This window comes from Blastomyces dermatitidis (assembly GCF_000003525.1).
Source record: "Blastomyces dermatitidis ER-3 genomic scaffold supercont1.9, whole genome shotgun sequence".
Lineage (NCBI taxonomy): Eukaryota > Fungi > Ascomycota > Eurotiomycetes > Onygenales > Ajellomycetaceae > Blastomyces > Blastomyces dermatitidis.
Window position 1 is genome coordinate 325,136 of NW_025544782.1, and position 72,089 is coordinate 397,224.

General features: G+C 29.6%; 2 protein-coding genes and 1 pseudogene across 3 annotated transcripts; 2 read left to right on the plus strand and 1 right to left on the minus strand.

Moving 5' to 3' along the window:
* Nucleotides 1-32,881: 32,881 nt before the first annotated feature.
* Nucleotides 32,882-32,970, minus strand: BDCG_17558 (annotated as a pseudogene). Its single transcript has one exon. The product of its transcript is annotated as a tRNA-OTHER (tRNA).
* Nucleotides 32,971-35,966: 2,996 nt separating this feature from the next.
* Nucleotides 35,967-36,738, plus strand: BDCG_17559 (uncharacterized protein; the record flags this gene model as incomplete). Its single annotated transcript, XM_045426664.1, has 2 exons — nucleotides 35,967-36,061; nucleotides 36,492-36,738. The coding sequence occupies 2 exons, from the start codon at nucleotides 35,967-35,969 to the stop codon at nucleotides 36,736-36,738; spliced, it is 342 nt and encodes a 113-aa protein (XP_045282171.1).
* A 4,653-nt stretch (nucleotides 36,739-41,391) lies between these two features.
* Nucleotides 41,392-41,730, plus strand: BDCG_17560 (uncharacterized protein; the record flags this gene model as incomplete). Its single annotated transcript, XM_045426665.1, has 2 exons — nucleotides 41,392-41,482; nucleotides 41,558-41,730. The coding sequence occupies 2 exons, from the start codon at nucleotides 41,392-41,394 to the stop codon at nucleotides 41,728-41,730; spliced, it is 264 nt and encodes an 87-aa protein (XP_045282172.1).
* Between the last annotated feature and the right edge of the window lie 30,359 nt (nucleotides 41,731-72,089).

The window sequence follows — 72,089 nt, forward strand, 5'->3', positions numbered from 1 at the left end:
TAGAGAGCTTCTGCATATTCTAGATCACAGTAAAGCATGACATCATTTTTCAATTTTCTCAGCTTGAACTTCAGAAGCATCTCTTCTACTACTTTTACAAGATGCTTATTATCTGACATCTTGCTATTCTCTAAGTGAGAGATCATAGTATTCACTCATTTCAATTCCTTGCATCTTCTCAGTATATTTAATATAAACATCTCTTGTATCTGATTCACAGAACTCTCACTCATGAAATTGAGTCTGTGACTGATTGCATCAGATATCACAGTGTTTAATTCCTTTCAGTATTTAATATAAAGATTGTACACTTGAAACTCTGAGATTCAACATACTAAGTATTTGAAAGGTTTTATTATTAATTATAAATAGACAAGGCTTTCATGATCTGTGATCATCATTGTCATATACTTATTATTAATATATCTATCTTATAACATCAGTATATGCTTAATCACTAGCAATTTCTTTTCATACACTGAGTAATTGAGCTCAGTGCTCAATAGTTTTCTATTATTATATATCACTGAGTGCAGCTTATCATTCTTACTCATCTATAGAAGAGTGTCTCTAATAGCTCATTTAAATACATTTATCTCAATGTAGAAAGATTTATTACAATCTGATTGAATAAGCACTGAGAATATTATTACATATTTTCTCAGTGTGAGAAAAGCCTCTTCACATGCAGTATTTCAGATAATTAAACAAAACTTCTTCTTTTACAGATTTGTATTCATTTCTCTTAAGAGATCTGAGAGTGATGCAGATATTCATATGAAATTCTTAATAAATCTACAGTAATATGAGATCAACTTAAGAAACTGTTGTATATAATGTATATTTCTCAGTCACAGTTAATTCACTATAACATTCAATTTCTCTGAGATGAGGTGTATACAGTCATCACTCACTATATATTCTATAAACTTCAACTCTTTCATTTCAAATACACACTTTATTGATTTGATATAGAGTCTATACTCTGTCAGAGTTGTAAGCACTTTATCAAGATACTTCAGATATTCATCATATGAGTTTGAAAAGACTAGAATGTTATCAAAGTATACAAGACATGAGATTTTATTCTATTTATAAAGAATTGTATTCATCATTATTTGAAAGATGACAGGCATATTTATCAGATCAAATGATATTATCAGGAATTTGAACTTCTCTCATTGTATATTAAACACAGTTCACAGAACTGACAGTTTATCTACATGAATCTGTCAGTATTCTGAGAGAAGATCAATCTTTAATAGATATCAGGTATTTTCAACTGTATTCAACTGTTATTGAATTCATAGCAGTGAATATTCATTCTTGATTATAAGCTTGTTAAGTGCTTGATAATCAATACACATCTGTCACTTCTCATCTATCTTTTTGATGAATAGAACTGAAAAGTCTCACATACTTGATAAGAATTGTATGAGACTATGTTCTAGAAGGTCAGTGATCTGATACTTCTGTTCTTCAAGATATGTCTGTGACAGAGAGTACACATTCTGATTGACTGGTTTTGCATTCCCTGTGTCAATCTCATATACAAATCCTCATTTCAGCAGCAATTTCAGTGAAAGATCTGTTCAAAAGACCTTCTCATGCTTCTTCAGAAGCTTCTTCATACACTTGTCCTTCTGCATATTCTTTATCTTAGTTTTCTCCACTTCTGAGTCCTGTATTACATACAGAATGCTTTCAGATGAGATCTTGCAAATCATTCTCTTTGCTTGTTGATGTATAAGCAGATTTAATCCTTCTATATCAGAGACATGAAATGTTCTTCTTATATCAGTTAATAGAATTGTATGAACTGTTTTCTTTCTATTAGTCAACTGTATGTGACATGTACATCATTGAATCTGTGAATTGAATCTTTGAAATCAATTAAGTCTGAGAATAAGATTGTATTTCATGTTCTGCAGCTCTTGCATCTAAATATAGTAAGATTATTCTCTGAAGTGTAAGAGAACTCTTACTCTTGCAGATAATATCAAATATTAGTTATCAGATAATCTTATACATCAGAGATTCTTCACTCAGTGAATCTCTTTCAGTCTTCAAATTATATAATTATTAATATATTGTATAGAAGCTTCTATATTCACTAACACTTTTGCAGTCATCTCTCAATTCTTACTCAAGTGTCTCTTATACATTAACATTTCAGGTCTCAAGGCATTGAGATGAGTGTTCACTTCATTCTCACTTACATCTCAGTCAGAAGTCTGCTTTCTCTTAATATTCACAGAATTCAGAGAGTCATCTAATACAGACATCTCTTTCACTTTGAAGACTTTTCATAGAATATCAGTGAGTGTCTCTGAGCTCACTGATTCTACTAGTTTTTTAACTTTCTTACTTCTCTTGACTGTGTACACTGAATGCAATCTTTTATATCATGATTTTAACATCTGCAGTTGAAGTAAGCTTAATACTTGTAATATCAAGATTTTCACTCAGAGAATTTCTTTTTCAGGGAATTCAGTGCTTTAGTAATAGCATTCAGATCTAGATTTATTATGTTCAGATATATAACTTATATCATAGAAGTCTGATTATCTGTTCTTCACTGAGATATACTTAATTACAGTATTTTCTGTTACAATTGACTTACTTGTTTCTGTATAATAAGAATGTTATATACTTTCTTCACTGTGTCTGACTGTGAGATTAAGCATTTTCATTCTGCTCTCAACTCAGATATAAGATTATAAATAAAGATCTATAAATAGAAAGATGTTGAAAGCTCTTCATTCAATACAAGATAGTATAAGCTGAAGTGTATGAAGTATAATATAAGATCACTCACTTATCTACACTCAGTGAAGTATTTATAATACTTATCTTATATATTCACTTTCTCAAAGTTGTGTAAGATTCATTTGAAAAACTCATTTCATATTTATAAGAATGAATATCACTTTAAGTCTGTGAGATTCATCTTTTTATCAGTCATTTATAATGACTTCACTTTTCTGTGTAGAAATGCAGCAGATCTTAAGACTTGTTAAAATTTCATTAACTGTCTGTCTGTGAGTTCATATTCAATTCAATAATATGATCACATCTGACTTAGTCAGCTGATTACAGCATCATTTTTTCAGTTATCATTGAAGCTTGATAACTTCAGCAGATCTTTCAGTTTGATATATTTCATACTTGAATTCTTATCCTGTGCAGCAGTCTCTGATGATGTGTACACTTCTAAAGAGATTATGAACAATCATGATGAGATCTTCAGATTCAGTGTAGTTATCTATCTGTGTAAATATTCAATCTTCTGCTGTAGGTCTAAGATCTGGTTTTCTCTATTCTTATTGATGATGATGATTGCATCAGTGAAGCTCTTCATAGTGAATACTTGATCTGCAGTAAATGCTAATTGTTGTTTAGCTTTCATCTCAGCCTGTCACTGTGTATGCAAGACCTCAATCTTATTTAGAATTCTTATACATGTACAGAGCTTCAATTCTGATTCAGCAGTTTCAGCTACTTTTCTTACTGCTTTAAGTAAACTCTCTGAGAGGTTCTGCATATCTTTCAATTCAGATAGTAGAGAAGAGTGTTGTTCATATCAGCTAGAAGAGATATTCATTTCAGTGATTTCTCATTAATTATACAATGTCTATTATTATATCACTGTATCATTATATTACTATATCATTCTATCACTATATCATTATATCACTATATCATTATATGATTTCTGTTATTATCATACAACTTCAGTGATGAGTCTGATGATCACTCTCTCTTTTATCTCTTTAAGTGAAGAGCAGTCTTCTTTGAATCTGGTTCATCACTCTCATTTCTTTTCTCACATCTCATTCATTCGCATACATGGCATTTGCCTGGATATGAAGTTTTCCCTCAATAAGTGAAGCAGCATCAATCAGATGCTCTTTCACTCATCACTCTTTATATGCTATCTTTTGAGATATTCTAAAATCACACTGGCATAATAACTACAAATCACTTCATAGACAGAATTATCATACTCTGAAGAAGCCTGCACTTCTCACCAGTTTTTAGACATACTATCAGATGTGATTCAAAGGTTGTTTAAGTCAGTGTATGATTACAGGTATACACTGGCTTCTTATATATTGTAATATTGTACACTAAATTAATTAGTGACCGCTATGACCCTCTTTACACTTGTAAGCTAGTTCGGAAGCGGCCGCGTTATTATTCGACGGTCGTACGTTCTTCCGAATCACAATACTGAGCAGTTTATTAGCAGTAAGTATAATATACTATGAAATATAATCAGAACTTGTTTATCTTCTAATAATTATCAGAATGTACTATTATAAATAAGATATCTTCTTCATCTTCTTATATACTCTTGATCTTCTTTTTTCAGCCGATATCTGATCATGATTCTTAATTATATTTGCATAAATACAGATGCTGATATATTTGTTTTAATTCATATAGAATCTTTACACATTGACAGATTCATATTTATAGATGATAGTGAACATCTCAATATTAAATTATTAATTAAGAACTTAAAGAATATAATAATAAAGAAATTATCTGTATTATGTGTGACTGAGTCTTCTATATCTCTCTCTATCTCTTCTACTGCTTCTTTCTCTGCTGCTCTTTTCTCTGTTTCTTTCTCTACTACTTTCTCTTAATCTTCTACACTTGTTTCTGTGTCTGGTTCTCCCGCTTCTGCTACCTCTGTTTCCATGACCTCTACTCTCACTACTGCCTTTGTTACCAGCTCTTCTTGTTGTAAGAAGATGTTGTATAGACTCAGTGAATTATATTTCTCAGTATGTACACTTCTGCTCTTCTTACTGACCTTTAGAATAATTTATTGTATAAAGATAGTATATAATATATCTATCTGAAGCTCAGTCACAGATGCTGATTATTATATTTATTTTGAGTATTTATGATGAGATAATTATTTATTTATATCAGAGAATCACTTCTCTTCTTAACAGTGTTAAGATTATAAGTCTTTCTGTTTTCATCTTCTCTTTTAATGCTAATTTTTCTAGAGGAAATTGTTATAAGTTTTGTCATATATAAAGTCATAACATTTACAGATATCAAGAAACTTTTTACAATTATAAAGTTCAATATTACAGAGATATTCACTCTGATGAATTTCTTCAGAATAATAGATTTATATCAGTCTATTCTCTGACATCTGTCATCTGACTTCATAATATAGGCAAAAGATATCTGTGTTTTCAGAAACAGAAATGCAGATATTATACTCTGTTACACTTATAAGTATAAGACTTGTACATCTTGTCTGAGATATTATTATGAGAATAAGCTGTTTATATATTACATTCTTCTCTCTGTATTTCTCTGTGTCTCTCTCTCTCTTTCTGAGAAGTCTTGTATATATTGTAATTATATATATAATTCTAAGATCAGCAGGTGTTTATTTAATAATTATTATCTCTGTTTTTACAGTTTTATATACTAATAATAGTTCTTAGTTGCTCTGATATCAGAGATTATTATAATTGAAGATAATAATACTGCTGAGACTACTCTCTTTCAAGCTTCTTCTATTGTTTTCTCTCTTAACATCTCTTATGTGAATAAGATTGTATACACTTCAAATCATAAGTATTTAGCTCTGAGTATTATTATTATTATTATTATTATTCTTCAATTATAGATGTATGCAGTCAGAGACTATGACATCTACCTGAGAATCTTTAGTTCTCAGGGTTTTTCCTATATCTATAGAGTCAACTATTATACATTTATCAATTTCAAATATGCAAAATCAGAAAATTCCAGCCCAGAATACAAAAACTGTTTACAAATTGCAGTATTTCAACACCTTCTGATAGTTTGAAACCATTTGAAAATATTATGACAAAAGAAAAGAGAACATAGTCTTAAAGATAGACACATTAAATAGATAGAGAAAAGAACAGAAGGAAACAAGTACAGTAAAGAGAGACTATAATAAAACAAAATTATTAAAAGATGATGTATAGCTGTTTTAACAGACTATATCTAGTCAATTTTCACCTCTTCATATTCAGATACTTCTGAATTCAGCCATTTTCTTGTAGCTGCTCTAGTTTCTGATAGAAAGTCTATTAAGTATTTAGTTCCTGTCTCAGTTGAGAATAAGAACCTCATATTTAATTGATTTAAATCATACTTCTTCTTTAATCTGACTCTGAGACTATTATATAATACACAATGCATTACAATATGCTCAGGGTTTTCATTCACATTGCAGAATGAGCACTCTGTTGAATCAAATCTATCATCAAATCTTTGTATATAAGATTTGAAATAATTATGTTCTAGTTTCAGCTGAATTATAGATGAGAATATTTTCTTTTTACATTTAATTGAATAAGATTTTCACTTTGGTTTTGTCTCAAATCTTGAATAATGTATACTCTTCTTTTATTTCTGCCAGCTTTCATTTCACTTGTTTAAACAAGATTCTTTTATCTTTCTCTTTATGAAAGACCAGGACACTGTTTTTTAAATAGATCTGCTTAATTCTGAACTCTTTTTTGCAGCTGAATCAGCCAATTCATTGCCATGAATATTCATATGAGCAGGAACTCAATGCAGATGAATTATCAGTTTTGATATTCTTCTCTTTTGAATTTTCAAAACAGAGTTTAAAATCAGTTCAAGATTCATTTGATCATTATGAATCTGACTATTTCTAAGTCTTTTTAAAGCAGCTTGACTATCAGAGAATATTCATGCCTCTTTCAAATCATTTCCTCTTTTATAAGATTTTATTTCAATGAGTTTGAAAGCTTTCACTATTGCAAATAGTTCAGCATCAAAGACTTCAGATTCACAGCCTAAATTTCAGAAATCTGAGATAAAATTAATATTATCTTCAGTATAAGCAATGCCTGCGCCTAATCTATTCAAATTCTCACTTTTTGAGTCATCTGAGTAGATCAGAATAGAGTCTTTTATATTAATTATAGAGATCTTCTTCAAATGCTGTTCATATTCTCTCTCTTTAGATAGTTCATTTATTTGTAAGTCTATGAGAGATTTCAGCTTTTCTCTTCAGAGAGATATCTTCTCATGATCAATTTTCTCAACATTTAATGAAGAAAATTGATTCTTAATAAGTGAACATAGTCTATACAGTTGAGAGGGCATTTTCTTTAAAGTATTATTCTCATTTCAATCAAGAAATCTATTTCAATCCAGTTCATTTCCTGAGTTAACTGATGAAAATGAAGAAGAGACTCTTTCTCTGATTATATGATTTGAGCTTATCTTCATGACTCTCAGAGCATAGTTCATACAGACCTTTTCAAATCAAATAGCAGGAGGTGGAATTGAAGCTTCAATTTCCATTGCTTTAATAGGAGATGACTTGAATGCATCTAGAATTCTTCTCAAAGCTCTGTTTTGTAGACTTTGAAAGAGTTCAGTGAAGTTTTCTTGATTGTTTCATCAAACTTGAACTTCATAATCAGCTACTGAGATAATACAGGCTATGTATAACTGTCTCATAGCCTGAAAGGATAGACCTCTCTCAGTATTTGATAGTCTGATTATACTATTCAGTAGTCTCTCTGTCTTGATGATTCTTTGTTGAATATGATATTTAAAATTCAGCTTGGAGTTTAACCATACTCCTAGTCATTTGACATTTAAACTGGGTTTAATCTCTTTATTCAAAAGAGTTAGACTTAGTTCTTTCTCATTAAATCTGAGAAAAAAGTGAATTAACTCAGTTTTATTCATATCAAATTGAATTAGATTGATATCTGCTCTAACAAAGATTTTCTTTACTGCTTTCTCAATTACTTCTAAGTTCTCTTCAATTGTCTTTGAACTGTAGAGTAGACCAATATCATCTATATAACTTGGAGATCTCACTATTTTCATCTCTCTATTCTTGAATAGATATGCAGTGTATATTGCAAATAAAACAGGTGAGATTGAAGATTGTTGTGATACTTCTATTTTTATCTCAGTTTTATCTTGTTTTCTTCCATCAAAGAATAGTTGTATAATTCTTTTAGACATGAAATAATTGACTCATTTTATTAGAGAAAGTGGCAGTTTTAACATCTTCAAAGTTTGAATCATCTTAGACTTTGACACATGATCAAATGCATCTTTTATATCAATAAAAACTGCAGTTGAGACCAGGTCTTCATGCTTTGCTACTTAAACATCATGAATAACTGAGAGAATAGTATCAATTGCAGAACATTGTTTTCTATCTCTCATTTATTCATTAAATAGAAGAGAATCACTAATAGAGCTTATAAAAGATAATCTAGTAGCTATTATCTTTTCTAGAATTTTTCTCAAACAGTTCAACAGAGATATTACTCTATATGACTTAGGAATTGAAGTCTTTCTATTAGATTTTGTAAGAATTACTCCAGTAGCTTCTCTTCAGCATTCAGAATGATAACCAGTTTTTAAGAGATTGAAAAAGAGCTCAAAATATTCATTCTTCAAGTAGGAATATGTGTTTTGAATAATTGAGTGATTAATTGAATCAGGCCCTGCAGCAGTTTTAATTGAACTTGAGAATATTACTGACTCTAGTTCATCATATGTAAGCTCAGATCATTCTCATTTATTTTCATCAATATATTTATGAAATGACATATTCTTCTCTTCTAAATGTGATGATGAGTTTTGGAAGAGAATTCTTATAAAAGCTTGACATTTTTTCTCAAAAGAATTTGCTGTATATAATTCATTCTGAAATTCATATTCTAAGGTTGAAAGCTTTGCTACACTTCTTATTTTAGTATAGTTAAAGGCTTTGAAAACTTCTTTTTCTTATGCTTCTTCAAGAAATTTGTTTCAGCAATCTGTTTTGGCTTTTTTAATATCTGAAAAATATTCATTTTGAATAGCTTTGAACTCTTCATCAGATATTAAGTGATTCTTTCAATCTCTCTTAGCAGTGGCTAATTGCTTTCTTTTAGAAGTGATATTCTCATTCCATCAAGGTTTGAAATACTCAGAAGACTTTTTCTTTGAAATATTTTCTTCAATACATGTTAGAAGAATAGATGTAATCAGCTTTGCTCTATTCTCAAGCATTTCATTTGATATATCTTGACTTTGATTTCAATAGAGCTCACTCTGTCTTTCAGATATCAGCTGTTTTACTCTTTCTTTAACTGCTTTTCAATCAGCTTTTTCAAAGTTATACTGATTAGAGAGAAGAGGATTTTCACTTCTTTGTTTTTCACTCAGTTCAATATCAAATTGAATGATCTCATGACTCAATCCTGAGGTTTCATTTGAATCAATAAACCAGTTTATAAGTCTTTTTTCAATTAGATTTTATGACATGAAAGTTAGATTTATAATAGATTTCTGTTTCATGTCTTTTCTAAAGAATGTTTGTTGATCAGACTTGTTAACTAAATCTATTGAATGCTCAAAAGTTCATTCAATCAGTTTATCTACTCTTACTGCTCTTATGCACTCTGAGTTTCATCAGAGATAATGTGCATTGAAGTCTCCTGCAATTATAGAGTTTTTTAAGAGAGTTATATTCAAAAATTCTCTATCAATTATCCAGGTATTGTTGTTTTCTTTCAATGATTTTTCATTATAGATATTTATAAGTTGAATAGTATCAAACTCATTATCTTTATCTATAATGTCACCCACTAGAATGTCAGAGTCAGATATGATATCAAATCTTAGATTAAATTGATATCTTGATCTTTTTCTCCCATAGATTGCTACTCTTGATTTTATCTCAGATTTTTCAGAAAGAAAGCAGTAATAGCTTGAATGAGAAATAATGTACTTTTGCTCAGTATCAAAATTTGGTTCTTGAAAAAGTATAAAGTCAACTTTTTGTTCAAATGCAATCTGAAGACAAGAATAAATGCAATTTGAGTTTCTATCCACATTATTTTGAATAAATGTGATTTTTGAAGAGTTTTTAAACTTTTTTTATTGTTTTTGTTGTACATTCATACTAAAAGAGAGTGAAGATATAGTAGAATCTAATCACTATCATCAGATAGTAGATTATAACTATTTTGAAAAGCAGGAATCTCAACTGCTTGCATTCTATCTAGTTTATTATCAGAGTCATTTCTCAATTCTCTAATCTTAACAGATGTTTAAGGATTCAAATTCTGTTTACATTTAGCTGGAGAATTGAAGTTTGAAGACCTAGATAGTTGAGAGTTTCTTCTTTTTAAGCTTACAGTTGTGAATTTACTAGCTTGACTTTTCTCTTCAGTTTTAGATTCACTTTGAGCTTCATCTTTTCTCCAGTTCTTCTGAGTTCTTGAAGCAAATACACATTCTTTTGAGCTAGATGCATGTTTTTCTTTGCAATTGAAGCACTTAAGCAGAGTATGTTAACATATTTCACCTCTTCTTGAGCATGTTTCATATTTATACTCACTAGTTTTATGATCTCTGGCATAGAATGTGCATTTTGAGTCTCTGAAATAAGAGAGTGCAAAGTGTTCATATCTTTGACAGTTTGAACACTGTGTTTGAGCTTTGAGATTCATTCTTGAATCTTTGTATTCATGAACTCTCATTTTCAAACCTGCTACTCTTACTTCAGAGATTCTTGATTGTTCAAGTGTTTTTATATATACTAGAACAGAGGCATTTCTTCTACTCTGTCTGAACTCAATTGAATTAAGTCATACAGGCTCTTTTCTCAGTTGAATAGAATTGTATTCCTCTAATTCATTTTTAAGAAGCAGTATTCCTTCCTCACAGTCAAAAATTTCAACTGAAATATTATAAAGAATGAATTTGTCTCACTTTTCATCTCTTTCAGATAGAATTGATGTATTTAGTAGAGATTCTATTGCTGATTTCCAGAGATTCTCATTCTGAATGAGAAATTCTGCACTGAATTCAGGCATTGTAGTCAAAATAATAGAGTTTTCAAAGAAAGATGACTCAATTGAAGCTATGACTGATTTTTGAACTTCAATATCAGTTATTAACTGAGAAAAGAACTGCTGATTAATTTCATTTCTAATTCTGAAAATGAGATTTGAGTTTAGCTTGTTTTTTTGCAAGCTCTCCTGGTTTGAGACTTTGAGAATAAGTCTTCTATTTCTGAAGATTTGAAAGTTCTTCTCTTTTTGCATTTCTTTTTTTTCCTTTCTATGAACAGAGATCTGAGAAATATTCTTCTCAGTTTTCTCAGAATTTTGAGCAGATTTTGAACTAGCAGGTTTGAAGACAGCAGATTCTGCTACTTGAGCATATGTTTTCTTCTGATTTGAAGAAGAAGATGAAGAAGTAGAAGATGAAAAAGAGTCAGTGACTGTACTGAAAGATTTCAATGTTTTTTGAATTGTGTTTAAAATTCCAAGTTTGAACTTGATCACTTCTTATAGTTGTCTAGCCTGAGCATGAAGAATTAACAGAACTTCTTCATTCTTCTCACTCAGACACTGTTTTTCAAGAATTTTGCTTGCTTTTTCCAGTTTCTGTATTTCAAGAACTTATTGTTTCTCTATTTCTTCCTTCTTTCTTCTCTTTAGAATTTCAATCTCAGGAATGACATCTGGGAAAACATCTTTTTTCATATTAACTGAGTGTACTCTTGAACTCATTTTACTCACTGAATGAAAAGTTGATCAGACTGTTTCAATTGAGAGATTTATCAGTATATTTTCAAATGAAAAGTTGATCAGACTGTTTCAATTGAGAGATTTATTAATCTATTTTTAAATGAAAAGTTGATCAGACTGTTTCAGTTGAGAGATTTATTAGTCTATTTTCAATTGAAAAGTTGATCAGACTGTTTCAAAAGAAGAATGAAAGACTTTTGTGTATAAAACACCTGATTTTTTTTCACACTAGTTCAGTAACTAGGTTAGATTTTTGAAGAGAATCTAATAAACTAAAAGTGATTTTTAAGATAAATCAATAAAATCTTTACAAACTCTTTCTTGAGATACAGTGAGAAAAAATATGATATCAATTGATAATAAATCAGATGATATAACAGTTTTTAAGAGAAAAACTGACAAAAAATAAGTCAATTTTTTGCAGAGAAATTGATTAAAACTATTCAATTTTATTCTAAATCATTCAATTCTTCTCACACAACAAGTATGCAACTCAAATCAGTCAATAAAGAGTGTAAAAGAGAATTAAGTATTAATAAAAGCTCTTCAGTCACTGAAAAAGTAATTCTTACTTAAAAGAATATGAAATTATGACAGAAAATAATTCTGTTTTTAATTCTTTGAAAGAATATTATATAAAACTCAGAGAAAAACACCTTACTTTTTCAAGAGAAGTAAAAAACTATTTCTAAGATCTTTTTTTTTGCATTAACTGCTGCAGAAGAATGAGATAGAAACTGCTAAGATATGTACTACTGTATACTTTCTATCAAGACTTTCTCTCTTCAGAGTCTTGATATTATAGAGAATATAAGTCTATTTCTATATAATAATGTAAATATTATCAGTGGGATGTAGAGAAACTGGTTATTTATATCTTAAAATAGAAGACTTTATCAATAATTATATTAATATAGAGTTAATTCTCAAATTCAATAGAAATCTAGTGTTGCTGTTCTCAATCTCTTGCAGAATCTATTGAATATTGAGATATTAAAACTAGATTTAATATATCTCACTGTGCAGAGATTAAAGGCTCAGTCAGATCTTGAAGTATACTGATTTTATAGTTGTTAATGTACTGTTGACTCATTGTTCACTGATTATATATTGAATGCTGTTATCAAGATATCTTTTTGTATTGTTCTGCTGAGAATGAGTCAGATTGAGAGGAATAGTATAAGGATGAGACTTGATATTGAAGTCTAGATACACTAGCACTGAACTGTGAAGATTGCACTTCAGAAGAGTTCAGTGATTATATACTTGATATTATCACTAAGATATCTTTTTGTATTTTTCTGTCGGGGATGAACCAGATTGAGAAGAGTGATATAAGGATGAGACTTAATGCTGGTGTTTTGAAACATCAAAGATGAACAGGGTTTTCACAGAGATCACTTCTCAGATATCTCCACAACTACAGGTCAGGGATCTTTCAAAATCAAGAAGATTGATGCATATGACTAGGTCACTTCACCTTACAATTTGTATGACACTCTGGCCCGGGGTTGTGGTGTGATAGGGGAGAACAGGGGATATTCTCACACAGGAGCTTTGAACAACATCCGGTTCACATTTGACTGAATAACTTCACCATCACACAGGGTATGCGGTCGGCGATGGGGTCAGAATGCTTGTATGATTGAGGGCTTTTCAATGAATCTATCAGCAGATTCTTATTTGAAAAATCGAGCAAGTTTGTAATGAAGCAGTTGATGATCACATTGATTTAGCTCTGAGTAACTCTCACTGTTATTTATTCAGTTCTGTATCTTCTTCTTCTATTTCTTTCATCTTCACTCTCTCTACTGTGACTCTTAGTTCTGTAAGTCTCTCACTCTTTTTTTTTTTAATTTTTCTACATATATATATACACATTTCTATATTAGCATTTCAGTCAATCTTGTAATAAATAATATTAATGTTGTGTCAGCATGGCTCAGTTGATAAGACTGATAATCAAGATCACACACATTAGAGATGCATGAGTTCAAATCTCACTGCTGACATCTGTCACTTCTTTCTCATGAAAGCTCTCATGTAATAGAGACTGAGTCTAATTAGTAAGACTTAATGCAGAGTAGAACTCTCTACTGTAAGTTAAGTCACTAGTTAAGTGAGATTCTGTGAACACTTATCAGAGCTGATATAAGATGTCAATGTCTCACTATTCTACTGTACATCTGTCAAGATTCTAATGATATAGAGTCAGATCTAATGTAGTGATTATATACTACTTAAGTAAGTCTCTAACTAGAGCTGTCATCAGAGCCTAGCTTCTTCTCAAATACAGAAAATGATTTTGAAAATCACTTAACTAGCAGATCTAGACATATATCTAGACTCTAGACAGAGTACTCTGATAGACTAGAGTCTGCAAGCTCACTATCAAGTTCTAATACTGACAGAGAGTACTACAGTCATTAAGTCTATGATTAGTCTCTAACATAGAGTGAGATTATAACAGCTGATTGATAGATCTATGAGTATCTAATGAGATCAAGATCAGCAACTAAAAGCTTGATGTGTACATTATCAAGTGAGCAGTGACAGTCACTAACTAATATCTCTGGAAATTAGTGACTGGCCTGAGAGGACAGACACAGTGATCAGTTAATTATAGAGAGTTAAATGTAATTAGCTTAAGATGCATTCTACAGATGACTAGCACTTGTAGTCATATTCAACAAAGAACTGTCAAGACAGAAAGGCTATTGAACAATATTATTATTATTATTATTATTATTCTTTCATTATACTCATATGCAAGCAGAGCTTATGATGAGTCCTTGTGTGATGTTAAATACAGGCCAAGTGTTAGTTATACAGGAGGAAATACAGGTGTTGAGACCATGCCAAGATAACAAGAACATAGGAAATACAAAGAAGTGACAATTAGATACATGCGATAATAACTTCTCAGCCCAGGAACATAGAGTGATTTTATTGAAGTGATTTGTACATCTCTGTATTTATTAGAAACCTGAGGTTCTCAATCTCTTGCAGAATCTATTGAATATTGAGATATTAAAACTAGATTTAATATATCTCACTGTGCAGAGATTAAAGGCTCAGTCAGATCTTGAAGTATACTGATTTTATAGTTGTTAATATACTGTTGACTCATTGTTCACTGATTATATATTGAATACTGTTATCAAGATATCTTTTTATATTGTTCTGCTGAGAATGAGTCAGATTGAGAGGAATAGTACAAGGGTGAGACTTGATATTGAAGTCTAGATACACTGGCACTGAACTGTGAAGATTACACTTCAGAAGAGTTCAGTGATTATATGCTTGATATTATCACTAAGATATCTTTTTGTATTTTTCTGCCGGGGATGAACCAGATTGAGAAGAATGATATAAGGATGAGACTTGGTGCTGGTGTTTTGAAACATCAAAGATAAACAGGGTTTTCACAGAGATCACTTCTCAGATATCTTCACAACTACAGGTCAGGGATCTTTCAAAATCAAGAAGATTGGTGCATATGACTAGGTCACTTCACCTTACAATTTGTATGACACTCTGGCCTGGGGTTGTGGTGTGATAGGGGAGAACAGGGGATATTTTCACACAGGAGCTTTGAACAATGTCTGGTTCACATTTGGCTGGATAACTCCACCACCACACAGGGTATGCGGTCAGTGATGGGGTCAGAATGCTCATATGATTGAGGACTTTTCAATGAATCTATCAGCAGGTTCTTATTCAAAAAATTGAGTGAGTTCATGATGAAGTGATTAATGATCACATTGATTTAGCTCTGAGTAACTCTCACTGTTATTTATTCAGTTCTGTATCTTCTTCTTCTATTTCTTTCATCTTCACTCTCTCTACTGTGACTCTTAGTTCTGTAAGTCTCTCACTCTTTTTTTTTTTTAATTTTTCTACACATATATATACACATTTCTATATTAGCATTTCAGTCAATCTTATAATAAATAATATTAATGTTGTATCAGCATGGCTCAGTTGATAAGACTGATAATCAAGATCACACACATTAGAGATGCATGAGTTCAAATCTCACTGCTGACATCTGTCACTTCTTTCTCATGAAAGCTCTCATGTAATAGAGACTGAGTCTAATTAGTAAGACTTAATACAGGATAGAACTCTCTACTGTAAGTCAAGTCACTAGTTAAGTGAGATTCTGTGAACACTTATCAGAGCTGATATAAGATGTCAATGTCTCACTATTCTACTGTACACCTGTTAAGGTTCTAATGATATAGAGTCAGATCTAATGTAGTGATTATATACTACTTAAGTAAGTCTCTAACTAGAGCTGTCATCAGAGCCTAGCTTCTTCTCAAATACAGAAAATGATTTTGAAAATCACTTAACTAGCAGATCTAGACATATATCTAGACTCTAGACAGAGTACTCTGATAGACTAGAGTCTGCAAGCTCACTATCAAGTTCTAATACTGACAGAGAGTACTACAGTCATTAAGTCTATGATTAGTCTCTAACATAGAGTGAGATTATAACAGCTGATTGATAGATCTATGAGCATCTAATGAGATCAAGATCAGCAACTAAAAGCTTGATGTGTACATTATCAAGTGAGCAGTAACAGTCACTAATTAACATCTCTGGAAATTAGTGACTGGCCTGAGAGGACAGACACAGTGATCAGTTAATTATAGAGAGTTAAATGTAATTAGCTTAAGATGCATTCTACAGATGACTAGCACCTGTAGTCACATTCAACAAAGAACTGTTAAGATAGAAAGGCTATTGAACAACATTATTATTATTATTATTATTATTCTTTCATTATACTCATATGCAAGCGGAGCTTATGATGAGTCCTTGTGTGATGTTAAATACAGGCCAAGTGTTAGTTATACAGGAGGAAATACAGGTGTTGAGACCATGCCAAGATAACAAGAACATAGGAAATACAAAGAAGTGACAATTAGATACATGCGATAATAACTTCTCAGCCCAGGAACATAGAGTGATTTTATTGAAGTGATTTGTACATCTCTGTATTTATTAGAAACCTGAGGTGCTTGAGTTCCAGATTTAATGTATCCCCTGCGGGTTTCAAACCCACATACCCTGGTTTCCCACGCCAAGGCGCTACCAGGTGGCCGCATTAATCATTCGGCCACCAGGGCTATTGAACAACATAATCAGACTATTAAATACAGAGAGAGGTCTATTCTTTCTAGACTGACTGTGTGACCGTGTCTGAAACCAGGACCAGATTTTTTGATAGTCTCATTATCAATTTGACTGATCTCATTACATGGTTTTAACATTAGATAGTAGTCTTATACTGTCTTAGTGAGACTTACTGTCTACTCTTATCACATTTTTCAAATGAGATTATGATTTTCACTTCTCAATTTAAATTATTTTTATTGCTTTAAATGACTTTAAATCTCATTTGAGTGTTATTAAAAAGCATTACTTTTTAAAAAAATTAAAAATAGTCTAAAAAAAAAAAACCTTAAAATGTCTAAAAATAGTAACTTTATGCTAAGAATAAGACTAAATGAGATTAAATGAGATCACTTTCTTATTTTTTTCAAGTCATGATTTCATTTTAAGATCTGATATATAGTCACTTTAAAAGGTTTTTTTTTTTTTTTTTTTTTTTTTTTTTTTTTTTTTTTTTTGATAGCCAGTCTCAGCGGGATTCACGTCAAGAAATGTATGAGATCAGATCAAATGAAATCAAACATGAAATTCATGATTCCGGCGGTCAGTCGAATCCTTCCAGGCTATGAGACAGTTATATGTAGCCTGTATTACATCAGTAGCTGATTATGAAGTTCAAGTTTGATGAAATAATCAAGGGAATTTTACTGAACTCTTTCAAAGTCTGTAAAATAGAGTCTTGAGAAGAATTCTAGAAGCATTCAAATCATCTTCTATTAAAGCAATGAAAATTGAAGCTTCAATTCCTTCTTCTGCTATTAGATTTGAAAAGGCCTGTATGAACAATGCACTGAGAGTTATAAAGATGAGCTTAAATTATATAATCAGAGAAAGAGTCTCTTCTTCATTTTCATTGATTAACTCTGAAAATGAACTGAATTGAAATAGATTTCTTAATTGAAATGAAAATAATTCTTCAAAGAAAATGTCTTTTCAACTTTACAGACTATGCTCTCTGATTAAAAATCAATTTTCTTCTTTAAATGTTGAAAAAGTGAATCATGAGAAGTTATCTCTCTGAAGAGAAAAGCTTAAATCTCTTATAGACTTATAAATAAGTGAACTATTAAAAGAGAAAGAATATAAACAGCATTTGAAGAGAATTTCTACAATCAATATAAAAGACTCTATTCTGATTTATTCAGATGACTTAAAAAATGAGAACCTGAATAGATTAGGCACAGACATTGCTTATATTGAAGATAATATCAATTTTATCTCAGATTTCTGAAATCTAGGCTGTGAATCTGAAGTCTTTGATGCTGAACTATTTATAATAGTGAAAGCTTTCAAACTCATAGAAATAAAATCTCATAAAAGAGGAAAGAAATAGTTTGAAAGAGACATGAATATTCTCTAATAGTCAAGCTGCTTTAAAAAGACTTAGAAATAGTCAGATTCATAATGATCAAATAAATCTTAAGCTGATCTCAAACTCTGTTTTGAAAATTCAAAAGAGAAGAATATCAAAGCTGATAATTCATCTACACTGAGTTTCTGCTCATATGAATATTCATGACAATGAATTGACTGATTCAGCTGTAAAAAAGAGTGCAGAATTAAGCAGATCTATTCAAAAAATTGTGTTCTAGTCTTTTATAAAGAGAAAAATAAAAGAATCTTATTTAGACAAGTGAAATGAAAGCTGATAGAAACAAAAGAAGAGTATATATTATTCAAGATTTAAAACAAAACCCAAGTGAAAATCTTGTTTAATTAAATGTAAAAAGAAAATATTCTCATCTATAATACAGCTGAAACTAGAACATGGCTATTTTAAATCTTATATACAAAGATTTAATGATAGATTTAACTCAATAGAATGCTTATTCTGCAATGCAAATAAGAATTCTGAGCATATTGTAATACACTGTGCATTATACAATAGTCTCAGAGTCAGATTGAAAGAGAAGTATAATCTAAATCAATTAAATATAAGATTCTTATTCTCAACTGAGATAAGAATTAATTACTTAATAGACTTTCTATCAGAAACTCAAGCAGCTATAAGAAAATAGCTAAATTCAGAATTATCTGAATATGAAGAGCAGGAAATCAATCAGATATAGTCTGTTAAAACAGCTATACACTATCTTTTAATAATTTATTTTGTTACAGTCTCTCTTTACTTTATTCTTTTCTTTATCTTTTTCTTTCAATTCCTTTCTATCTATCTATTTAATGTGTCTATCTTTAAGACTGTGTTCTTTTTCTCTTTTCCTTTATCATGATATTGTCAAATGATTTCAAAGTATCAAAAAGATGTTAAAACACTGCAATTTGTAAACAGTTTTTGTATTTTGAGCTGGAATTTTCTGATTTTGCATATCTGAAATTGATGAATGTATAATAGTTAACTTTACAGACATAGGAAAAACCCTGAGAACTAAAACTTCTCAGGTAGATGTCATAGTCTCTGACTGCATACATCTATAATTGAAGAATAATAATAATAATAATATTAATGTTGTACACAGAGTGATAGAGAAATCAGAGACATGTACAGTGTTATTATAAGAGTAGCTTACAGCTCTTGAATCTCTTACAGATCTTAAGTTTTGAGATTTTCTTTTTTTTTGATGTTTTTGTTTTCAGGTGATATGATGATGAAAATAGATTAAGCATTTGATGTATGAAAATGAATGAGATGTATAATAATATTTATCTTTTTACAGCTGACTCTTATAATTGATAATCAATTCATTATTTCTTTTCTTTTCTTACACTTTTTCCTTTTTCTGCTAGTTACTACTCTTACGTGACCTCTATATAATACAGTATTTAGTGACTAGGCTCAGCAGCTTTCATCTTTTGTGATTTTATCTCACACATTATACTATCTCTCTTCATTCACTTAGACTACTAGAGTGAACAGCTTATTAAAACTAATCTCATCTAGACTGATCACTGAAATCATGAATTTCATATTGATCTCATTTGATCTGATCTCATACATTTCTTAGTGTGAATCCCGCTGGGACTAGTCATCAAAAAAACATGCAAAGTGACTATATATCAGATCTTAAAATGAAATCATGACTTGAAAAAAATGAGAAAGTGATCTCATTTGATCTCATTTAGTCTCATTCTTAATATAAAGTTACTATTTTTAAACATTTTAAGGTTTTTTTTAGACTATTTTTAATTTTTTATCAAGTAACACTTTTTGATAATGCTCAAATGAGATTTAAAGTCATTTAAAGCAATAAAAATAATTTAAATTGAGAAGTGAAAATCATAATCTCATTTGAAAAATGTGATAAGAGTAGATAGTAAGTCTTACTGAGACAGTATAAGACTACTATCTAATGTTAAAACCGTGTAATGAGATCAGTCAAATTGATAATAAGACTATCAAAAAATCTGATTCTAATCTTAGACACAGTCACATAATCAGTCTAATCTTATCTAATCTCTGAGTATTCTCAGAAATTGAGATAACTTAATCTTATATATCTGTGAATGTTTCAGATGCTTTATTCTCTATTATCTCCGTAATTGAACTGATGTAAACAGTTGAATTCAACTCTAAATTTCTTTTTCTTGTGCAATCTGACTCATATACAAGTCTGCTACTTTGAGACTGCTCTTTGTCACATTGTATCTACTATATACAGTGTATTATCATACAATCAGCTACAGTCTTAACTCTTATTACTTATTGAAGTATAGTATTCATCTGATTTCTTCATTTCTTTTCATTCTTTTCTTATAATCATTGAAAGATCAGAATAAGTGAGATTATCTGATTTATAAGTATCTATAATTTCTCTTACTTTATAAGACTTTTCAATTGTAAGTTTCTTCTATTTCAACACTGATAATAGTGCTGTGAATAATTATAATCTACTTGAGTCTTATATCTTCATCTTTATAAGATGTGAATTATTTATCAAGTTATATAAGATCTATCTGTCTGATTTCTTCAATGTATATATTCTCAGAGAATGTGATTTGAGTATTTTATAAAGCTTAAATTATCTAGATTGAAACTTCTCAGAACTCTTATTGCATACAAGAACTTACATTCTCATCTTAAGACTCATTCTCTTAACTAGTGAGTCTTATATTCTTTTCAATTGAATTGCTCAGTTCAGAAGTAACTTATTAGCTTTTGTATATATATAACTGATCTCTTTCAATCTTAGTTCTGCATTTACAACTGCTGTATCTGCAACTGCTACTACTGCATTTATAACTACTATTCTCTCTCGCATCTTTTTCAAAGCATTCTTCAGAATGCGTGAATGCAATTCATACAACAGATAGAATGATAAACTCTTAAAGACTACATGCTTATGATTCGGAAGAACGTACGACCGCCGGATAATAACGCGGCCGCTTCCGAACTTGCTTACGAATGTAAAGAGGCCATAGCGGCCATCAAATAATTTAGTGTACAGTATATAAGAAGTCAGTGTATATCTGTAATTATAAACTGACTCAAGCAATCTTTGAATCACATCTGATAGCATGTCTAAAAACTGATGAGAAGTGCAGACTTCTTCAGAGTATGATAATTCTATCTATGAAGTAATTTGTAGTTATCATGTCAGTGTGATTCTAAAAATGTCTCAAAAAATAGTGTATAAAGAGTGATGAGTAAAAGATCATCTGATTAATACTGCTTCACTTATTGAGAGAAAATGTAAGAATAAGTACTCGTAGGCGATTATTCGGGTATTTGCAGCTTGGCGTGATATGTACTGTTAACTACTAGAAGTATTCATGATAGAAAGATAAAATATAGAAATCAAATGTATATTCACATTCAAGCTGAGTTATGAATAGTATTTATGAACTTTAGTCTATATAGTTGTGTGTAGCTGAGAGCTGCTAACTCTATTAATTACATGAGAGATAGAAATAGAGATAAAGAATTTATAAGAAGTGAAATTTCTTACACATTCTTCTCTCTCTAAGACTTTATTCATGAAGTCTTTCACTGAGTGACTTTATAGAATCAGCTCAGCACTGCAGTGATACTCACTAAAAATTCTTTATATCTATAAAAAATCTCAGTGAGAAAAAATCTCTTATTATTGTGAAGAGAAAAGAGTCTATTACTTAGTTTCTTATTCTATGAGATTCTTTATAATCTACAGATTCTTCTCTGATTCTTATATAAATTTATCTTATATCTTTTATACAGAAGAATTCTAGTTAACTCTTAATCATTTTCATAAGATTCTTATGTAATCATTACATAGATTCATCTTACAGATGAATCACTCTCTGTAAGATTATCTCTATTAAAGAGAAGTATTTATGAGTTAATCTTTCACTCATTCTTATAAATTATTGTTCTTTGACACTGTAGAATTGTGAGAAATTTTTCATTCTTTTATTAACTCTGTAGAATTATAGAATCAAGATATTCATAGTCTGTAATCACTCTTTATAGTTATATAGAAAGATTCAGATCTGTAATTTATAATCACTCTTTATTTACTAGAGTGATCTGACTATTTCACAGAATCACTCACAGTGTAAATAAACCTCTCTAAAGTAGTATAAATATCTCAGATCTATCTATAGAATCTCATCTTCTTTTTTCTTTTTCTATAACAGCTTTTATTCTTATAAACTGTGAGTATTCTCATTCATCTGTGAAGTATTTTCACTCAGATAATAGAGAGAGAGTGTTTCTGACAATATCTATATATTAATTCAAGAACTTCTCAAGAATAAAAACTTTTTTAATTTCAATATCTTTATAAATAATATCTGATTATTACTAAGCTTCTTATAAGTATCTCTGTAACTTCTCTAATTACTTTTTACTGACTGATAAAGCAGAGATATTACTGTTTATAACAGTGTCTTCATTCTTCTCACTTCTATTATTATATCTGATCTTCAGATCAGCAGTCAATCTCATATCTTCTTCAGATTAGTTTCTGACTTTAAGTAGTATAGTTCTCTTCTTTACTGTAAGTCTTCTTATAAGTAATTTCTTACAGATTCTAGCTAACAGTTCTTATGAAGCTTCTGATTTTATCAGTGTCTTCTATAGCTCTGTAAGTCTATGATTATTCTCTCTCTGTCTGCACAATCTCTGATCAGGTATATGTAAATATGTCTAGATTCTCTATCAATGATTCTCACACTTCAGTGTATTTCTGTAATTTCATTATTAATAAGAGATGAGTTCTCAGATATCTGTAAAATCTGAGTAATCAAGACAATGCAAATGTTATAAATTTATGACAGAAGTTAATCTGAACAGATGAACTCTCTTTTTACATCTTAATTATTTTCAGGCTGAATACTTCAGTATAACTGAGAAAGTGAACACAGCTTTGTAAGAGATATCTAATTATATATATAGATAGTCAGCTCTTAAAACTCTTCTGTAACTGTATATACTCTGATATCTAACTTCTCTGAAGTCTGTGCATTTCTGACAGTCTTCATATCAAATACAACAATTGTCTGTATTATAAATATAATACTCTCTACTTCTTTGAAGAAGAAAATTGATAGTTATGAGAGAATTGAGTGTTATAAGTATTAAGAATGTGAATATAAATTTTCTTTATTTTTTCTTTATTAATCTCTAAGTTGTGTTCATGATTCTGTTTTTATTTTCTTATTTTTTTAGCTTTAATAAGAGTATAATTTCTTCTTCTCTTTGTATACACTGCAGACTGTTCATCTCAGTAGAAACTTATTATCTTATAGACTAGAATGTGTAAATAACAGTGTTAATATCTTTATTATAATCAGATTCTTAGTAAAGATTATATCATTCTGACTTATCAGAATTTATAGTATGAAAGTCATGTCTCAGCTTCTGCAGATATCTTATCTGCTCAGATAATTCTCAAGTGAACTCATTTATCTTATTAGAATACTCTTATTACTGAATCTTGAATCAGAGCTTGTAATCTCACTTCTCTGAGTTAATAATTTCTTTAATCTGATATTCTCTTTCACTCTCTAGTACTTTATAAATAGAGTAATGAGTCATAGAATTCTCTTCTAAGAATTTCTTATATTTATAAAGTAAAGAGATATGAAAAACATTATACATTTATAACTCAGATAACAATTTCAATCTATAGAACTATAAGCTAACTTTCTTTATAATCTTACAAGACTCTATCTGTAAGAGGCCCGGTGGCGTAGTGATTAACTACGCTATCATGAAGCCTTAATTAGCGGCCTTCCCCCCGGGGAATGAATGTTAAGAGAGGGTAGATTCGAACCCTGCAAGGATTATCTTAATCACAGCTTTCACTGTTAAGTCATAAAACAGTACTGAGAGCTCTCAGATGCACTATAGTAAAGTATTATTAAGCTTAACATATTTATCTCATAGGTTTCTGAATGCTAATTCTCACTGATCTTAGAATTAACAGCTCTTCAGACACTTTAAGTTAGATTAGTACTAGAGTGATTGAGGTCTAGAGTGTCTGCAGAATAGTGAATTATCATCAAGCTTAACTGATCAGATCTCATTTCTCTCACTCTAGACACTTACTTCTGAGAAATGAGATTTAAAAACTATCTGATTAGAACATTCTGAGTCTAGCAAGAATCTAGATGAGATGAGACCTAGATGCTCTTAATAAGTGATTAGTGAAAGCAAGATCATGACAGTCAATTGATAGGCTGAAATGCTGAGATTGACAGCTGAAAGATTAGAGACTTAACTAGAATTAAGTAGCTCTGATATTATTCTTAGTGAGAATCTCACTTATAAGTAAGCTAGTTACAGAAGCTAGCTGAGCAGTGACTCTTTAGAGAGAATAATAATCTCTGAAGCAGGCCTGAGAGAACAGAGGCAGCAGTCAGTTATATAGAGTGTTAAAATATGTATATAGCTTAGACTGACCGTGTGACCGTGTCTGAAACCAGAATCAAACTTTACAGTTGTCACATTGCCTAAAAGCATTACTTCTGATCATGATTTGTGTTCATCATATTGATCTCAAATTCTGTTATTTCAAATATTAAAGATTTCAGATTCACTTTTGAAATAAAAATCTAGTCTTAGATAAAGAATATATTTGAATTCTTAGTCATATTTTTATTCTGATTTCATTATTGAAAATGACATTAAATGAGATCATGAAATCATTTCTCACTTACATAATATCATAACATAGTACTCATTTGTTGAAAATTTAACAGAGAGTATTATTAAATATCATTACTTTTCTGAACACAGATTATAATTAATATCATTTTAATTAAAAAAAAAAATGTAAAATATAAAAAATATTAAAAAAATAAAAAATAAAATAATAAGAAAAAATCACAACAAAAAAAAAAAAAAAGAGAGAAAAAAAGAAGAGAAAGAAAAAAAGAGATAGAAAGAGAAAGAAAAATAAAAAAAAAAGAAAAGAAAAAGAAAAAAATAAAAAATAAAAATAAAAAAAAATCAAGATCACAGAGCTGCAGTACTCTTAAAATACTCACTTCTCAGAGTCTTTATAATATTCATTATCAATTATGTATTTCTCACAGTGAGAGTAACACAGCTGTGATGAGTCATTGTCTTAACATCATCTAATAAATAATCAGTATATATCTATATAAATGTGAATAATTAGAAAATATACACTTAAAAAGTGTGATCAGAATGAACTCTGCTGTCACTTGAATAATATTAAGAACAGAATGCTGAAATTGATGATTCTCTTCATCAATTTCATGAACAAGACATGTGAAGATAATCTTAAGAAATATAAAATTCTCTGACTTCTGATAGAAATGAATCTCATGAAGAGACTCTATTTTCATCATATCAGAGACTGAGTGTTATTAAAAAGTGTTACTTCAATATATATATACTTACTATAGTAATTCACTCTCTATGCATGTAGCTGAGAGTTGTGACTTTCTTATGCTGCATAGCTCTTTCTGAGATGCTACTACTAGTTTGCAACTCACACAGTCTTTCAGTTCAGTATATACTGCATATATGCAGTTCTGCATGCTAGGGTCATGTTGGTCATTATGATCTGATGTGATACTCACTTTTCACAGGTCATATTTTGTTTAATTGAGAGAGAGAAGGAATGCAACTGCTGTTTTATTTAAGAGAGAATAAGTAATTGAATCTGTAGAAGATAATTTGATTTCTTCTGCATTTGAAATTTAATTAGTCTATACACTTCAATTTACAAGTTTCTGAGAGTGTTTTAATAGTTTTCATATCAGCTTGAAATTAGTGATTGATTGAAGAAGAGAAAAGAGAGAAGAAAGAAATGAGAATAACTTATCTTTATAATATGAAAACAGAGAATTACTGCAATTATTTATTCTAGTAATAAAGATCTGTTTTCTGCATGTATCTCTGATACAGATTACATAATAACTATATATAAAGAATATTAACAGTGCATGCATTGAATGAAGATAATATTACTATACAACACTGTAGCTGTTTCTGTACATTACTGAAAGCTGTTAATATTTTCTTTAAGTCTCTTTATATTTGATAAGTCAGTAATATATTTCAATGCACTCTCTCTTTTATTATCATTATTATCATCATCATCATCATCATCATTATCATCATCATTATCATATCATTTCTGACTGTCTCTTCTGCCTTCACTTCTCTTCAACACTCACTGAAATCAATTATATCATTCTTCTTCAAATATTCTGCAGTTCTGCAGATCATCAAGGCGCATGAGTGCTGTCACAGATTGAAGAGAGAGAAGAAGAAGAAATTTAAGTGAGAGAAGACAGATTATAAGACATGTTATAATGTCTTGAAGAGACTCTGTAAGAAAGCAGAATAATAACAATTTTAAGTAATACTTCTGATAGATTTAGACTGAACTAAGTATAGAAATAATGCAGATAATGCTGTCTGTGAGAGATTGAAGAAGAAGACAGTGAAGAGTCTCATACAGTAGTGATAAGATCAGGAGAAGTTCTGAGAATAATTTGAGACTAAGATGAAGAGAGAAAGAGAGAAGAAGAGTGTTACTGTAAATAAGCAGTGATAGAAGAAGATTAAGAGAGTATTAAAGTAAGAGACAAAGAAGTCAAAACTGATAAATTTTTTATTTATTAAGAGATAATAATTTTTGATAATACTTCTGTTCTCTAATTGATTAGCAGGAGCTGACAGAGAAGAAGGAAATTAAGGCCTTGTTCAGGTCTTAAATGCACTTCATAATTCAGAATATTGAGAAGACAGTTCTGCTCTCTGAGTATGTTAATCTGCTTACTGCTGAGATAAAACCTGAGACAGTAGACCAGAAAATGCAGGATTTTGACATACAGATTGACCTGGCTGAGAGAGAGCAGTGAGAACTCTTCTCTGAGAAGACAGTGAAGAGAGATTTTGAGATAATTATCATCTCAGATGAGAAGAAGAAGAAGAAAAAGAAGAATAAGAAGTGAATTATAAAGAATGATAAGAAGAATGAGAAAGAGAAGAAAGATGATAAGTAGAAAAAGTTTTTTTCTTTTTATATTAGTTAGTTATAAGTTCATAATTATTAATAATTGAAATTAATTTTGAGTTTTTAAAAATTATTGTACAAGTTGTAATCAAGTCAGAAACAATATATATATATATATATATATTTAACTATCATGATTCACAAATCACTATAATGTATAAGTATCAACATTTTTTCAACATTGATATTCACAATATTAATATATTTTTAATAATATCATCTGATAATATAATTTAGTAACACTCTCTTTCATAATATTAATATATTTCAAGAAATATGACAGAGATTAATGAAGATTGTTTATTTACTTTTATACATTGATAATATTCAATCTGAGTTAGTACTAAAATTATAACTAAGCTAAGAAACAAGATTATTTTCTCTTATATTAATTCTTCTTACACACATCAGTGATCACTTATTGAAAATAAATTATTATCTTTCTCAAATTATTATCATATCTTCTGAATTCACTTCTTTCACTTCTTTTACTTCTATTGAAGATTCATAAACTCTTCAAGAAATCACTGTGAATCACAAAGTCTATATTATTTATAATTCAACACAGAATACTCTCTTTCAATTATAATAAATAATCACTTCATTCTTCACATCTGATTTCAGGTCATGAAATTTATGAAAAACTTAACACAAATATTGAGATGAACTATGAAATAATTATCAATAGATTGTATTATAGATTACTGAAGAGTTATCTCTCTGCTACAATTACTATAACTTCATTCAGAAACATTCATCATGAACTGATCATAACTCTGAAGAAATTTTCTGATATCTGAAGTCATCAGAATGCAGACAATAAAAGAAAAATAATCAGAAAATTACTACTGAGCTGATAAGTTACTCTATCAAATAATGATTTTTAATAACACTAACTTTCTAATTTGAAGAAAATCATATGAAAACAATCTTATATCAGTACTCTGATTTCACAACTCTTATCTGATAACTTTTATGAACAATTACTTTGTATATATATATCTCTGAATCTTTCTCTTCAATCAATTGAAAATCTCAAATTCCAAACACTTCTTCAAATACTTAATTCAAATCTTCATATTCCACATTGATTCTGTCTTCAGTCTGACCTTGAGATACACTACAAAGTCAATATACAACATCTAGAATCAGAGTTAAAGAATCATTGAAGAGTGTCTCTTACAGTAAATACATGAACTAGTACAAACAATCTTACATTTATAAGAGTTACATGTTATTACATTGATGAGAACTGAACTTATTGAGAGAAATTAATTGAATTTGAATCATTGATCAGTAGTCATACTGAGAATTATATAACAGAGATATTAATAACTGTGATTAAAAATAACTATTAAGATATTAGTCTCAGTCTTCTTACAATTACAACTGATAATACTGTAAATAACTACACTATGATGAAGAGCTTGAAGCAAAAATTGACTTTGTATTTCTGAAATGATAAATAAGATCATATTTTCTGCATTACTTATGTGATTCAACTTATGATGTAAACACTGATAAAGAATCTTAACATTGAGATGAAGAATAATGAGATAACTGATTCTTGAGATGAGAATGAGATGAAAGTGATTACTTAAGTAACTTTTACATTCACTTTGTAAAAGATAATGTTTTTTGATAATACTTTTTAATATTGCTTTTTAATAACACTTTTTAATAACACTACTATTAATTTTGAATAGATTGACTAATAATTTAAATATCATAGATTCAAAACATTGCTAATATGATTTATATCTCTTCTAAATAATAATAATTATTTCATGATATTCAATAAATAAACAAATCAGTCACATTACTGAATATGATACAGAATATTAGAACACAGTAAAGTTTAATATATAAGATAACTGTTCAGACTCTTCAATTATATCAGATAATTGATCATTGAGTGCAACACTCTGATTGAGAAAAGATTCAGATATTGAAACTTTCTGATATGAAGTGAACTCAGTTGAAATATGTGATTGATTTACTGTTTCAGTTTTATAAGATAATAAAGATAGTCTCAATCACTCATACATCAATACTGCAGTCAGTTTGATAAGTGTATAACAGTTTATTTACTTATCTTAAGAAGCAGTTGAATCACTCAAAAAGAAATTCAGTCTGAGATAATGCTATAGCACAGACTATTGTTGCTGCAAGGAATAAACTAGCATATTACTACAGCAAAATTAAACAATCTTTTACAGAGTACTATACTGTAGCAGCTCTACTAGATCTCTCTTATTAAGTTAATATCTACACTTCTCAAGATTGAACAGAGAAGAAACAAGACTCATATGTTAAATTAGCCTGAGACTACTACAATGTCAACTATCAGAGATTTGAATAAGCAGATGTTTGAGATGTGAAGATAGTGAAATACAATTCTCTAGTAAGTAATGATCTTTGATAACACTTCATATCATATAGAACTATAATACTAACTTTGAAACAGAACTTACATATATTGATTGCAACTGAAAATCAGATAAAACTACATACTTGTAAAACTGAATTTAACTGCTATCTTCAAGATAATTCAATGAATTTACACACTAAATCAATTCTAGAGTTATAAAAAATTGTTGAGAGTATATATTCAACTGTTGCACTGATAATACATGATATTCTAGCAATTTCATTGATAGAAATGAGAATGAAGTGAAAGTTCAACTCAAGTTAAGATATTTATCACTATCACTGAGAATAATTATAAGAAGAAACAATCAAGAAACTCATGATTGTAAAACATAGAATTATCAGACAGTTTAATATCTCTGATCACAGTATATCAGAGAAGTGTAGTTTTCATAAGAAAGTGAAGAATAAACTTGCACAAGAATGTATTTAGTTATTTCATGAGTATTATCAATAATCATTATCAAATTCTGATTATATAAGCAATCACTGAATGAACTGAATGAAACTGATTTTGATCTTCAGTCTCAGTCTCATTCTGATTTTGAAAGAATGATTATCTTTCACAGTTTATTCTGGAAAATTACTCTCATTTCACTGTTCTTGAATTAAATCTGATCATTTTTCACATCATTTCTCTCAGAAATGGTGCATTTTCAGATTTTTTTTAGACTTGGTCCTGGTGAGACTCACGCCAAGAAATGTATGAAACCAGACCAAATGAGATCAAATGTGAAATTCATGGTCCCGGCGGCCAGTCTAATATAGCTTAAGGTGTAAACTGCAGAGATCTTATTCTGTAGCTCTTTACTTTATCTTTTTCTTTCAATTCCTTTCTATCTATCTATTTAATGTGTCTATTTTTATGACTGTGTTCTTTTTCTCTTTTCCTTTATCATGATATTGTCAAATGATTTCAAAGTATCAGAAGATGTTAAAACACTGTAATTTATAAACAGTTTTTATATTCTGAGCTGAAATTTTCTGATTTTACATATCTGAAATTGATAAATGTATAATAGTTAACTTTATAGATATAGAAAAAACTCTGAGAACTAAAAGTTCTCAGATAGATGTCATAGTCTCTGACTGCATACATCTATAATTGAAGAATAATAATAATAATAATCTGTCTGTAAGAGATTCAGCTTCTTACTAGATCTCTATATAATAATATTTTCTAGACTCAGTCAGACTCTATCATCTTTCTTAAAACTCTTTATAATATACTTGAAGTCATAGTATCTCTTCTAATACTCTTAAGTCTTTCTCAAGAATTTGCAGACTTTCTTCTGAATCTTCTGAATTCTCTCAGCTTATTCATAAGTATTATCACACTCTATAGTGTACTCTCACAGATTTATCAAGATTATCTGTGAATAAGTTTCAGTGAGTATCTCAAAGAGAGTTTTATCTGTGCTGATATACTTTGAGTTGTTGTATATAAACTCTATAAGTAATAATCAATACACTCAGTCATTCTAATTATAATTGACAAAGTATCACAGATACTATTTTAATATACTCATCAGATATTCTATCTAATCATCTGTCTATTAATAAAAAGTCATACTTAGATCTCATAAGATCTTCAGTATAGTTATCAGATCAGATTAGAACTTCTCTGTGAAGATTAATTCTCTATCTGAGATAATATTCATAGACAATTCATGCAACTGAATCACATCACAGATGAAGATATAAGTTAAATTCTTTGACTTTAAGTTCTTATGAGTGAATATAAAGTATGCTATCTTGATAAAGTAATTCACTATTATTAGTACACTGTCAAAGCAGGTATTATATATATTCTTACTTTCAGAGAGACTTACAAGAGTGTTCATTTCTAGCTGTTCTTAAGATTTCTGTGAAATGAGTAGAGAAGTAAGTTCTTCATATAATCTGAATTATACTACTTATAAACTCTGATAAACAGTATAAGAATTCACTATCTTCTTCATAAGTTCTCATATCTTCAGTCAGAAGTATTTTCTTATAAGTAACTCATGAGTTCTAGTATCTGTAAAATAACTCACTAGAGAAGAGTTATAATACCTTTTAATGAGTTCTATATATAGAAACTTATTCACAGATATATAAATTCAGCTCTCTCTTTATAAGAGATTATTTAAGTTTCTTTAATTCTTTATTTCTGTAGAATTAATCTCTACTGTGAGCAGTTTCTGAATATACTGAGTATATTCATTCTTTAGTTATAGTTCAGACAATCTGAATAAAAGATCTTATGAAAACTTATACTCTGTTTTTTCTTATATCAGGTCTTTCATAATGCTTCTCAAAGCCTGTAAACTCTTCAGATTATAGATACTAGACTGATCATATGCCCGTGTCTGAGACCAGGACTAGATTTTTTGATAGTTTCATTATCAATTCGACTGATCTCATTACACGGTTTTAACATTAGATATTAGTTTCGTACTATCTCAGTGAGACTTACTGTCTACTCTTATCACATTTTTCAAATGAGACCATGATGTCTACTTCTCAATTTAAATTATTTTTATTACTTTAAATAACTTTAAATCTCATTTCAGCATTATTAAAAAGTGTTACTTTTTAAAAAATTAAAAATAGTCTAAAAAAAACCTTAAAATGTCTAAAAATAGTAACTTTATGTCAAGAATGAGACTAAATGAAACCAAATGAGATCACTTTCTTATTTTTTTCAAGTCATTATTTCATTTTAAGATCTGATATATAGCTACTTTACATGTTTTTTTGATAGTCAGTCCCAGCGGAATTCACGCCAAGAAATGTATGAGATCAGATTAAATGAAATCAAATGTGAAATTCATGATCTCAGCAGCCAGTCTAATAGATACTCTCTTCAAGAATTCTCACAGAGATTCTCAGAGTGTTGACTCTCAGTATTATAGAGAGTAGTTGTACAGACTTCTTCTCTTTCTTTCTCTTCTTCTCTTACAGATTATTATTATTATTATTATTATTCTTCCATTATACTCATATGCAAGCGGAGCTTATGATGAGTCCTTGCGTGATGTTAAATACAGGTCAAGTGTTGATTATACAGGAGGAAATACAGGTGTTGAGACCACGCCAAGATAACAAGAACATAGGAAAATACAAAGGAGTGACAATTAGATACATGCGATAATAACTTCCCAGCCCAGGAACATAGAGTGATTCATTGGAGCGATTTGTACACCTCTGTATTTATTAGAAACCTGAGGTGCTTGAGTTCCGGATTTAATGTATCCCCTGCGGGTTTCGAACCCACGCGCCTTGGTTTCCCACGCCAAGGCGCTACCAGGTGGCCGCATTAACCATTCGGCCACTGGGGCTCTTCTCTTACAGAGAATTAAGAGACTCTTCAGTCAATCTCTTTATAACACTCAGTCTGAGCATCTTATAAAGCTTTTCTGTCTTCTCTAGTCTCTCTATATCTATTATTCTGATCTTTTTAACATAGTCTGATCTGTGAGAGAGTCTGTGTGTTGAGTTCTTAGTTCTCTTAATATGTTCTATCTTGAATCAGAACTTACTCAGTCTCTGAGCTCAGTGAACCTGCTACTGTGAGAGTTGATTAATTGAAGTAAACTATTATAAGCTATCATGATCAGTTCTAATAGTAATCACTATCATAAGACTCTTAAAGTAGTGATATCAGTGATAAAAGAATTTCACTACTATAAGAAGCTTCTGATTATAAATATCATAGTTGATCTCTATAAGTTACATCTTCTGTGAGAAAAAGATCACTGAAACTCAGTTCTCATTTAACTATAGTTATAAGACTATTTCTGAAATTGTAAAGAAGAAGATATCTGTCTTCAATTTAATTAAGAGTAAGAAATCAAAATGAAACAGTATCACTATATCTATGAATATCTATTTCAATCTTATAAAGACTCTATGAGCTTCTGAGATAAGAAAGTTCTTACAGCTCTTTCTTCTTAATAATCTTTTTATTCTCTATTTATAGAATGACTTCTTCTTATTTTCACTCTTCAGCATGTCTATAAGAGTTAAGAAGATTCTTATAAATACAAAGATAAATTATCTGTAGAAATTTACAAAGCTCAGAAAGATCTGAATTTTATAAATACTAGTTAACTTCAGTTATAATAGAATAGTCTCAATCTGTGAAGATTTCATCTGAATATCATCTACAGTGATTACATATTCTAGGAAATTAATTTAACAGACACTAAAGTTACACTTTATAAGCTTAATATATAGTTCTATCTTATCTAAGATCTTCAACACACTTTGTACATACTCAGTATATTCTTTCTTCTTTATGAAGTGCATTATCACATTATTCAGATATATTATTATAAAGACATTCAGATATATATAAAGTGTTTTATTAATAAAAGACTGAAATACTGCAGAGATATTAGTCAGATTAAAAGACATCACTAGATATTCAAACAATCTCAGTATAGTTCTAAAGATAGTCTTTTATTCATTCTCAGACTGTATTTACAGCTGTGTATAGACTGACCGTGTGATCATGTCTGAGACTAGAATCAAACTTTACAGTTGTCATGTTGCCTAAAAGCATTACTTCTGATCATGATTTGTGTTCATCACATTGATTTCAAATCCTGTTATTTCAAATATTAAAGATCTCAGATTCACTTTTTAAATAAAAATCTAGTCTCAGATAAAGAATATGTTTGAATTCTTAGTCACATTTTCATTCTGATCTCATTATTGAAAATAATATTAAATGAGATCATGAAATCATTTCTCACTTACATAATATTATAACATAGTACTCATTTGTTGAAAATTCAACAGAGAGTGTTATCAAATATTATTACTTTTCTAAACACAGATTATAATCAATATCATTTTAATTAAAAAAAAAAAAATGTAAAATACAAAAAATAACAAAAAAATAAAAAACAAAACAACAAGAAAAAATCATAATAAAAAAAAAAAAAAAAGAGAAAGAAAAAAAGAAGAGAAAGAAAAAGACAGAAAGAGAAAGAAAAATAAAAAAAAAAGAAAAGAAAAAGAAAAAAATAAAAAATAAAAATAAAAAAAAATCAAGATCATAGAGCTGCAGTACTTTTAAAATACTCACTTCTCAGAGTCTTTATAATATTCATTATCAACTGTGTATTTCTCACAGTGAGAATAACACAGCTGTAATGAGTCATTATCTTAACATCATCTAATAAATAATCAGTATATATCTATATAAATGTGAATAATTAGAAAATATACATTTAAAAAGTGTGATCAGAGTGAACTCTGCTGTCACTTGAATAGTATCAAGAGCAGAATGCTGGAATTGATGATTCTTCTTATTAATTTCACAGACAAAGCATATGAAGATGATCTTAGAAAATATAAGATTCTCTGACTTCTGATAGAAACAGATCTCACAGAGAGACTCTATTTTCATCATATCAGAGACTGAGTGTTATCAAAAAGCATTACTTTAATACATATGTACTTACTGCAGCAATTTATTCTCTGCACATGTAGCTGAGAGTTGCAGCTTTCTCACACTGCACAGCTCTCTCTGAAATACTGCTGCTGGTTTGCAACTCATGCAGTCTCTCAGTTCAGTACATGCTGTGTATATACAGCTCTGCGTGCTGAGACTGTGTTGATCATTATAGTCTGGCGTGGTACTCACTTTTCACAGGCCATGTTTCATTTGATTAAGGAGAGAAAGGAGACACAACTGCTGTTTTATTTAAGAGAAGATGAATAATTGAATCTGTAGAAGATAATTTGATTTCTTCTGAATTTGAAATTTAATTAGTCTATACTCTTCAATTTGAGAGTTTCTGAGAGTGTTTTAATAGTTTTCATATCAGCTTGAAATTAGTGATTGATTGAAGAAGAGAAAAGAGAGAAGAAAGAAATGAGAATAACTTATCTTTATAATATGAAAACAGAGAATTGCTGCAATCATTTATTCTAGTAATAAAGATCTGTTTTCTGCATGTATCTCTGATACAGATTATATAATAACTGTATACAAAGAATATCAACAGTGCATGTATTAAATGAAGATGATGTTGCTATATAATACTGTAACTGTTTCTGTACATTGCTGAAAGCTATTAATATTTTCTTTAAGTCTCTTTATATTTGATAAGTCAGTAATATATTTCAATACACTTTCTCTTTCATTATCATCATCATCATTATCATTATTATTATTATTATCATCATTATCATCATCACTATTATTATTATTATTATTATCATCATCATCATCATTATCATCATCATCATTATCACTATTATTATATCATTTCTGACTGTCTCTTCTGCCTTTATCTCTCTTTAACACTCACTGAAATTAATCATGTTATTTCTCTTCAAATATTCTGCAGTTCTGCAGATCATCAAGGCGCGTGAGCACTATCATAGATTGAAGAGAGAGAAGAAGAAGATGTTCAAGTGAGAGAAGACAGATTATAAGATATATTATAATGCCTTAAAGAGGCTCTGTAAGAGAGTAGAATGATAATGATTTTAAGTAACACTTCTAATAGATTTAGACTGAACTAAGTATAGAAATAATGTGAATGACACTGTCTGTGAGAGATTGAAGAAGAAGACAGTGAAGAGTCTTATACAGTAGCAGTGAGATCAGAAGAAGTTCTGAGAATAATTTGAGACTAAGATGAAGAGAGAGAGAGAGAAGAAGAGTGTTGCTATAAATAAGTGATAACAGAAGAAGATTAAGAAGATATTAAAGTGAGAGATAAAAAAGTTAAAACTGATAAGTTTTTTATTTATTGAGAGATAATGATTTTTGATAATGCTTCTGTTCTTTAATTGATTAGCAGAAGCTGGCAGAGAAGAAGGAAATTAAGACCTTATTTAGGTCTCAAATGTGCTTTATAATTCAGAATATTGAGAAGACAGCTCTGCTCTCTGAGCATGTCAATCTGCTTATCACTGAGATGAAACCTGAGACAGCAGATCAGAAAATGCGGGATTTTGAGACACAGATTGACCTGACTGAGAGAGAGCAGCAGGAACTCTTCTCTGAGAAGATAGTGAAGAGAGATTTTAAGATGATTATCATCTCAGATGAGAAGAAGAAGAAGAAGAAGAAGAATAAGAAGTGAATTATAAAGAATGATAAGAAGAATGAGAAAGAGAAGAAAGATGATAAGTAGAAAAAGTTTTTTTATTTTTATATTAGTTAGTTTAGTTATAAGTTCATAATTATTAATAATTGAAATTAATTTTGAGTTTTTAAAAATTATTGTACAAGTTGTAATCAAGTCAGAAACAATATATATATATATATATATATTTAACTATCATGATTCACAAATCACTATAATGTATAAGTATCAACATTTTTTCAACATTGATATTCACAATATTAATATATTTTTAAGAATATTATCTGATAATGTAATTTAGTAACACTCTCTTTCATAATATTAATATATTTCAAGAAATATGACAGAGATTAATTAAGATTGTTTATTTACTTTTATATATTGATGATATTCAATCTGAGTTAGTACTAAAATTATAACTAAGTTAAGAGATAAGATTATTTTCTCTTATATTAATTCTTCTTACACACATCAGTGATCAGTTATTGAAAATAAATTATTATCTTTCTTGAATTATTATCATGTCTTCTGAATTCACTTCTTTCACTTCTTTTACTTCTATTGAAGATTCATAAACTCTTCAAGAAATCACTGTGAATCACAAAGTCTATGTTATTTATAATTCAACACAGAATGCTCTTTTTTAATTATAATAAATGATTACTTCATTCTTCATATCTGATTTGAGGTCACAAAATTTATGAAAAACTTAACATAAATATTGAGATAAACTATGAAATAATTATCAACAGATTCTATTACAGATTACTGAAGAGTTATCTCTCTACTACAATCACTGCAACTTCATTCAGAAATATTTATTATGAACTGATCATGAGTCTGAAGAAATTTTCTGATATCTGAAGTCATTAGAATGTAGATAATAAAAGAAAAATAATCAGAAAATTACTACTGAGCTGGTAAGTTACTCTATCAGATAATGATTTTTAATAATACTAACTTTCTAATTTGAAGAAAATTATGTGAAAATAACTCTGTATCAGTACTCTGATTTCATAACTCTTATCTGATAACTTCTGTGAATAATTACTTTGCATGTATATATCTCTGAATCTTTCTCTTTAATCAATTGAAAACTCTGAATTCTGAACACTTCTTTAAATACTTAATTCAAATCTTCATATTTCACATTGATTCTGTCTTCAGTTCAATCTCAAGACACACTACAAAGTCAATATATAATATCTAGAATCAGAGTTGAAGAATCATCAAAGAGTGTCTCTCATAGTGAATGCTTGAACTAGTATAAATAATCTTATATTTATAAGAGTTACATGTTATTACATTGATGAGAACTGAACTTATTAAGAGACATTAATTGAATTTAAATCATTGATCAGTAGTCATACTGAGGATTATATAATAGAGATATTAATAACTGTGATTAAAAATAACTATTGAGATATTAGTCTCAGTCTTCTTACAATTACAACTGACAATGCTGTGAATAACTATACTATGATGAAGAGCTTGAAGTAAAAATTAGCTTTGCATTTCTGAAATGATAAACAAGGTTATATTCTCTGCATTGCTTATGTGATTTAACTTGTAATATAAACACTAATAAAGAATCTTAACATTGAGATGAAGAATAATGAGATGACTGATTCTTAGAATGAGAATGAGATGAAAGTGATTACTCAAGTAACTTTTATATTCACTTTATAAAAGATAATATTTTTTAATAACACTTTTTAATATTGCTTTTTAATAACATTTTTTAATAACACTACTGTTAATTTTGAATAGATTGACTAATAATTTAAATATCATAGATTTGAAACATTGCTAATGTGATTTGTATCTCTTCTAAATAATAACAATGATTTCATGATATTTAATAAATAAACAAATCAGTCACATCACTGAATATGATACAGAATGTTAGAATATAATAAAGTTTAATATATAAGATAACTGTTCAGATTCTTTGATTGTATCAGATAATTGATCATTAAGTGTAATACTCTGATTAAGAAAAGATTCAAATATTGAAACTTTCTGATATGAAGTGAACTCAGTTGAAATATGTGATTGATTTACTGTTTCAGTTTTATAAGATAATAAAGATAGTCTCAATCACTTATACATCAATGCTGCAGTCAGTCTGATGAGTGTATAACAGTTTATTTACTTATCTTGAGAAGCAGTTGAATCACTCAAAAAGAAATTCAGTCTGAGATGATGCTATAGTGCGGGCTATTGTTGCTGTAAGAGATAAACTGGTATATTATTACAGCAAAATGAAACATTCTTTTACAGAGTACTATGCTGTAGCAGCTCTACTAGATCTCTCTTATCAAGTTAATATCTACACTTCTCAAGATTGAATAGAGAAGAAATGAGACTTATATATCAAATTAGTCTGAGACTACTACAATGTCAACTATCAGAGATTTGAATGAGCAGATATTTGAGATGTGAAGACAGTGAAATATAATTCTTTAGTAAGTAATGATCTTTGATAATACTTCATATCACATAGAACTATAATACTAACTTTGAAACAGAACTTGCATATATTAATTGCAACTGAAAATCAGGCAAAACTATATACTTGTAAAACTGAATTTGACTGCTATCTTCAAGATGATTTGACAAATTTACACATTAAATCAATTCTAGAGTTATGAAAAATTGTTGAGAGTATATATTTAACTATTATACTGATGATATATAATATTCTGACAATTTCATTGACAGAGATAAAAATGAAGTGAAAGTTCAACTCAAGTTAAGATATTTATCACTATCACTGAGAATAATTATAAGAAGAAACAATCAAGAAACTCATGATTGTAAAACATAGAATTATCAGACAGTTTAATATCTCTGATCATAGTATATCAGAGAAGTGTAGTTTTCATGAGAAAGTGAAGAATAAACTTGTACAAGAATGTATTTAGTTGTTTCATGAGTGTTATCAATAATTATTATCAAATTCTGATTATATAAGTAATCACTGAATGAACTGAATGAGACTGATTTTAATCTTCAGTCTCAGTCTTATTCTGATTTTGAAAGAATGATCATCTTTCACAGTTTATTCTGAAAAATTACTCTTATTTCACTGTTCTTGAATTAAATCTGATCATTTTTCATGCCATTTCTCTCAGAAATGATCCATTTTCAGATTTTTTTGAGGCTTGGTCCTGGTGGGACTCACGTCAAGAAATGTATAGGACCAGACCAAATGGGACCAAATGTGAAATTCATGGTCCCGGCGGCCAGTCTAGCTGTGTATACATATTAATCACATTCAGTTGTGTGAATATAACAGCTTCTGTGAGATGATTGATCACATTCTTAATCAGAGAAAGAGAGTAGTGACTCTTTATTATCTTGAAGTTCAGATTATGATAGTCTATATATAATCTGAGATCTTTATTCTTCTTCTTTATAAATATCACAGAGACTTCTGTAGAGACCTATGAAGATCAGATAAAGTTATTCTTTAGATTCTTCTTTACATAGGCCTGTAAGACCTCTGTCTCATAATAAGAGAACTTATAGATTAGTTCTCAGAAGAGTTTCTACTCTTCTATTAAATTTATTATCAGATTCTTCTTATAGTGAGAAGAAAGCTTAGCTATCTTTACTGAGCTGAATATCTCTGTAAGATCTTGATATTTCTCTGATATCTGAAGCTCAGTTTTCATAACTGTGAAGTTCTTAGACATTTGTAAAGTCATTATATAGATGAGCTTGTCTTCTCTAATTAACTCTGTAACATTAACTGATTCTATCTCTGTAAGTGAGTCTATCAACACTGATTGAAAGTATAAACCTGACTCACAGACAGCTATGTGCAGATTGTGTCTTTGAAGTTATATAAGTTATTATTATTATTATCATTCTTCAATTATAGATGTATGCAGTCAGAGACTATGACATCTACGTGAGAATCTTTAGTTCTCAGGGTTTTTCCTATCTCTATAGAGTCAACTATTATACATTTATCAATTTCAAATATGCAAAATCAGAAAATTCCAGCTCAGAATACAAAAACTGTTTACAAATTGCAGTATTTCAACACCTTCTGATACTTTGAAATCATTTGAAAATATTATGACAAAAGAAAAGAGAACATAGTCTTAAAGATAGACACATTAAATAGATAGAGAAAAGAACAGAAGGAAACAAGTAACCGTGCCATGCTTACTCACTCTCTGTAGTGAGTGCACCACAGCGAACGGAAAACCACACTGTAAAGAAAATATTTTCAATATCTTCATTCTTCATCTTCAAATAATCATCATTAATTATAACCATGTCTAAATCTTCTAATTACACTGAGGAGCAGTTGCAAAGAGCTGTTGACATATATAAAAGCAATTCAAAATTAAAAATCACATCTCTGTCACGAGAATTCAAAGTCCCATATGCCACCTTGTATGAGAGAATCAATGAGAAGAAATCAAGGACTATGAGGGTTCCACTGAATTGAGCATTGAATGACAGCCAGGAAGAGATAATTAAGATATGGATTCATCAATTGAACATTAATTTTTGCTCATTCATCATCAAGCATATCAAAGCTGCCGCGAACAATTCCTTACTAATCTGGAGAGCATCTGACTGCAAGCATTCAAACCTGGCACTGTGAGAGCTGGCTTTGCTGATCATGGAATGTATCCAGTTAATCGCGATATAATTCTCAATCAATTGAGACCTCTTACCATTGATGATGCCCCGGATCTCAACATATACGATGGTGATGGTGATGTATGCGATCACTTTACCCCGCCACCTGCAGATTGACTGTCAACTGCCTCCTCGCAATTAACCTTCTCAGAGACGGTTGCAAAACTACATCATCAAATCAATGCAGCAGTCAAGGCCTTAGAAGATGTGAAGGATACCCTTACACCTGGTTTGACAAGACAGTTGAACAAGATCTTCAAGGGTAGCATGGTCCAGGCGGAATTGAAGACACATCATGAGGATGAACTTGCAGATCATTATTGAGCAAATAGATGTTAAGTTGTCAAATCCTCCCACAGGCAGGTGCAAGTAGGTGAAGTTCTCACTATTAAGAATACCAATTGCAAGATCACAATCTGTAGAGTAGATAAGATGAAAAAGATGTTCAATAAGACTCTTCAATTAATTGAAATCAAATCTATAAAATCTACAGCCACTCAATCACAATAAGATAATTCTATAGAATCTCAACTTACAGTGAATTCTACACCTTCTAATGAGTATATAGATAATCTTTATATTATAGATAGATGTAGTGATGATTATTAATTAATTTTTGAAGATTACTATATTCAAAATATTTTCTTTATGGTGTGGTTTTCCGTACACTGTGGCGCACTCACTACAGAGAGTGAGTAAGCATGGCACGGTTACAGTATAGAGAGACTATAACAAAATAAAATTATTAAAAGATAATGTATAGCTGTTTTAACAGACTATATCTAGTCAATTTCCATCTCTTCATATTCAGATACTTCTGAATTCAGTCATTTTCTTATAGCTGCTCTAGTTTCTGATAGAAAGTCTATTAAGTATTTAGTTCCTGTCTCAGTTGAGAATAAGAACCTCATATTTAATTGATTTAAATCATACTTTTTCTTTAATCTGACTCTGAGACTATTGTATAATGCACAATGCATTACAATATACTCAGGATTTTCATTCACATTGCAGAATGAGCACTCTGTTGAATCAAATCTATCATCAAATCTTTGTATATAAGATTTGAAATAACCATGGCCTAGTTTCAGCTGAATTATAGATGAGAATATTTTCTTTTTATATTTAATTAAACAAGATTTTCACTTTGATTTTATCTCAAATCTTGAATAATGTATACTCTTCTTTTGTTTCTGCCAGCTTTTATTTCACTTGTTTAAACAAGATTCTTTTATCTTTCTCTTTATGAAAGATCAGAACACTGTTTTTTGAATAGATCTGCTTAATTCTGAACCCTTTTTTACAGCTGAATCAGCCAATTCATTGCCATGAATATTCATATGAGTATGAACTCAATGCAGATGAATTATCAGTTTTGATGTTCTTCTCTTTTGAACTTTCAAAACAGAGTTTAAAATCAGTTCAAGATTCATTTGATCATTATGAATCTGACTATTTCTAAGTCTTTTTAAAGTAGCTTGACTATCAGAGAATATTCATGTCTCTTTCAAATCATTTTCTCTTTTATGAGATTTTATTTCAATGAGTTTGAAAGCTTTGACTATTACAAATAGTTCAGCATCAAAGACTTCAGATTCACAGCCTAAATTTCAGAAATCTGAGATACAATTAATATTATCTTCAGTATAAGCAATGTCTGCATCTAATCTATTCAAATTCTCATTTTTTGAGCCATCTGAGTCGATCAGAATAGAGTCTTTTATATTAATTATAGAGATCTTCTTCAAATGCTGTTCATATTCTCTCTCTTTAGATAGTTCACTTATTTGTAAGTCTATAAGAGATTTCAGCTTTTCTCTTCAGAGAGATATCTTCTCATGATCAATTTTCTCAACATTTAATGAAGAAAATTGATTCTTAATAAGTGAACATAGTCTATACAGTTGAGAGGACATTTTCTTTAAAGTATTATTCTCATTTCAATCAAGAAATCTATTCTAATCCAGTTCATTTCCTGAGTTAACTGATGAAAATAAAGAAGAGACTCTTTCTCTGATTATATGATTTGAGCTCATCTTCATGACTCTCAGAGCATAGTTCATACAGGCCTTTTCAAATCAAATAGCAGGAGATGAAATTGAAGCTTCAATTTTCATTGCTTTAATAGGAGATGACTTGAATGCTTTCAGAATTCTTCTCAAAGCTCTGTTTTGTAGACTTTGAAAGAGTTCAGTGAAGTTTTCTTGATTGTTTCATCAAACTTGAACTTCATAATCAGCTACTGAGATAATACAGGCTATATATAACTGTCTCTTAGCCTGAAAGAATAGACCTCTCTCAGTATTTAATAGTCTGATTATACTATTCAGTAGTCTCTCTGTCTTGATAATTCTTTGTTGAATATGATATTTAAAATTCAACTTAGAGTTTAATCATACTCCTAGTTATTTGACATTCAAACTGAATTTAATCTCTTCATTCAAAAGAGTTAGACTTAGTTCTTTCTCATTAAATCTGGAAAAAAAGTGAATTTGCTCAGTTTTATTTATATCAAATTGAATTAGATTGATATCTGCTCTAACAAAGATTTTCTTTACTGCTTTCTCAATTACTTCTAAATCCTCTTTGATTGTCTTTGAACTGTAGAGTAGATCAATATCATCTACATAACTTGAAGATCTCACTATTTTCATCTCTCTATTCTTGAATAGATATGCAGTGTATATTGCAAATAAAACAGGTGAGATTGAAGATTCTTATAATACTTCTATTTTTATCTCAGTTTTATCTTGTTTTCTTCCATCAAAAAATAGTTGTATAATTCTTTTAGACATGAAATAATTGACTCATTTTATTAGAGAAAGTGACAGTTTTAACATCTTCAAAGTTTGAATCATCTTAGACTTTGACACATGATCAAATGCATCTTTTATATCAATAAAAACTGCAGTTGAGACCAGGCCTTCATACTTTGCTACTTGAATATCATGAATAACTGAGAGAACAGTATCAATTGTAGAACATTGTTTTCTATCTCTCATTTATTCATTAAATAGAAGAGAGTCACTAATAGAGCTTATAAAAGATAATCTAGTAGCTATTATCTTTTCTAGAATTTTTCTCAAACAGTTCAACAGAGATATTACTCTATATGACTTAGAAATTGAAGTCTTTCTATTAGGTTTTGTAAGGATTACTTCAGTAGCTTCTCTCCAGCATTCAGAATGATAATCATTTTTTAAGAGATTGAAAAAGAGCTCAAAATATTCATTCTTCAAGTAGGAATATGTGTTTTAAATAATTAAGTGATTAATTGAATCAGGTCCTGCAGCAGTTTTAATTGAACTTGAGAATATTGCTGACTCTAGTTTATCATATGTAAGCTCAGGTCATTCCCAGTTATTTTCATCAATATATTCATGAAATAACATATTCTTCTCTTCTAAATGTGATGAGTTTTGAAAGATCATTCTCATAAAAGCATGACATTTTTCCTTAAAAGAATTTGCTGTATATAATTCATTCTGAAATTCATATTCTAAGGTTGAAAGCTTTGCTACACTTCTTGTTTTAGTATAGTTGAAGGCTTTAAAAACTTCTTTTTCTTATGCTTCTTCAAGAAATTTGTTTCAGTAATCTGTTTTAACTTTTTTAATATCTGAAAAATATTTATTTTGAAAAGCTTTGAACTCTTTATCAGATATTAAGTGATTCTTTCAATCTCTCTTAGCAGTGACTAATTACTTTCTTTCAGAAGTGATATTCTGATTTCATCAAGGTTTGAAATACTCAGAAGACTTTTTCTTTGAAATATTTTCTTCAATACTTGTTAGAAGAATAGATGTAATTAGCTTTGCTCTATTCTTAAGTATTTCATTTGAGATATCTTGACTTTGATTTCAATAGAGCTCACTCTGTCTTTCAGATTTCAGCTGTTTTACTCTTTCTTCAACTGCTTTTTAATCAGCTTTTTCAAAGTTATACTAATTAGAGAGAAGAGGATTTTCACTTCTTTATTTTTCACTCAGTTCAATATCAAATTGAATGATCTCATGATCTGATTCTCAGGTTTCATTTGAATCAATAAATCAGTTTATAAGTCTTTTTTTAATTAGATTTTATGACATGAAAGTTAGATCTATAATAGATTTCTATTTCATGTCTTTTCTAAAGAATGTTTGTTGATCAGACTTGTTAACTAAATCTATTGAATGCTTAAAAGTTCATTCAACCAGTTTATCTGCTGTTACTGCTCTTATACACTCTGAGTTTCATCAGAGATGATATGCATTGAAGTCTTCTACAATTATAGAGTTTTTTAAGAGAGTTATATTCAAAAATTCTCTATCAATTGTTCAGATATTGTTGTTTTCTTTCAATGATTTTTCATTATAGATATTTATAAGTTGAATAGTATCAAACTCATTATCTTTATCTATAATGTCACTCACTAGAATGTCAGAGTCAGATATGATATTAAATCTCAGATTAAATTGATATCTTGATCTTTTTCTCTCATAGATTGCTACTCTTGATTTTATCTCAGATTTTTCAGAAAGAAAGCAGTAATAGCTTGAATGAGAAATGATGTACTTTTGCTCAGTATCAAAGTTTGATTCTTGAAGAAGTACAAAGTCAACTTTTTATTCAAATGCAATCTGAAGATAAGAATAAATACAATTTGAGTTTTTATTCACATTGTTTTGAATAAATGTGATTTTTGAAGAGTTTTTAAACTTTTTTTGTTGTTTTTGTTATACATTCATACTAAAAGAGAGTGAAGATATAGTAGAATCTAATCACTATCACCAGATAGTAGATTATAACTATTTTAAAAAGCAGGAATCTCAACTGCTTACATTCTATCTAGTTTATCATCAGAGTCATTTCTCAATTCTCTAATCTTAACAGATATTTGAGAATTCAAATTCTGTTTATATTTAGCTGGAAAATTGAAGTTTGAAGACCTAGATAGTTGAGAGTTTCTTCTTTTTAAGCTTGCAGTTGTGAATTTACTAGCTTGACTTTTCTCTTCAGTTTTAAATTCACTTTAAGCTTCATCTTTTCTCCAGTTCTTCTGAGTTCTTGAAGTAAATACACATTCTTTTAAGCTAGATGCATATTTTTCTTTGCAATTGAAGCACTTAAGCAGAGTATATTAACATATTTCATCTCTTTTTGAGCATGTTTTACATTTATGCTCACTAGTTTTGTGATCTCTAGCACAGAATGCGTATTTTGAGTCTCTGAAACAAGAGATTACAAAGTGTTCATATCTTTGACAGTTTGAACACTGTGTTTGAGCTTTGAGATTCATTCTTGAATCTTTGTATTCATGAACTCTCATTTTCAAACCTGCTACTCTTACTTCAGAGATTCTTGATTATACAAGTATCTTTATATATACTAGAACAGAGGCATTTCTTCTGCTCTGTCTGAACTCAATCAAATTAAGTTATACAGACTCTTTTCTCAGTTGAATAGAATTGTATTCTTCTAATTCATTTTTGAGAAGCAGCATTTCTTCCTCACAGTCAAAAATTTCAACTGAAATATCATGAAGAATGAATTTGTCTCACTTTTCATCTCTTTCAGATAGAATTGTTGTATTCAGTAGAGATTCTATTACTGATTTTCAGAGATTCTCATTCTGAATGAGAAATTCTGCACTGAATTCAGACATTGTAGTCAGAATAATAGAATTTTCAAAGAAAGATGACTCAATTGAAGCTATGACTAGTTTTTGAACTTCAATATCAGTCATTATCTGAGAAAAGAACTGCTGGTTAATTTCATTTCTAATTCTAAAAATAAGATTTAAGTTTAGCTCATTTTTTTGCAAGCTCTTCTGATTTGAGACTTTGAGAATAAGTCTTCTATTTCTGAAGATTTGAAAGTTCTTCTCTTTTTACATTTCTTTTTTTTTCTTTCTATGAACAGAGATCTAAGTAATATTCTTCTCAGTTTTCTTAGAATTTTGAGCAGATTTTGAACTAGCAGGTTTGAAGACAGCAGATTCTGCTACTTAAGCATATTGTGGCGGGCTGCGCCCGATCAATCATATAGACTATTCCATTACACTCCATAGATTCTTCCATTCCCGATCGCCGATCCGCGGCCGCTATGAACGCGCGTAGTGTACACTCCGATTCTCGGCCATTCCCAATCACCGATCCTCAGCCACTATGAACACGCGTATATTCTTTCACTCTGAAGCTCCACCATGTACACCATCACATACGTGTATAAATATCCATCTCAATTGCTGATTCTCACACTTTCTCTTCTTTTCTTCTCTAACATTTTTATCTTTGTTATATAAGACCTATCAATATTATACTGATCTATTCAGTGTAGGTCTCTTACACTATAAAAATGTTCATCATCTTCTTATTAGAAATGATTATTCATTGAGAGATATCTGAATGTGTAATGATATGTAAGAAATAGAGAAACAGTCACACAGTTAAGTGAACACTGAGTCTTCAGATAGAAGCTTGCTCATCAGTCACTCTGACCTTATAACAAGATCTTATGAAGAGAATAAGATCTTACATACAAGAGAATGTCAGTGAAAGACCTGAGAGTTCTGACACTCAGATGTATAAGAATACAATTACACTTCTTCAGATTTCACAGATATTATACATCTGACAATTGATATAATCATGTCTAATGATAATATGAAACTCTTGAACATGAGCATAGATGCAGTGTCACAGTGACTCTGAGTAATATTGAAACTACAATAATAATAAATAGCTGATATGCATGCAACTCAATAACATCAATATGAAGAGATTCAATGATTATTATAATAAGAAACTCATGCAATTTCAACATCTACAGAATTGAATATAAAAGCACTGAAAGAACACTTAGATGCTTCTGTATATTTCAATGCTTCTGATCTCACTCTCTACTCATCATGAAGAATGAAAATGCTTGTGAAACTGAGTGTAGATGAAGATTTCATCAGTTCATTAATCAATCAAGATTGATATATCAATGAACAATTGAAGAATCATATACAACAGAAGTTTTATTCATGAATGAAAGTATGTAAATCAGTATTACAAACTTCTGACAATATCATGAAATATCTTAATATTCTATTCTGAGATACTGTCATATAACAGAAAGTATTAGATTGATTACAGAGTGCTCAACAGAGAAACACTTCTCTTATAACATTTATTCCTGACTTTAACACTAAGATTCTAGAAGTAGATGATCAGTCTTAAGAGAATTGAATGAAGATTAGCATGCTCAAGAAGACATTGACTTTTAAACTCTTACAGGTCCTTATAAGTGTAGATAAAGACTTAACTTATGAAGACTTCTATATACAGCTTCAGATAATGAATGACTGTCTTATCAAGCTCAAGAATATATAGAACAGTGATAGAAGATATTACATCTCAGTGACTTATATACTTATGCTGAGAAATAACAATGATGCAGATACCATGAATTGAGTAGACTTGAATATCTATGTATAAGCAAGAGTCTCTGCTGTCTGAACAGGCTTCTGAGTCTCTGAGATCACTTCTGAAGAAGTCATCAATTGACATCAATGTAGAGTGTGTATCAACTGTAATCAATCAGAACACATTGCTTCAACTGTTAATTAACCTATGTATCTCCTTATTTGAAGAATGAATCAGTGCCTGTCTGCACTAATCACATTGTATTAGAGAAAGATTCAGAGAATAACTATGAGAATGTCTCAGTGAAACAGGGAAAAGATTAGCTTCTATTCAAATTTGTAAATAGAAGCTTGAAGAGATCAGATGATAATAATTTGAAGAGAAGATGATAATGAATGCAATTCTTGTATTCACTGTGATTAATAATATGTATAATATGAAGGCTATAATAGACAGTGATCTATATTACTATGCAATGATAAAATCTTCAGTTGTAAGATATTATAATCTTTAGTGTATCTCTCTATCAAAACCCTGACTCCTTGCAGAATTTAATGATTCAAAAGACATTTGTATCTGTTATATAATGAAGCTGATCATAGATGTAGAAGAATATCAACATGAAGATATCTACATATATTAAGTTGATAATCTTGATTATAATCTTATATTAGAACTTGTCTGACTATCTGAACAAGACATCTTATTGAATGCTTAAAACAGAAGCTTGATATTTTCTAATAATGATAGAGTTCACAAAGATGATATTCACAAGATCATGAATCTGACACAGATCTCTGTCAACATGTATGAAATACTCTGAAAAAGAAGTCATTATTAAAACCACTGACAGAGTTGCTGATAGTAAGACTATATATCAATCTATTTTATCAGTCTGACTAATATTAAAAAGACTCTAGAAAAGTTATTCTGTATTATAATAACAGATTCTCATACAAAACTCTCTCAATAATATCATAAATATCTAGATGTCTTTCAACAAGACAATATTATAAATATATCTCTCTTACAAGGTTCTGAAGTGAATCACAGTATCAAGTTAGAGAAAAAGAATGATAAGAACTCTGAACTGTTATAAGGCTCTCTTTATAACATGTCTCAAGATAAACTTCTTCTTCTTTGAAAGATACTCAATGATCTGTTGAATAAAGAATTTATATATGTTAGTAACTTCTCTGCTGCAGTCTCTATTCTCTTTGCAAAGAAATCAGGTGAAGAACTCTGATTCTGCATGAACTACTGAGATCTGAACAGATTGATAAAGAAAGATTGATATTTCTTATTCCTCATCAATGAGACTCTAGCACAGATCAGATAAGCTCAATGATTTATAAAACTAGATGTCATCACTGCATTTTATAAGATTTATATCACTGAAGAAGATGAATGACTTACAGTATTTCAAACATGTTATAGCCTCTTTGAATGAATAGTCACACTCTTTGAACTAATTAATATCCTCAGTACATTTCAGAAGTATATCAACTGAGCACTCTGAGACTTTCTTGATGAGTTTGCATCTACTTATCTAGATAACATTCTCATCTTCACTGATGAATTCAGAAAAGAATATCAGAAATATATGTAAAAGATATTACAATAGCTACAAGAAGTAGAACTACTGATAGATATTGATAAGTGTGATTTTAAAGTCAAGAGTATCAAGTATCTGAGTTTTATTATAGAAGCTGATAAGAGAATTTGAATGAATTCTGAGAAAGTCTTTATCATTCTTGAATGAGAAGCTCTGTATACTGTGAAAGATATATGAAGCTTCATTGAATTTGCTAACTTCTATCAGTGATTTATACAAAACTTCTCAGATATTGTGAGATCACTTACAGACCTTACTAAGAAAGACTCAGTATTTCAATGATCAGTGAATGCTGAAGCTGTATTTACACAGATGAAGAAGATATTCATCAATATCTCTCTGCTGATAATATTTGATTCTGATTATAAGACAGTTGTTGAAGCTGATTTCTCTGACTATATAATAGAAGAAGTGATATTACAATATGATGATAAAGATGTTCTATGACTATATATCTTCATATCTAAGAAACTGAGTTCTGCTGAATACAATTATGAGATCTATGATAAGAAACTTCTTACAATTATACACTATTTAGAAGAATGAAACTCTGAACTCTGAAGTATCTCTGAATTTGAAATAGTCATAGATTATAAGAATCTCAAATACTTCATAACTATCTATAAACTTACTGAACAACAGATGTGATGATCTGAGTTTTTAAGTCACTTTCATTTTACAATACACTATCATTCTGACAGTCAGAACTCAATGACAGATACTCTCTCATGACAAGAGTAAGATATATCATCTAATGTAACAGATACTCACTGAATAAACTGAGAGCATCAGCTCTTGAATCTGAAGATATTAATTGATCAAGATAGAATAACTCATGACATTATACATGCTTCTCTGATTAGAACTGACATTGATATCTTCACTTTCTCTACACTAAATGAACTATAGTATACAGCAGCTCAGACTGATAAACTTCTTCAGATTCTCACTGAAGCAGTATATCAAGAAGCACTCTGATTTCTTTCAAAACTATGTATCAGAACTGATATCTCAGAATGCTTAATTAATGATAATAATACTCTATAATTCTGTGAACAATGCTGAGTCTCTCACTCTGAACTCTTATACACTCAGATAATGCAAGAGATGTATGATTCATATATAACTGATTATTCAGGCTATGAATAACTGTATAGAATGATCTTCTGAGAATTCTACTGATCTGAGATATTAAACAGTATCAGATACTTCATCTGAAACTGTAATCACTGTTCTTCTATTATTTCATGAAAGAACTGTAGAAAAGATCTACTGAAATCACTCAATGTCTCTGATAGAATCTGATAAGATGTAGTAATTGACTTTACTATTAATCTATCTGAGAGTAAGAACTGCAGAAATATTCTGATCATCATTGACTGACTGAGTAAGAGTATAATATTGAAATCTTGTAATAAGATGAATACTGAATAAGTCACTGAAGCCTTCTTACAGAGTTCATTCTATTAAATGTATGAATTACTGAGATTGATAGTATTGAATCAGAGTTATCAATTCATAAGTACTCTCTGAACAAGAATCTGTCAAGTTCTTAAGATTATACATCATCTGTTAACTATCTATTACTCTGAGACTGATAATGTATCAGAATAGATAATTCAGACTGTAAAGAATTATCTTTATAAATTCTGTAATCACTTATAAGATAATTGATATAATCTTCTTCTATACACAGAGATTACTATCAACAGTTGAGATGTTATTTCAACAGATATAAGCCTGTTCTTTCTTACACACAGATATCACATAGAAGTGTTAAATCTTCTAGAGATCACACAGTTCACACTGAATCTCTGCAGTCTAATTCAGATTGCTGATAATATAGTAATAAAGCTCTGAGATGTCTGTGACTGAGCAGAGATCTTCATGACAACTATGAAACAAGATTAAGAAGATTAAATCAATATCTGATGAGATTCTGCAGAGCAGTATAAGATAGAAGACCTTATATAATTGAATCTCAAGAATATATAAATCACATATTCATCTCATACACTAGACTACCACCATGTCAGGTATAAAGTGATAGAAGTTCTAGATAGTCACAACTACTGTCTTGACACATCATCAGAGATTCATGATGTATTTCATACAAGCTTGCTTCACTGCACTGTCACTGATCTGTTCTCTTCTCAGCTGACTTCTGACTGACAGTCACCAGGCATCATAGAAGAAGATAATGAGCTTGAGTGAGAGATTGAAGACATTCTTGATAAGAGATTCCACAGCCGCAGCTGACAATATCTAATGAAATGAGTCAGCTATGATCAACTGATCTGGACTCTGAGTTCTATGGTATCTGAAACAGCAGTCCTTGACTGATGAGAACTGCTTCTAGAAAGAGGGAGCTAATGTGACAGGCTGCGCCTGATCAATCATATAGACTATTTCATTACACTTCATAGATTCTTCCATTCCTGATCGCCGATCCGCGGCTGCTACAAACATGTACACTTCAATCCTCGGCCATTTCTGATCACTGATCCGCGGCTGCTATGAACGCGTGTAGTGTACACTCTGATTCTCAGCCATTCTCAATTGCTGATCCTCAGCTGCTATGAACGCGTGTATATTCTTCCGCCCTGAAGCTCCACCACATACACCATCACATATGTGTATAAATATCCACCTCAATCACTGATTCTTGCACTTTCTCTTCTTTTCTTCTCTAATGTTTTTATCTTTGTTATATAAGACCTATCAATATTATACTGATCTATTCGGCGTAGGCCTCTTACACATATGTTTTCTTCTGATTTGAAGAAGAAGATGAAGAAGTAGAAGATGAAAAAGAGTCAGTAACTGTACTGAAAGATTTCAATGTTTTTTAAATTGTGTTTGAAATTCCAAGTTTGAACTTGATCACTTCTTGTAGTTGTCTAGTCTGAGTATGAAGAATTAACAGAACTTCTTCATTCTTCTCACTCAGACACTGTTTTTCAAGAATTTTACTTACTTTTTTCAGTTCCTGTATTTCAAGAACTTGTTGTTTCTCTATTTCTTCCTTTTTTCTTCTCTTTAGAATTTCAATCTCAGGAATGATATCTGAGAAAACATCTTTTTTCACATCAACTGAGTGTACTCTTGAACTGATTTTACTCACTGAATGAAAAGTTAATCAGACTGTTTCAATTGAGAGATTTATCAGTCTATTTTCAAATGAAAAGTTGGTCAGACTGTTTTAATTGAGAGATTTATTAATCTATTTTCAAATCAAAAGTTGATCAGACTGTTTCAGTTGAGAGATTTATTAGTCTATTTTCAATTGAAAAGTTGATCAGACTGTTTCAAAAGAAGAATGAAAGACTTTTGTGTATAAAATACCTGATTTTTTTCACTCTAGTTCAGTAACTAGGTTAGATTTTTGAAGAGAATCTAATAAAGTAAAAGTGATTTTTAAGATAAATCAATAAAATCTTTACAAACTCTTTCTTGAGATACAGTGAGGAAAAGTATAATATCAATTGATAATAAATCAGATAATATGACAGTTTTTGAGAGAAAAACTGACAAAAAATAAGTCAATTTTTTGCAGAGAAATTGATTAAAACTATTCAATTTTATTCTAAATCATTCAATTCTTCTCACACAACAAGTGTGCAGCTCAAATCAGTTAATGAAGAGTATAAAAGAGAATTAAGTATTAATAATAGCTCTTCAGTCACTGAAAAAGTAATTCTTACTTAAAAGAATACAAAATTATGATAGAAAACAACTCTGTTTTTAATTCTTTATAAGAATATTGTGTAAAACCCAGAGAAAAACACCTTACTTTTTTAAGAGAAGTAAAAAACTATTTCTAGAATCTTTTTTTTATTGCATTAACTACTGCAGAAGAATGAGATAGAAACTGCTAAGATATGCACTACTGTATACTCTCTATCAAGACTTTTTCTCTTCAGAGTCTTGATATTATAGAGAATATAAGTCTGTTTCTATATAATAATATAAATATTATCAGCAGAATGTAGAGAAACTGGTTATTTATATCTCAAAATAGAAGACTTTGTCAATGATTATATCAATATAGAGATAATTCTCAAATTTAATAGAAATCTAGTGTTGCTGTTCTCAATCTCTTACAGAATCTATTGAATATTGAGATATTAAAACTAGATTTAATATATCTCACTGTGCAGAGATCAAAGGCTCAGTCAAATCTTGAGATATACTGATTTTATAGTTGTCATGTCTGCTGATTATGTATTAAGTACAGTTGCTGAGGTATCTTTTTGTACTTTTCTGTCAGAGATGGGCCAGATTGAGAGAGATGATATGAGAGTGAGACTTGGTGTTGATGTCTAGATACACTGAAGACAGACTGCAGAGATTGCACTTCAGAAGTGGCTGTTGATTATATGCTTGATATTACCGCTGAGGTATCTTTTTGTATTTTTCTGCCGGGGATGGGCCAGATTAGAAAGGGCGGTACGAGGGTGAGACTTGATGTTGGTGTTTTGGAACATCAAAGATGGACAGGGTTTTCGCGGAGGTCGCTTCTCAGATATCTTCACAACTACAGATCAGGGATCTTCCAAAATCGAGAAGATTGGTGCATATGGCTAGGTCTCTTCACCTTACAATTTGTATGGCAATTTGACCCGGGGTTGTGATGTGGTAGGGGTGAACGGGGGATAATCCCACACAGGAGTTTCGAACGATGTCTGGTTCACATTTGGCTGGATAACTCCACCACCACACGGGGTATGCGGTCGGCGATGGGGTCAAAATGCTCGTATGATCGAGGGCTTTTCGATGGATCTATCGGCGGGTTCTTATTCAAAAAATCGAGCGAGTTCGTGGTGGAGCGGTTGGAAAAATTACTGATGAAAGTTATATAAGTCTTAAGTATATATTATTTATAATATCTGTGATAATTACAGTTTCTATAAATCTTCTTCAGATTCTGAAGAGATCTTATAATTCAAAGATAACTCTTATAAGTCTCTCAGTTCTCAGATCTGAGTTCTCATATTCTACTTATTATAAGAGTAGATTCTCAGTTTTCATCATTCAGCTTATTCACTTCATGAGCTTTAGAGACACTACAGTGACCTGAAATCCTGAGTTTATTAATACTTCTTATACTTATGAGACAGTAGTACTGTGATACAGTCTCTCTCTATAAGCAAGCATTTTTATCAGAGAAGTAACAGATTTAGATGTCAGCTTTAAGACTTTTAAGAAGACTGTTACTGACTCTGTCTATAACTTCTTAAATTTCTATTTTAATTTATCTGAACAGTTTGTGTGAAGATATTCTGATTTAGAATAGATAAAGCAGAGTCTCTTTTTCTTAATCTCTCTGTTATATACTCTGTTTACAGAAGCTTATGAAGCTCTCTCTCTCTACTCAGCAGTCAGATATAAATCTCTCTATATCTTATCATCTTTCTCTAATAAATCTATTCTCTGTTATTCTGATTCTTGCAGAGTCAGTCAGTAATCTGCTCTTCATAGGTCTGTGACTCTTATAGTAATCTATAAGTGATGAATGAGAGTCATCAGTTTCTTCAGAGTTAAGAACTTAGAGTCTTACTTAATAAGCTTATTCTGCATGTCTTTATTCAGTCTCTTTATAAACATCATTATTCAGATCTTGTTTCAGAGCTCTGTTTTCACAGATCTTAATTCATATTATAATTTCATGAAATAATGTGAGTAGTCTTTATCAGATTTCTTATCTCTTTTTCTAATATTAATAATTACAGCTCAGATGTTCTCTGTTCAGCTTATAGAGTCTCTTAACTTATTCTCTAGATAGGTCTTAAGAACAGATCAGTGAAATCTCTTATAATCATTCTTTAGATAATTCAGTCAGTTCTTGACTTCAGTGTAGTAAAGATCTGTTATTATATAGATAACAGCTTCTTCATCTTTCATATCACACAGTCAGACTTATGAGTCAATTTTAAATACAAACTTGTAAAAGCTTTTATAGATTGTAATTCAATAAGTAATCTTAAGTGATTATAGCTTAAGAAAGTTTCTTTTCAGTTTATAAATGTCTCTGAAGATCATATCTAGAGACTCAGTTTAAGAGTGTTTACAGACAGTAAGCATTTCTTGTAGAAAAATAGCTTAGTTCTGTGAGAGATGCTCAAGAATATTCTTCACTAAGATTGATTTATTTATGAGTTTGAAGAGTTTCTCTGTCACAGATGCAGAGAATGATATCTTATAAGTAATTGATAAGTTCTCTGAGACTTCTTTTATGAGAGTTATTCATAATTCAGATGACTGCTTCTGAGTGTCTGCAGTCAGATTTGTAGAGATTGAAGTATGTAAGTTTCTAGTTCTTTCAGTTATAATAAGCAGTTGCTGACTGACTGAGCTTGAAATGTAAGAATAAGTGCTTACAGACAATTATTCAGATATTTACAGCTTGATGTAATATATACTGTTAACTACTAGAAGTATTCATGATAGAAAGATAAAATATAGAAATCAAATGTATATTCATATTCAAGCTGAGTTATAAATAGTATTCGCGAACTTCAGTCTATATAGTTGTGTATAGTCAAGAGCCGCTAACTCTATTGATTACATGAGAGATAGAAATAGAGGTAAAGAATCCGCGAGGAGCGGGATTTCTTACAGAAAACTTCACACTCAGATGAATGTCACATATGATATATAAACAGATGAGATGTGAGAAAAGAGATAAGAGTAGTGAATCAGATTTAAAGAAGACCGCTGTCTACTCAGAAGAATAAAAAGAGAAGTGATCATCATCAGAGTTGTATAATAATAACAGGAAACAGAAATCAGAAATCATATAATAATATAATAATAGACATTGTATAATCAATGAGAAACTACTGAAATGAACATCTTCTCTAGTTAATATAAACAACACTCTTCTCTGCTATCTGAACTGAAAGATATACAGAACCTCTTAGAGAGTTTACTTAAAGCAGTAAGAAAAGCAGCTGAGATCACTGAACTGAAATTGAAGCTCTATATATATATGAGAATTCTAAATGAGATTGAGACCTTGTGTATACAGTGACAGGCTGAGATAGAAGCTAAATAACAATTGACATTTGCTGTGAATCAAGTATTCACTATGAAGAGCTTCACTGATGCAATTATCATCATCAATAAGAATAGAGAAAATCATATCTTAGATCTGCAGTGAGAGATTAAATATTTATACAGATAGATGACTATACTGAATCTGAAGATCTTATCACAATCATTTATAATCTCTTCAGAAGTATATACATCATCAGAGATCACTGTGCAGAATGAGAATTCAAATATGAAATATATCAAGCTAAGAGATCTGTCAGAGTTATCAAGCTTTAATAGTGACTGAAAAAATGATGCTGTAATCAGCTGGCTAAGTCAGATGCAATTATATTATCAGATTGAATATAAACTTATAGATAAATAGTCAATGAAATTTTAACAAGTTTTAAGATCTGTTATATTTCTATACAGAAAAGTAAAGTCATTATAAATAACTGATAAAAAGATAAATCTCACAGATCTAGACTAATATTCATTTTTACAAACATGAAATGAGTTTTTCAAATGAATCTTACATAACTTTGAGAAAGTGAATATATAAGATAAGTGTTATAAACACTTCACTGAGTGTAGATAAGTGAGTAATTTTATATTATATTTCACACACTTCAGCTTATACTATCTTATATTAAATGAAGAGCTTTTAACATCTTTCTATTTATAGATCTTCATTCATGATCTTACACTCAAGTTGAGAGTGAAATGAAAATGCTTAATCTCACAGTCAGACACAGTGAAGAAAGTATATAATATTCTCATTATATAAGAATAAGTAAGTTAACTGTGATAGAAAATACTGTAATCAAGTATATCTTAATAGAGAACAGATAATCAAACTTCTATAACACAAGTTATATATCTGAATATGATGAATCTAGATTTGAATATCATTGCTAAAGCACTGAATTCTCTGAAAAAGAAATTCTCTGAGTGAAAATCTTGATATTGTGAGTATTAAGCTTGCTTCAACTATAGATGCTAAAATCATGATACAAAAGATTGCATACAGTATGCATAGTTAAGAGAGTTAAAAAACTAGCAGAATCAGTAAGCTCAGAGACACTCACTGATATTCTATAAAAAGTCTTCAAACTGAAAGAGATGTCTGTGTTAAATAACTCTCTGAATTCTGTGAATATCAAGAGAAAGCAGGCTTCTGACTGAGGTGCAGACAAGAATAAAGTAAACACTTATCTCAATGTCTTAAAACCTAAAATATTAATATATAAAGAGCACTTGAGTAAGAATTGAGAGATGACTGCAAAAGTGTTAGTAAATATAGAAGTATTTATATAATATATTAGTGATTATATAATCTGAAGACTGAAAGAAGTCTGCTGAGTGAAGAATTCCTAATATATAAGATTATCTAATAACTGATAATTGATATCATCTGCAAGAGTAAGAGTTCTCTTATACTTCAGAGAATAATCTTGCTATATTTAGATATAAGAGCTGCAGAATGTGAAATACAATCTTATTCTCAGACTTAACTGATTTCAAAGATTCAAGTCATAAATTCAATAATATACATATCATATGCAGTTAACTGATAAGAAAAAAATGATTCATATGATTCTATCAACTGATATGAGAAGAACATTTCACATCTCTGATATAGAAGAATTAAATCTACTTATATATTAATAAGTAAAGAGAATGATTTGCAAGATCTTATCTAAAAGCATTCTGTATATTATACAGGACCTGAAAGTGAAGAAAACTAAGATAAAGAATATATGAGAGAATAAATGTATGAAGAAGCTTCTGAAGAAGTATAAAAAATTGTTCAAACAGATCTTTCACTGAAATTACTACTGAAACAAGGATTCATACATGAGATTGACATGAGAGACATGAAACCAGTCAATTAGAATGCATACTCTCTGTCACAAACACATCTTGAAGAACAGAAGTGTCAGATCACAGATCTTCTAGAATATAATCTTATATAACTCTTATCAAGCATGTGAGGCTTTTCAGTTCTATTTGTGAAAAAGACAGATAAAGAGTGACAGATGTGTATTGATTATTAAGCACTTAATAAGCTTATAATCAAGAATGAATATTCATTATTATGAATTCAACAACAGTTGAATACAGTTGAAAACATCTGATATCTATTAAAAATTAATCTTCTCTCAGAATACTGATAGATCAGTGTAGATAAACTATTACTACTGTGAATTATATTTAATATATAATAAGAAAAGTTCAAATTCCTGATAATATCATTCAGTCTGATAAATGCACTCATCATCTTTCAAATAATGATGAATATAATTCTTTATAAACAGAATGAAATCTCATATCTTATATATCTGAATGATATTCTAGTCTTCTTAAACTTATATAATGAATATCTGTAGCATCTTGATAAAGTGCTTATAACTCTGACAGAGTATAAGCTTTATATCAAATTAACAAAGTATGTGTTTGAAACAGAAGAGTTGAAGTTTATAGAATATATAGTGAATAATAACTGTATACACCTCATCTCAGAGAAATTGAATGTCATAGTAAATTAACTGTGATCAAGAAATATATATTATGTATAATACTTTCTTAAGTTAATCTTATATTACTGCAGATTCATCAAGAATTTTGCATGAATATCTGCATCACTCTCAGATCTCTTAAGAGAAATGAATACAAATTTATGAAAGAAGAAGTTTCATTGAATTATTTGAAATACTCTGTGTAAGAAGACTTTTCTCATGCTGAGAAAATGTATAATAATATTCTCAGTGCTTATTCAATCAGATTATAATAAACCTTTCTACATTAAGATAAATGCATCTGAATTAGCTATCAGAGATACTCTTCTACAAATAAGAAAGAATAGCAAGCTGCATCTGATGATGTATAATGATAGAAAACTATTGAGTGCTGAGCTCAATTACTCAGTATATGAAAGAAAATTGCTAGTAATCAAGCATGCACTGATGTTATGAGATTGATATATTGATAACAGACATATAACAATGATAATCATGAATTACAAAAGTCTCATCTATCTACAATTGATAATGAAATCTTTTAAATACTTAGTATATTGAATCTCAGAGTTTTAAGTGTATAATCTTAATATTAAATACTGAAAGAGATCAGATGCTGTAGTATTTAATATAATCAGTCACAGATCTGATTTCATGAGTGAGAATTCTGTGAATCAGATATAAGAGAAGTTTGTGTTAAATGCACTGAGAGAATATAAGAAATAAGAATAAGTGAATACAATGATCTCTTACTTAAAGAATGATAAGATATTGAATAACAAGTATCTTGTAAAAGTAGTAGAAGAGATGCTTTTAAACTTCAAGCTGATAAAATTGAAAAATGATGTTATGCTTTACTGAAATCTAGAATATGCAAAAGCTCTCTATCTAGAATATTTATTTAGATATGACTTAATAGCTCACATGTACAAGGAATTCAGTCACTTAGAAAGCTCTGAACTCATGAGTGTACTTGAATCAAGAGTATACTGATCAAGTATGACTGAGAATATTCAGATGTATACTCATAAGTGTCTGAATTACCAGATCATGAAAAAATCTAAGAAAGGATTATAATGTGAGAAAGTGCAATATCAGATAAAATATATGATATAACTGTTTAAATAATGAGAAATGAATCTCATAGATATATTACTGTGAATGTCAAATAAAAATCATTGAATAATTACTGCTATTGTCTATGCTACTGACTGATCAGTTGTGAAAGCAGTTTGAGAGATAATAAAGAATGTAGTGATGAAGTTTCTATACAAGAAGATCTATATTAACTATAAAATATTATATGAGATTCTAACTGATAATGATATGAATCTTGTGAAAGAAGTAGTGAGGCATTTCAGAAGTCAGTTATAGATAAGATATTGTAGAACAACATTATATCATCTGCAGATAAATAAGAAGATGAAATACTTGAATGAAATTCTGAGTAACATACTGATGAAATATCTAGTGAGTAAGTCTATAAGATTATAAGATGAATATCTCAGTCAGGTGCTATTAGTTACATAAATTCAGCAGTATGAAGTCTTCAAGCATTTATCATTCTACCTGTTGTATGAATTGCATCCGCGCATCCTGAAGAATGTTTTGAAAAAGATAGAGAAGAGAACAGCAGTTATAGACACAGCAGAAACAACAGTTACAGATGCAACAGTCACAGACACAGAATCAAGATTGAAAGAGATCAGTCATACATGTGTAAAAGCTAATAAGTTACTTCTGAATTAAGTAATTCAATTGAAAAGAATATGAGACTCACTAGTTAAGAAATTAAGTCTCAAGATGAGAATATGAGTTCTTATATGCAATGAGAGTTCTGAGAAGTTTCAATCTAGATAATTTAAGCTCTATAAAATACTCAAATCACATTCTCTGAGAATATATGCGTTGAAGAAATCAGAGAGACAGGTCTTATATAACTTAATAAATGATTTATATTTTATAAAAGTAAAGATATAAGATCTGAGCAGATTATAATTATCTACAGTACTATTATCAGTGTTGAAAAAGAAGAAGCTTATAATTGAAAAGTCTTTTGAAGTAAGAGAAATTATAGACACTTATAAATCAGATAATCTTACTTATTCTGATCTTTTCATAATTATAAGAAAAGAATGACAAGAAATGAAGAAATCAGATGAATATCACACTTCAATAAATAATAAGACTGTAGCTGATTATATGATAATATACTGTAGATAGTAAGTGCAATATAATAAAGAGTAGTCTCAAAGTGACAGACTTGCATATAAATCAGATTATAGAAGACAAAGGAATTCAGAGTTGAATTTAACTACTTACATCAGTTCAATTGTAAAGATAACAGAGAATGAATCATCTGAAACATCTGTGAACATATGAGATTAAGTTATCTTAACCTCTGAGAATGCTCAGAGATCAGATAAGATTAGTTTCAATGAGCTATTCACTTTAGTAATCTGAGTGAGTAAAGAGAGATAGTATAATATATAAGACAGAATTACAAAAGATGAAAGCTGCTGAATCTAGTCATTGAATGCTGTATTATATAGAGATTGTATAAGAGTAGTAACTAGCAGATAAAGAAAAAGTGTAAGAAAAGAGAAGAAATAATGAATTAATTATTAACTGTAAGAATCAGCTGTAAAAGATAAATGTTATCATATATATCTTATTCATTTTCATATATCACACATTTAATTCATTTTCAACATCACATCATCTGAAAAACATTAAAAACAAAGAAAATCACAAAACTGAAGATCTGCAAGAAATTTAAGAGCTGTAAGTCACTCTTATAATAATACTGTGTATATCTCTGATTCATCTACTACTCTGTGTACAACATTAATATTATTTATTACAAGATTAACTGGAATGCTAATATAGAAATGTGTATATATGTGTGTAGAAAAATTAAAGAAGAGTATGAAACTCACAGAATCAGAAGTCAGAACAGAGAAGACAGAGATGAAAGAAATAGAAGAAGAAGAAGATACAGAACTCAATAAATAACAGTCAGAGTCACTTAAGACTGAATACTTATAACTCAGTATATACAAAATCTTTTCTACAGAGAAGAGAGAGAAAGCACTGAGAGAAGCTTAAGAATGAGAGAGAGTAGTCTCAGCAGTGTTATCATTTTCAATTAAAATAATCTCTGACACTGAAGCAACTAAGAGCTATTATTAGTATATGAAATTATAAAAACAGAGATAATAATTACTGAATAAACACTCACTGATCTTAGAATTGTATACATAATTACAACACACACAAGGCTTCTAAGAAAGAGAGAGAGGAACATAAGAGAATATAGAAAGCAGAATACAGTGTATAAACAGCTCATTTTCATAATGACATCTTAGACAAGATGTATAAGCCTTATATCTATGAGTGTAAAAGAGTATAACATCTGTATTCTTATTTCTAAAAACATGAATATCTTTGATCTGCATTATGAAGTCAGATAACAGATATCAGAGAATAGGCTGATACAGATCTATCATTTCAAAGAAATTCATCAGAGTGAATATACCTACAATATTTAATTTAATGATTATGAAAAGTTGGAATTTCACTGAACTCTTTCAAAGTCTGTAAAACAGAGCCTTGAGAAGAATTCTGAGAGCATTCAAATCATCTTCTATTAAAGCAATGAAAATTGAAGCTTCAATTTCTCCTCCTGCTATTAGATTTGAAAAGGCCTGTATGAATTATGCTCTGAGAGTTATAAAGATAAGCTCAAATCATATAATCAGAGAAAGAGTCTCTTCTTCATTTTCATCAATTAACTCTGGAAATGAACTGAATTGGAATAGATTTCTTGATTGAAATGAAAATAATTCTTCAAAGAAAATACCTTCTCAACTGTACAGACTATGCTCTCTGATTAAAAATCAATTTTCTTCTTTAAATGTTGAAAAAGTTGATCATGAGAAGTTATCTCTCTGAAGAGAAAAGCTTGAATCTCTTATAAACTTACAAATAAGTGAACTATCTAAAGAGAAAGAATATGAACAGCATTTGAAGAGAATTTCTACAATCAATATAAAAGACTCTATTCTGATTTATTCAGATGACTCAAAAAATGAGAATTTGAATAGATTAGACACAGACATTGCTTATACTGAAGATAATATCAATTTTATCTCAGATTTCTGAAATTTAGACTGTGAATCTGAAGTCATTGATGCTGAACTATTTGCAATAGTGAAAGCTTTCAAACTCATTGAAATAAAATCTCATAAAAGAGGAAATAGTTTGAAAGAGACATGGATATTCTCTGATAGTCAAGCTGCTTTAAAAAGACTTAGAAATAGTCAGATTCATAATGATCAAATGAATCTTTAACTGCTCTTAAACTCTGTTTTGAAAATTCAAAAGAGAAGAATATCAAAGCTGATAATTTATCTGCACTGAGTTCCTGCTCATATGAATATTCATGACAATGAATTGGCTGATTCAGCTGCAAAAAAGAGAGCAGAATTAAGCAGATCTATTCAAAAAATTATGTTCTGATCTTTTATAAAGAGAAAAATAAAAGAATCTTGTTTAGACAAGTGAAATGAAAGCTGATAGAAACAAAAGAAGAGTATACATTATTCAAGATTTGAAACAAAATCCAAGTGAAAATCTTATTCAATTAAATATAAAAAGAAAATACTCTCATCTATAATACAGCTGAAACTGAAACATGACTATTTCAAATCTTATATACAAAGATTTGATGATAGATTTGATTCAATAGAATACTCATTCTACAATACAAAGGAGAATTCTGAGGATATTATAATATACTGTGTATTATACAATAGTCTCAGAGTCAGATTGAAAGAGAAGTATAATCTAAATTAATTAAATATGAGATTCTTATTCTCAACTGAGACAGGAATTAAATACTTAATAGACTTTCTATCAGAAACTCAAGCAGCTACAAGAAAATGACTAAATTCAGAAATATCTGAATATGAAGAGAAGAAAATCAATCAGATATAGTCTGTTAAAACAGCTATATACTATCTTTTAATATTTGTTTTATTACAGTCTCTCTTTACTTTATCTTTTTCTTTCAGTTCTTTTCTATCTATCTATTTAATGTGTCTATCTTTAAGACTGTGTTTTCTTTTCTTTTGTTATGATATTGTCAAATGATTTCAAAGTATTAGAAGATGTTAAAATACTGTAATTTATAAACAGTTTTTATATTCTGAGCTGAAATTTTCTGATTTTGCATATCTGAAATTAGTGAATGTATAATAGTTGACTTTACAGATATAGAAAAAACTCTGAGAACTTTTGATTCTCAGATAGATGTTATAGTCTCTGACTATATACATCTATAATTGAAGAATAATAATAATAATAATAATAATAATAATAATTCTATATCAATTAAAACAAACATATCAGTATCTGCATTTATACAAAACACAATTAGAAAATATAATCAAGAAACACAATTACATACTCACTGAGAAAAGAAGATTAAGAGTGTATAAGAAGATAAACAAGATGTGTTATTTATAATAGTATATTCTGAGCCTCAGTGGCTGAATGATTAATGCGGTCACCTGGTAGCATCTTGGTGTGAGAAACCAAGGCACGTGGGTTTGAAACCCGCAGGGAATACATTAAATCCGGAACTCAAGCACCTCAGGTTTCTAATAAATACAGAGGTGTATACATCACTTCAATGAATTGCTCTATGTTTCTGAGCTGAGAAGTTATTATTGTATGTATCTAATTGTCACTTCTTTGTATTTTTCTATGTTCTTGTTATCTTGATATGATCTTAACATCTGTATTTTCTTCTGTACAATTAATACTTGACCTGTATTTAACATCACACAAGAACTCATCATAAGCTTCACTTACATATGAGTATAATGAAAGAATAATAATAATAATAAGTATATTCTGACAATTATTAAAAGATAAACAAGTTCTGATCATATTTCATAATATATTACACTTACTAATAATAAACTCCTCAGTACAAGTACTATAATAACACTTGTTATAAGAACAGAGAGTCATCATCAGAAACATATATAATAAAATAGATAAATAAATATAAGATATTAAATAGAAGAAGAAGTAGAAATCTTGAAGAAAATAATAGTGTTTAATAATAATAATGATGAAGAAGATAATTGAAGAATAAGAAAAGTTAGTGAATAAGAGATATAATATAGTAAAAGTTTCTTTGTAAGAGTATATACAGAATACTAGTCAAATCAGAGATAGACTATATGATTATAAATACTAGTAACACACTAATCTGCATGAAGCTAGAGTATATATTATAATTACATAAGTGTGACTGAATCTGATGAGAGAGAATGTAATTTAGAAGAATGTACAAGTACTGAATAATAATATAACTGCTTCTGAACTTGCTTATAAATGTAAAGAGGTCATAGCAGCCACTAATTAATTTAGTGTACTGTATATAAGAAGCCGGCGTACGCCTGTAATCATACGATGACTCAAGCAATCTTTGAATCACATCAGCTTGAATACTATTATACATTTAATCTCTACATTTTATCTTTCTACTGTGAATACTTCTAGTAGTTAACAGTATATATCATATCAAGCTGCAAACATCTGAATAATTATCTGTGAGCACTTATTCTTACATTTCAAGCTCTGTCAGTCAGCAATCATCTGTTATAACTGAAAGAACTAGAAACTCACTTGCTTCAATCTCTGTAAACTCTACTACAGATAGACTGACCGTGTGACCGTGTCTGAGACCAGAACCAGATTTTTTTATAGTCTTATTATCAATTTGACTGATCTCATTACACAGTTTTAACATTAGATAGTAGTTTCATACTGTCTCAGTAAGACTTACTGTCTACTCTTAACATATTTTTCAAATAAGATCATGATTTTTACTTCTGAATTTAAATTATTTTTATTACTTTAAATGACTTTAAATCTCATTTGAGTATTATTATAAAGTGTTACTTTTTAAAAACTTAAAAATCATCTAAAAAAAACCTTAAAATATCTAAAAATAGTAACTTTATGTCAAGAATGAGACTAAATGAAATTAAATGAGATCACTTTCTCATTTTTTTCAAGTCATAGTTTCATTTTAAGATCTCATATATAGTCACTTTGCATGTTTTTTTAATGACTAGTCTCAGCGGGATTCACACCAAGAAATGTATGAGACCAGATTAAATGAGATCAAATGTGAAATTCATGATCTCAGCGGCCAGTCTAACTACAGGCACTCAGAAGCAGCTACCCGAACCATGAATAATCTCTGTAGCAGAAGTCTCAGAGAACTTATCAATTACTCACGGGATATTATTCTCTGCATCTGTGACAGAGAAACTCTCTGAACTCATGAATGAATCACAATCTATAAAAGCTTTTGCGAGTTTGCATTTGAAATTGACTCGCAAGCCCGGCTGTGTGACATGAAAGATGAAGAAGCTGTTATCTATGCAATGACAGGCCTCTACTATACTGAAGTCAAGAACTTATTGTTATTATTATTATTCTTCAATTATAGATGTATGCAGTCAGAGACTATAACATCTATCTAAGAACTAAAAGATCTCAGGGTTTTTCCTATATCTATAAAGTTAACTATTATACATTCACTAATTTCAGATATGCAAAATCAGAAAATTTCAGCTCAGAATATAAAAACTGTTTATAAATTGCAGTATTTTAACATCTTCTGATACTTTGAAATCATTTGACAATATGATGACAAAAGAAAAGAGAAAACAGTCTTAAAGATAGATACATTAAATAGATAGATAGAAAAGAATAGAAAGAAAAAAGTAAAGTAAAATAAAGAAAGACTGTAATAAAACAAATTATTAAAAGATAGTATTTAGCTGTTTTAACAGACTATATCTGATCAATTTTCTTCTTTTCATATTCAGATATTTCTGAATGCAGTTATTTTCTTATAGCTGCTTGAGTTTCTGATAGAAAGTCTATTAAGTATTTAATTCCTGTCTCAGTTGAGAATAAGAATCGCATATTTAATTTATTTAGATTATACTTCTCTTTCAATCTGACTCTAAGACTATTGTATAATGTACAGTGTATTATAATATACACAGAATTCTCATTTACATTGCAGAATGAGCATTTTATTGAATCAAATCTATCATTAAATCTTTATATATAAGATTTGAAATAACCATGATTTAGTTTCAGCTGTATTATAGATGAGAATATTTTCTTTTTACATTTAATTGAACAAGATTTTCACTTGGATTTTGTTTCAAATCTTGAATAATGTATACTCTTCTTTTATTTCTGCCAGCTTTTATTTCACTTATCTAAATAAGATTCTTTTATTTTTCTCTTTATAAAAGATCAAGACACAATTTTTTGAATAGATCTGCTTAATTCTGAACTCTTTTTTACAGCTGAATCAGCCAATTCATTGTCATGAATATTTATATAAGTAGAAACTTAGTGCAGATGAATCATCAGCTTTAATGTTCTTCTCTTTTGAATTTTTAAAATGAAGTTTAATGTGGCGGGCTGCGCCCGATCAATTATATAGACTATTCTATTACAGTTCACAGATTCCAACTGCTTCATTCTTGAATGTGTACACTCCGATTCTCAGCCATTCTCAATTGCCGATCCTCGGCCGCCATAAACACGTATAGATTCTTCCACCCCGGAGCTCCACTGTATACATCATCACTGTAAGGGGCCTACGCCGAATAGATCGGTATTATATTGATAGGTCTTATTTAACAAAGATAAAAATGTTAGAGAAGGAAAGAAAGAGAAAGTGCAAGAATCAGTGATTGAGATGGATATTTATACATATATGTGGTGGTGTACGCGGTGGAGCTTCAGGGCGGAAGAATATACACGCGTTCATAGTGGCTGAGGATCAGTGATTGAGAATGGCTGAGAATCAGAGTGTACATGTTTATAGCGGCTGAAGATTGATGATTGAGAATGATCATGAATCAGAGCATATGCATTTGAGAATGAAGTGATTGAAATCTGTGAAGTGTAACAGAATAGTCTATATAATTGATCAGGTACAGCTCATCATATTAACTTCTCTCTTTCAGAAGCAGTTCTCATTGATCAAGAACTGCTGTTTCAGATAACATGAAACTCAGAGTTCAGATCAGTTAATCATAGCTGACTCATTTCATAAGATATTATCAGCTGCAGCTGTGAAGTCTCTTATTAAGAATATTCTCAATCTCTTACTCAAGCTTATTATCTTCTTCTATAATGCCTGACAGCTGTCAGTCAGAAGTCAGCTGAGAAGAGAATAAATCAGTGACAGTATAACAGAGCAAGCTTGTATGAAATATATTATAAATCTCTGATGATATGTTAAGATAGTAGTTATAACTATCTAGAACTTCTATCACTTTATACCTGATATAATGATAATCTAGTATATGAGATGAATGTGTGATTTATATATTCTTGAGATTTAATTATACAAGATCTTCTATCTTATACTGCTCTGTGAAATCTCATTAAATATTGATTTAATCTTCTTAATCTTGTTTTACAGTTGTTATAAAGGCCTCTGCTCAGTTACATACATCTCAGAGCTTCATTACTATATTATCAGTGATTTAAATTGAACTGCAGAGATTCAGTGTGAACTGTGTAATCTCTAGAAGATTTAACACTTTCATATAATATCTGTATATAAGAAAGAATAAGCTTATATCTGTTGAAACAGCATCTTGATCATTGATAGTGATCTCTGTATGTTGAAGAAGATCATATCAATCATCTTATAAGTGATTATAGAACTTATAAAGATAATTCTTTATAGTCTGAATTATCTGTTCTGATACATCATTGATCTTGAGATGATAAACAGTTGACAGACAGTGTATAATCTTGAGAACTTGACAGATTCTTATTCAGAGAGTACTCATGAATTAACAGCTCTGATCTGATACTATGAATCTTGATAATTCATATATTCAATAGAATGAACTCTGTAGAAAAGCTTCAGTGACTTGTTCAGCATTCATCTTATTATAAGATTTCAATATTATATCTTTACTTAATTAATCTATAATGATCAGAATGTTTCTACAACTCTTACTCTTAGATAGATTGATAGTAAAGTTAATTACTACATCTCATCAGATTCTATCAGAGATATTGAGTGATTTCAATAGATCTTTTCTACAGTTCTTTTATAAAATAGTAGAAGAACAGTGATTGCAGTTTTAAATGAAGCATCTAATACTATTTAATATCTCAGATTAGTAGAACTCTCAGAAGATCATTTTATACAGTTATTCACAGTCTGAATAACTGATTATATATAAATTATGCATCTCTTATATTATCTGAGTGTATAAGGGTTCAGAGTGAGAGACTCAGCATTATTCATGAAATCATAGAATATTATTATCATTGATTGAATATTCTGAGATATCAGTTCTTATATGTAGTTCTGAGAGAAATCAGAGTGCTTCTTGATATACTGCTTCAGTAAGCACTTGAAGAAGTTCATCAGTTTAAGCTGTTACATGTCATAATTCATTCAGTGTAGATTCAGAAGAAGTCAAGATATCAGTATTAATAACAGTTTGAAGAGAGAATGTTCTAATTGAAGAAGTGTATATAGTGTCATAAGTTATTTTTATCTTGATCAACTAGTATCTTCAGATTCAAGAGCTGATACTCTCAGTTCATTCAGTGAGTATCTGTTATATTGAATAATATATCTTACTCTTATTATAAGAGGGCATCTGTTATTAAGTTCTGACTGTCAGAATAATAGTGTATTATAAAATAAAAGTGACTCAAGAACTCAGATTATTATATCTGTCATTCAGTGAGTTTACAGATAGTTATAAAGTATTTAAGATTCTTATGATCTGTGATTATCTTAAATTCAGAGATACTTCAGAGTTCAGAGATTCATTCTTCTAAACAGTGTATAATTGTAAGAAGTTTCTTATCATAGATCTCATAATTGCATTCAGCAGGACTTAGTTTCTTAGACATGAAGACACATAATTATAGAATATCTTCATCATTATATTACAATATCACTTCTTCTATTATATAATTAGAGAAATCAGTCTTAACAACTGTCTTGCAATCAGAATTAAATATTATCAGCAGAGAGATATTAATGAATATCTTCTTTATCTGTATAAATGCAGCTTCAGTGTCTGCTGATCATTAAAATACTGAGTCTTTCTTAGTGAGATCTGTAAGTGATCTCATGATATCTGAGAAGTTTTATATAAATCACTGATAGAAGTTAGTAAATCTGATAAAGCTTTATACATCTTTCACAGTACACAGAGCTTCTCATTCAAGAATGATGAAGACCTTCTCAGAATTCATTTGAATCTTCTTATCAGATTCTATAATAAAACTCAGATACTTAATACTCTCAACTTTAAAATCATACTTATCAATATCTATTGATAGTTCTGCTTCTTATAGCTGTTGTAATATCTTTCACACATATTCTTGATATTCTTTCCTAAATTCATCAGTGAAGATGAGAATGTTATCAAGATATACAGATGTGAATTCATTAAAAAAATCTCAGAGTGCTCAGTTGATATACTTCTGAAATATACTGAGAGTATTAGTCAGTTCAAAGAGTGTGACTACTCATTCAAAGAGATTATATCATGTTCAGAATGCTGTAAGTCACTCATCTTCTTCAGTGATGCAGATCTTATGAAATGCAGTGATGACATTTAACTTTATAAATTATTGAGCTTATTCAATGCAAGCTAGAGTTTCATTGATAAGAGATAAAGAATAACAGTTCTTCTTTATTAATCTGTTCAATTCTCAATAATTCACACAGAATCAGAGTTCTTCACCTGATTTCTTTGCAAAGAGAATAGAGACTGTGATGAAAGAGTTACTAATGCATATGAATTCTTTATTCAACAGATTATTGAGTGTCTTTTGAAGAAGAAGAAGTTCATCTCAGAACATGTTATAAAGAGAGTCTTATGATGATTCAGAGTTCTTATCATTCTTCTTTTTCAACTTGATACTGTGGTCCACTTCTGAACCTTGTAAGAGAGGTAGATTTATAGCATTATTATCTTATCAGAAGACATCTAAATATTTATAATATTATTAAGAGAGTTT